The following is a 72,089-nucleotide window of genomic DNA, read 5'->3' on the forward strand; positions in this document are numbered from 1 at the left end:
GGACAGAATTAATTGTTTCATAACCATGGAAATTAAAGTTTCATTTTATTTATTAAACACGAGTGTTACATCGTTTCAAGACAGGAAATACAGAGTTCATAACATAATTAAACTAGTCTATCTTCATTTTAAATGTCTCTAAGGCACAGGTCCGCCCTAGTGTCATGATCATCATCCTATGGAATAGCTCCTGAAAACACATGTGAAAGTAGGTACGTCAGCATAAAAATGCCTGTGAGATACATAGGTTTTGTGAAAATGGGATTCATGACTTAAGTTTAAAGAAATGTTTAATAACAGTCAGTCATGAACCTTGTAATTTGTCTTGCTTTGTAAACCATTTGAAAAACGATAATATCAGATGATATGTATAGATAAGTGTAAGGTTAAATGAGTAACCAAGTAAAATGAGTTGAATAAGATAAGCTGTTTGTAAAAATAATGTCTTGTGAAGAGTATGTTATTTGTGTAAAATGTAATGTGTCTAAACTGAAATGACTTAGATAACGCTACGATATGTAATATTATACAAGCATTTATATATAGGAAGTACCAGCGGCGTATCCACCATGTTTGTATCATATTACATACGCCACGTTACTCTAATCATTTACCCAAACCAACCACCATGTAAATTGTTCATGTATAAATCAATTGTCAAGTGTTATTGTGTAAACTATATCGAAATGTCTATGTTCAATGTAAACCACCAAGTATGTATATCAATGTCAAAATGATTATGTTTAATGTAGATCATGTAATGTGTACCCAAAATATATCTTGTATGGTAAGTGAGATGTATCAACTAAACCATATGTAAAATGCACAAAACAAGGTGTTGAAGTAAAACATGGTTTAAATCAACGTTATGTTTTGTGGGACAATGCATGCTTTACTGATAATAACATTTATGCGGTATTGTGAAAATGCATACATCCAAGCCTTGATACTGTGGCGATAAACCCTTAAACAAATTAATGGTTTATCTAAGTTATGTATATCGAATTCGGTCATTCCTTCCAATCCAAACAAACCCAGGATTTCAGGAACGGGAGTTGTCAATTCCTATGGTACCACTACCTACTAACGAACGGCGTAGCTAATGTTAATGAATGTATTGTTCCATGTTAAACAAACCAAATGTCATACCAAAATGAAGGCATATGATGTAAACAATTGTACTAAGTATGCACACAATGGGCATAAATAGCATGAAATGTAATGTGAAACAATGTACTAAGTGTTAGACTTTTACATTATAATGGCCTTAGTGATCAATGCATTGAACTTAACCATTATGACATTATTATCCTATAAGCCTTTATCTGATGGACATAATGGCATAAACAAGAATTTGTAGGGTTACCCTTTTGGTGTCCATAAGATGAGAATAAAAGGAGACTAATGATACACCAAAACATACTCTCTCTTTCTCTAAATTTTGATCCATCCTAAAAGGACATCCTAAAGTGGAACCAAGAACATCATTACGGAGATCATGGCTTCATCATCAACTACGAAGATAACTATCCCAACAAGTAAGTATCTCTAAACGTGGCATCTATGTTTATGTTATATTTAGACCAACTTGATTGAATTGAAACCGATCCGCTCTCGATGTTGTCCATTATAATGGAATAATCAACATGTGGTATCAGAGCCACGGTTAAATTATTCAATTCAATTGATTGGTTTTAATAGGATCAATGTTTTGTTAATTATCAAATGTTAAAGTATGCCACTGACGAGATTTGATGTTGCTTATAATTTATCCTTATTGATTTTCATGAAATATGAAATTACAAATTTAATCAATAAATATCGATTTGTTCTTTTCCTAAATTATTTTCAATATCATATTCAAATTGGAAAGGCAAGGAATCTGACAACATCCTACCCTTATGTTGTGGCAATACTTATCTAATATAATTATGATAATATTTTATTGGATTTTGTAATCAATCTATAGCTTTAGTCTAGCATCATGTGACATCTTATCTTGTTGCAATTATGCATACTTTCTGCCATGAGGATATGATGATATTGTTTCTAGAATGCCAATAATATGTCTTGATATTCATAAAACAATTAACAGTTTGTAAATTTGTTTTGTTAATATGGACGAAACTTGAAATTAATCATGAACTTTTGTCGATTTTTTTTTGTCTGTATATATTGTACCGATTCAAATAGCAAAATGATTAATTTATGTTCTCTATTTTGCAAACTTGGTACAATCCCAGATTATTTTGTGAATATATACATATTATGTTATTTTTTGTGAGAAATTTTGGATAACCGACAATTACATAATTTATTGTGATCATTTCATTTAACCCACTGTATTAAATAATTGGCTTTTGACTTCCTTACATTAAATCCCATTTTAGTTTTTTCATAAGTGATTATGTCATGATGTCATGCTCATACTTAGTTGATTAAACTAGAAAAATGTATCCAGCCAATAAATTTTATGACTGAATTTAATTATTCTTGTTGAATATTGTTAACAAATCAAATTTCAATGGTATGTTGAGAAAGAAAACTAGATGATTAACCCAACGGTAAATCATTTTGATTAGACAATGATATATATAAACATACCATTTTATGTAGCTATGTGTATCGTTTTTCAACAAACCCAAAGGCTACTTGTTTAATGATACACATAGTGAATTATAAGCATAATTTACATAGATATATCATTTCTTGCCCAAAGGTGTTATGTTATATTTATGTGCGTCACTTTATTATTATATATGTTCGTAATATTTGAATTTTGGTTAAAGCCAAAGCGAAGCAAAAATTCAGATAGAACATTAAGTCAGTTTATTATGTTCATAATACATGAACTTTTGGTCAAAGCCAAAGCGAAGCCAAAGTTCACATCGAAAAATAAATCAGTCTATTATGGTATGTTCATAATACATGAATTTTGGTCAAAGCCAAAGCGAAGCCAAATTTTATATAGAACATCAAGACTATTTGCTATTTACGTACACGTTCATAATGTCTGAATTTTGGTCAAAGCCAAAGCTAAGCCAAAATTCAGATGGAACATCAATTAGTCTATTACTTTGGTGTTGTAATAGATCTTATCTTCAATGTATTTATTATTATTTTTTTTTATGTCTGCCTTACTTGATTACCCCCTAAATAGCTTACTCCAATACTTCTGTTTGTATTGATCTAGCATCCACTTTTAGCCCTAGCCTTGGAATTGAATTACTAACTGGGGCAAACTTTGCCACATGGAGGGATACGGTTAAACTTACTCTTGGTATGGTGGACCTTGATTATGCCCTGAGGCATGACCCTCCTGCTGCTCTGACTGCTGAAAGCACTACAGATCAGAAAATAGAGCATGAAAAGTGGGAAAGGTCTAACAGAATGTCTCTTATGGTTTTCAAGAATTCCATCTCAAGTGCCATTAGGGGTGCTATACCTGATTCAGAGAATGCCAAAGAATATCTGAATTCAGTTGAGGAGCAATTCAAGGGATCTTCTAAAGCACATGCGAGTTCTCTAATCTTGAAGATGCTTACCACAAAATATGAAGGGACTAGTGGTGTGCGTGAGCACATAATGATGATGAGCGACATGGCCCATAAATTAAAGGGATTAGACATGGAAATAAGTGACGGTTTTCTAGTGCACTTCATCATGACTTCCCTTCCTGCACGTTTTAATGCTTTTAAGATCAACTATAACACTCAGAAAGACAAGTGGTCAATGAGTGAGTTGATAGCAATGTGTGTGCAGGAGGAGGAACGTTTGAAACTAGAACAACCAGAAGTTGCTTATATCGCTACCACTAAGTCAATGAAAAGGAAGGGAAATTTTAAAGGGGAAAGTTCCAAAGTCCAGAAAGCGAATTCAAATACTGTTTCCAGCCCTAATGTCTCCAAGGGACAGTCTCGTTGCAAGTTCTGCCATAACAAAGGGCACTTGCAACGAGATTGTTCAAAATTCAAGGAATGGTTGGCTAAGAAAGGTACTTATGCATTTATGATAATTGAATCCTTTAATATTAATGTACCAATTAACACATGGTGGGTTGACTCTTGTTCAATGGTTCATGTTACCAATTCCACACAGGGATTCCTTACAATCCAGAGGCTGGAAAGAAACCAAAGAACACTTAGAACGGGAGGAGGGGAAGAACTTGAAGTTGAGGCCATAGGAACCATGCAACTTATTATGAAAAATGGTCACTGTATTAAACTTTATGATACATTATATGTACCGAAAATTACTCGGAATTTAGTATCAGTATCAAAGTTAGACAATGATGGTTTTGAAGTTTTACATGGGCATGGAAAGGTCACTATTAGTTTAAACTCCCAAGTTCTTGGTTGTGGTTATCTGGATGGAAATCTCTATAAGTTAGAACTAGATGATAGCTTTTCGAAATCTTTGTTGTCATATAACGTAAATGAGAAAATCAACAAACGAAAACGAAAACATGATTTGGAAACATCATCTAAATTGTGGCATCGACGTTTAGGCCACATCTCACGAGACAGAATGATAAGACTCGTGAAGGATGGTGAATTACCAGATCTTGATTTTAGCGATTTTGGAACATGTGTTGAATGCATTAAAGGGAAAAAGACGAATAAAAATAAAAAGGGTGCCACAAGGAGTTCTGGATTATTAGAACTCATACACACTGATATTTGTGGACCTTTTCCACCTGGCATTACTGGCCATACGTCTTTTATTACTTTCATAGAGGATTATTCTCGGTACATGTACCTGTATTTGATTAAAGAAAAATCTGAATCACTTGAAATGTTTAAAACTTTTAAGGCTGAAGTTGAAAACCAACTTAGCCGTAAGATAAAGGTAGTGAGATCAGATAGAGGGGGTGAGTATTATGGTCGACATACAGACATTGGTCAAGCTCCCGGTCCTTTCTTTAATTTTTGTAAAGAACACGGGATAGTGAACCAATTTACCATGCCGGGTACACCTCAGCAGAATGGTGTTGCTGAGAGAAGAAATAGAACCCTTATGGACATGATAAGAAGTATGTTGGCAAACTCGAATTTGCCTAAGTTTTTATGGACTGAGGCATTGAAGACAGCCGTTCTTATACTAAATAGGGTTCCTTCTAAATCTGTCCCAAAAACTCCTTATGAAATTTGGACAGGAAAGAAACCAAGCTTAGAGTATATGAAAGTATGGGGTTGTCCTGCTGAAGCTACACTTTATGATCCTTTGAAAAAGAAAATTGACATGAGGACAGTCAGTTGCTACTTCATAGGATATCCCGAACGATCAAAGGGATATAGATTTTACTGCCCTTCACACGTTACTCGTATTGTGGAAAGTCGGATTGCTGACTTTATAGAGGATTTTAAGGTCAGTGGGAGCAGTGAAAGTGGAGTCTTTGATTTCCAAGAAGTGCAAGAGGAGGGGGGGATGGGCTTTTCAAATTTATCTCCTATTACACCTCTTGTACATAACACTGCACCACCCCATGTTTCCGCTGAAATTAATGCTCCTAACGTCCCTAATAATGAAGGCACATCAAACTCACAAGAGCATAACCAAATCCCTGAACCAGTTAATGAACTTGTTGAACCTGAAAATCAGCTTAGGAGGTCATCAAGGCCAAGAAGGCCCACTAACTTTGATGATTATGTAACCTACCTTAATGAAGCTGATTTGGATTTAGGAAAGTATAATGATCCAACCTCTTATAGTGAAGCCATTGGTAGTGATAAATCTTCTGAGTGGAATAAAGCTATGATTGATGAGCTTGATTCCATGAAAAAGAATGGCGTTTAGGAATTGGTTGAATTGCCCAAGGGGGTAAAACACGTAGGATGTAAATGGGTATTCAAAACCAAATTAGACCCAAATGGAAACGTCGAACGCTACAAAGCACGATCGGTTGCTAAAGGCTATACTCAAAACGAGGGAATTGATTACCAAGAAACCTTCTCACCTGTCTCACGGAAGGATTCTTTGAGAATCGTTATGGCATTGGTAGCTCATTTTGATTTAGAGTTACATCAGATGGATGTCAAAACTGCTTTCCTTAATGGTGACTTACATGAAGATGTGTTTATGACTCAACCTGAAGGCTTTAAACCTAAAGGTCAGGAACACTTAGTCTGTAAGTTACAGAAATCCATATATGGGTTAAAACAGGCATCACGTCAGTGGTACTTAAAATTTGATGAAATTATGAAAAAACAAGGCTTTATCAAGAATCAAGTGGATCAATGCACTTACCTCAAAATGAGTGGGAGCAACTTTGCTATACTTGTCCTTTATGTGGATGATATCCTTTTGGCGAGTGATAGTTTAGATTTGTTGCATGAGTCAAAGCGATTACTTTCGCAAAATTTTGACCTGAAGGATCTCGGAGAAGCCTCTTACGTAATAGGCATCGAAATACACCGAGATCGTACAAATGGGATATTAGGTCTATCCCAGAAGGCTTATATTGATCGTGTTCTTACATGTTATATCATGCAACAATGCTCTCCATCAGTAGCTCCAGTAGTTAAGGGAGATGTTTTTGGCTCTTTTCAGTGTCCAAAAACAGAGGTTGAAAAGGAGCAAATGAGATTGATACCTTATGCTTCAGTAGTAGGAAGTTTGATGTATGCTCAAGTCTGTACTCGTCCCGATATTGCATATATTGCTGGAATGCTAGGTCGATATCAATCTAATCCCGGCCTAGATCATTGGAAAGCAGCAAAGAAAGTGTTGCGATATCTTCAAGGAACGAAAGACTATAAATTGACATATAGAAGAACTGACAACTTGGAAGTAGTAGGCTATTCCGATTCTGACTTTGCTAAATGCAAAGATGATAAGAAATCGACTTCGGGGTACATCTTTATGCTTGCAGGCGGACCAATTTCATGGAGGATTCATAAGCAACAGTTAACAACAACCTCAACGATGATGGCAGAATATGTTGCAGTGTACAATGCAACGTGCCATGGGATTTTGTTAAGAAATCTCATCACTGGACTCAAAGTCGTTAAGTCCATATCACGACCATTGAAGATTTACTGTGACAACTCAGCTGCTGTTAGTTTCTCGAACAACAACAGTTCCAGCGGAGCTGGTTTATACCTCGATACAAAGTTTTTGTTCGTTCGAGAACGCGTAGAGGAAAATAATCTTTGTATCGAGCACATAAGCACTAAAGATATGCTAGCGGATCCGATGACTAAAGGTCTACCACCCAGAACTTTCCAAGATCTTGTAATGAGAATGGGTTTTAGTAAAGACCTTGTATGAAAGCATGCACTGTGTATGAACGATTATTATTTCCTTGAATGTTTTATTTTGTCTATACTAATGTTTTATGCGCACCTTATGATTTATAGATAAAACTTATGTAAGGTAATTACTTACCCTAAGGATTTTATGTCAGTCATTTTGGTTAAGTGTTTTATATTGAGACTTTAGTATGACTGTTGGGGGTCTCGAATTGTCTTCAATTCGAATGACTGTAACTCTCTGCTATAGTTTCAACATGAGACTCGTTGAGTGTTTAATAAACTTGGCCAAAATTACTTAATACTCACCATTAGTGATCACTCGGCCAAGTGGGAGAATGTTAGACTTTTACATTATAATGGCCTTAGTGATCAATGCATTGAACTTAACCATTATGACATTATTATCCTATAAGCCTTTATTTGATGGACATAATGGCATAAACAAGAATTTGTAGGGTTACCCTTTTGGTGTCCATAAGATGAGAATAAAAGGAGACTAATGATACACCAAAACATACTCTCCCTTTCTCTAAATTTTGATCCATCCTAAAAGGACATCCTAAAGTGGAACCAAGAACATCATTACGGAGATCGTGGCTTCATCATCAACTACGAAGATAACTATCCCAACAAGTAAGTATCTCTAAACGTGGCATCTATGTTTATGTTATATTTAGACCAACTTGATTGAATTGAAACCGATCCGCTCTCGATGTTGTCCATTATAATGGAATAATCAACACTAAGTACGCACACAATGGGCATACATAGCATGTAATGTAATGTAAAGCAATGTACTAAGTACGCACACAATGGGCATACATAGCATGTAATGTAATGTAAAGGAATGTACTAAGTACGCAGACAATGGGCAAACATAGCATGAAATGTAATGTAAAACAATGTACTAAGTACGCACACAATGGGCATACATAGCATGAAATGTAATGTAAAACAAAGTACTAAGTACGCACACAGTGGGCATACATAGCATGAGATGTAATGAAATCATGTACTATAATGTACTAATGAACATAGCAGGTATATGATGTGAAAACATGTAAAGCATGAAAGTAACAAGTAGGCACATGCGTTTCACCCGAAAACAGTTTGGAAAACAGTAAAAGAGGGGTTCAATGTACTCACCTGAGATTGCTTTGTAGTTCTTGTATAATAACCAAATAATGCTAGAGATCACGGAATATCAAACGGCACCTAATAGGTAGCTATATTAATATACCGGACCAAAATCGGAAGGATCAGATAGTATGCGGGTTCGTAAACCAAACGAGTATGGAGACTCGTGAAATATGGTTTAACAAAGCCTACATACTAAAATGAAACCTAACCTAAGTGCTTACGATCCATTACGACCCGTTTAGGTAGCTTATGCTACCTTAACGCGTCGTTCGCGTAGAACGCGTTTGGAACGCCTAACATCGTGGCCATAAGGTATAACCTCGGAAGGTTATAGCTATGGTCACCTAATGTGTTTTGGTCGGATCCTAATGATTGACCAAATGGGTCGTGTTCGAAAGTATAAGCAATGGTTTAGATCGCTTGCCTTACGACCCTATATAAGCACTATACTAAAAGTGACGAGCTAAGCATGTTAGAATATGCTTAACTAAGTTTAGAAAACAGGTTTGGCATCAAAACAAAGCGAATTAACTTGTTTTTGCCATACCAAAGCCTTCAAAACTTATTTCTAAGTTATGTAAAGGTTATTTAAGGTATGTTGAGTATATGTTGATGTTCCGGAGTATTTTTAGCATTAAACTGAGTACGTTTACACACCAGTTTGCGTATAACTCTCAAGAAAGCGATGTAGAGTTTGGAATTGAATAAAAGTCAAAACATGAAAAATGTAAAACACAACCAAACAAACATTGGGATCAAATAACATTGTTTTATTGATAATAGAACTGTTCATAATGATTACAAGCACAAATGTTACAATTGAGTTCTATATTGTGTTTACTGTATGTGAATTGAACTTCAATTGTTCATTAACATGAATTGTTGTATTTCTAAACGAATTGATACGGATATAGGATTAGGGTTTGATATTGGGAATCATCTTCTTTTTTGTATCCAAGATATTCCTTAGGGTTCTTAGTTGTTGATATAATAATGTTTTTGTTTATGAGTTATTGATGATAGTGTTTATTGTTTTGAAATTAGGTGATAGAATTGGTATTTGGTTATGGGGTTTAGTGGTATTTGTGTATTTCGGAGGCAATTATTATTTTTTGTTTGAATAGTTAGTACTTAAATTGGACGTCTTTTAGGGTTTCATATATATTCAACTTATAAATGAAATCTTTTAGTTCTGGGTTTTTTATGCAAATAGAACAATCTTAGATAGAACATTGTGTTCTTTACAATCTTAAACCCTCTTAGAATGGGGAAATATGTAAAAATCCCTTTCCCCAATGATTGGTCCTCCTGAAGCATCAAAACTACCTCAGACATAGTTGGTCTATTTTGCTGGCGATTGAGTGCACAACAAGGCAATCTCAGTAATCTTCATCACATGTTCTTCTTGGGATTGATTCAAGTCCAATGTCTCATCAATTAGTGTTCTATGTATTTTCTTTTCATATAACTTCCATGCCTGATACAGATACATAGAAAATACATTATCATGGGCGCCTATGTAAAATAGATCATCTATCTGGAAGGCCTAATTTAATAAACATCAAGAAAAACTATGTTCAAATTTTAGTTAATTGGAAACGTTTCCCCTGGTTTCTGTTGGAAATCAGGCCTTCTTCAATATAATCAACAAAATATTTAACACCCTGAAAAAAACTTTGATTAAAATTAAAGGTACATAAACCCTAAATATATAACTCCTATTTATACTAAACAACCTTGATGCCCAAGAAATATACCTAGACTAGAATTAGGAAACCTAAATAATAAAAAAATAAAGTTAGCATAAATAATTAATCTTCCACCAAAAATAAACTAAACCACTTAGCACTCTCCAACTTTTGAGTTATGACAAGATTAGTCCCAACAATCACCCCCCTAATCTTGTCAATAACTTTCTTCACATTAGAGCTGGTCCATCCTCCTCATATCGGGTCAAGTTCACCTCTTCCTTTTTCTCCCACCTTAGACACTCCGATATGTAATGCTCGAACTCATTGCATTTGTAACACCTGACGTGGCTCTTGTCCCGTTGTACTCGACTACCTCATTTGATCTCTACCGGACCTCCGACCTCTACCTCGGCCTCGTCCAAGATCTTCTCGATTCGAGTTTCCACAACCGCAATGCTCACATCTGTGCTCCTTTTCCTTTGCTTTTTCATCCGATTTTGTAAACAAAAGTTGGTTTAGATTACCGGATTGAGTATCCTCCTCATCCTTGATCCCTTCTTCATAAGCTTTAAGCCGACCCACGATATCATCATAGCGGATGGTCTTCAAATCCACCACCTGTTCTATTGAGGCCACCATATGAATGAACCGCTTCGGCAATCCGTTGAGAAACTTCTTGACTAACTTGGTTTCTTCTATAACTGAGCCAAGTGAGGCGGCTCTAGAGGCATACCCTGACAACTTATTAGCAAACTCGTCTATGGCACTTTGATCCTTCATCTTTAGTTTTTCAAACTCCGCCATTAAAGTCTGTAGTCTTGCCTCTCTGATCCGATCTGCACCCAAATGGCGGGTCTTTAGAACATCCAACATCTCCTTTGCTGTTTTGAGATTTCCAACTTGCAATATCTGCTCTTCCAGTATAGCTTGAAACATGAGAGCGATTGCAATATTATTCTTCTTGGCATCCACACCCGTACCCGGTTCGATTTGTTCCCACACCCCGTGAACATTGAAAATAACCCTCATCCTTATAGCCCACACCGTATAGTTTGTTGAAGATAACACCGGACATTGAAGAGGCATAGTGTTGTTACTTTAACGGTAACCAATGCCTGATTACTCGATTGATCCATACTCGCTTAAAAACCAAACCTTTGTTGTTAAAAAAAATCAAAAGAGTAAACTTGACTTTCGTTTTTCCTTTGTTCGAAAAAACAACAGAAACAATAAAATACTTTCTTTTAATGACTTTCACTTTTAGAATCCCAATAAAAGGTCCCTCGTCCTTAATTTATTAATTGAACAATAATGATTTCAAACTAAAACCAATTCAAACCTTGGATTCCGATTCACCGTTTTGAATTAATTTGTCGATGCTTTTACTCGATCTCCCGATGCCGTCAAATACTCAATTGAACCTTCAAATGGTTGACAATCTTATCGATAATAACAAGTCTTCTAAATTGATGATCTGCCCTGATACCAATTGTTGGAAATTAGGCCTTCTTCAATTTAATCAACAAAATATTTAACACGGAAAAAAACTTTGATTAAAATTGAAGGTACATAAACCCTAAACATATAACCCATATTTATACTAAACAACCTTGATGCCCAAGAAACATACCTAGACTAGAATTAGGAAACCTAAATAATAATAAAATAAAGTTACCATAAATAATTAATCTTCCACCAAAAATAAACAAAACCACTTAGCACCCTCCAACATTTGAGTTATGACAAGATTAGTCCCAACAATCATCCCCCTAATCTTGTCAATAACTTTCTTCACATTAGAGCTGGTCCATCATCCTCATATCGGGTCAAGTTCACCTCTTCCTTTTTCTCACACCTTGGACACTCCAATATGTAATGCTCGAACTCATTGCATTTGTAACACCTGACATGGCTCTTGTCCCGTTGTACTCGACTACCTCCTCGATCTCTACCGGACCCCCGACCTCTACCTTGGCCTCGTCCAAGATCTTCTCGATTCGAGTTTCCACAACCGCAATGCTCACATCTGTGCTCCTTTTCCTTTGCTTTTTCATCCGATTTTGTAAACAAAAGTTGGTTTAGATTACCGGATTGAGTATCCTCCTCATCCTTGATCCTTTCTTCATAAGCTTTAAGCCGACCCACGATATCATCATAGCTGATGGTCTTCAAATCCACCACCTGTTCTATTGAGGCCACCATATGAATGAACCGCTTCGGCAATCCGTTGAGAAACTTCTTAACTAACTTGGTTTCTTCTATAACTGAGCCAAGCGAGGTGGCTTTAGAGGCATACCCTGACAACTTATTAGCAAACTCGTCTATGGCACTTTGATCCTTCATCTTTAGTTTTTCAAACTCCGCCATTAAAGTCTGTAGTCTTGCCTCTCTGATCTGATCTGCACCCAAATGGCGGGTCTTTTGAACATCCAACATCTCCTTTGTTGTTTTGAGATTTCCAACTTGCAATATCTGCTCTTCCGGTATAGCTTGAAACATGAGAGCGATTGCAATATTATTCTTCTTGGCATCCACACTCGTACCCGGTTCGATTTGTTCCCACACCCCGTGAACATTGAAAATAACCCTCATCCTTATAGCCCACACCGTATAGTTTGTTGAAGATAACACCGGACATTGAAGAGACATAGTGTTGTTATCTTTAACGGTAACCAATGCCTGATTACTCGGTTGATCCATACTCGCTTAAAAACCAAACCTTTGTTGTTAAAAAAATCAAAAGAGTAAACTTGACTTTCGTTTTTCCTTTGTTCGAAAAAACAACAGAAACAATGAAATACTTTCTTTTAATGACTTTCACTTTTAGAATCCCAATAAAAGGTCCCTTGTCCTTAATTTATTAATTGAACAATAATGATTTCAAACTAAAACCAATTCAAACCTTGGATTCCGATTCACCGTTTTGAATTAATTTGCCGATGCTTTTACTCGATCTCCCGATGCCGTCAAATACTCAATTGAATCTTCAATTGGTTGACAATCTGATCGATAATAACAAGTCTTCTAAATTGATGATCCGCTCTGATACCAATTGTTAGAAATTAGGCCTTCTTCAATTTAATCAACAAAATATTTAACACGGAAAAAAACTTTGATTAAAATTGAAGGTACATAAACCCTAAACATATAACCCCTATTTATACTAAACAACCTTGATGCCCAAGAAACATACCTAGACTACAATTAGGAAACCTAAATAATAATAAAATAAAATTACCATAAATAATTAATCTTCCACCAAAAATAAACTAAACCACTTAGCACCCTCTAACTTTTGAGTTATGACAAGATTAGTCTCAACAGTTTCTTCATGTTTTATTATTAATGTCACAAGAAATGTAGTAGAGGTTCAGTTCCACCATAATGCTACAATATTTTAGGTATATAATGTTGCAGAAATTAATGTAGAATGTTGTAACCGTCCCAATATTAATACATAATGAAGACACAGAAGTAAGCAACACAAATAACAAGCGAACTTGGTAAAACACTTTGGTGTTAGCATGCCTTATCCCCATGGCCATGCTAAGATACAGAGCCATCCTCAAAAACTCTAAAAAAAATTAGGCTGCAGCAGCAGTTTTGATTCTCTTTATGTAATGTAAGCCAAAGCACTGATGAAGTTTAAAGGCTGAAGCTCAATCTACTGATGAATTCCAAACACTGGTGAAGAACCAAAGTACTGCTCTTTCAAGGCCTGATCACCCTTTGAAGAAAGCACTGATGCTCAACATCAGTGGCCGACTGGAACAGTGGAATGAAGAATCAGTGTTTATACATCAGTGGTTTTTAAGTACAATCAATGTCAGTAGTTAGCAAAGCAGTAGTTGTATAGATCAGTAGATAGAGTTTGTTAGGTTGTTAGATGTCGCTTTCATGGTGACGTCAGCTGAGATGCGTCAGTGGATTGGATTGCCTATAAATATAACGGTACTCTGTACTGTTACACTTGATTGACTGAGTGGATTCTTCTTCTTCAGTCCAATCCTTTCATCTTGTGCAACCAACCTTGAGGTATCAGGCTGAGGGGGAGTTTAGTTATGTAAGCATGCTTGTAATCTTTTGATTTGCTTTGTAACCTTTCAACTGATGAAAAGCAATTGTTTATCACACTATTCTCTTCTTTGATTGTGTTTACAAAGTTTGTATCCATTTCTGCTGCACTTTACATCATTTCATATGTTCTTACTGTTCAATTTATACAAACAAACACAATCATGAGAGCCTCAGATCCTAACAATTGGTATCAGAGCTCGGACAGTCAAATTCGATCTAACAATCAATTTGACATAACAGTTCAGCTCAAAATTCATTGATACTAAGGTCGATTGTATTCAGTTGAAAAACAGAGCAACGAGAAATCATGTTCAAAATGATGGATCTGATACTCTGTACAACAACCAAGATGTCATATGACACACAAACTTCACATAACAAGTGATATCATGCATAAAACACCTATAGTACTCATATCTGGAAATATGTCTGATAACTATGGTATAATCTTTCTTTTTACAAAATTGATTTCAATTGTTGTTATGAAGGTTGTGATGTTTTTATCATGACTGCTGCTAAGGTGTTTACCTCATGTCAACGAAAATCTATGTTCGGATGATAACAACAGTGTTTTTGTTTGCATAAAAAGAGGAAAACTAAAACTTTAGCTATTTAGATCTTATGTATTGAAAAACAGGTTGAAAATCCTCTAAAAAGGACCAAAAATCAACTATGTTAAAAATACATTAAGAAAATCAGCAGTCAAAATATCCAGATCATGAGTAATGTGGAATTTGGCATAAGCAAGTGCAAAAATGTCCAAATCTCTCAAAACATTGCTGAAAATGATTTTGGATTGAGTATTCTTTCCTTGAAAACCTTCCAGTAAAAATTTCAATACTCTTCCATGGAAAGGGTAAGAAGGGAAAGCAGAAAAATTACAAAAACTCAAAAGTGTGTTTATCTCAAAACCTTTGAATTCAAAAGAAAAGAGTATAAACCCAAATCACTTAAGAGTTCACAGGTTAATCCTACAAAAGGAAAACCAAAAATAGATCTGCATTTTTGGTCAAACATAATGTCATCAATCATCCATGCTCAATCACTGTTTCAGGGAAGTTCAGGTAACAAAAGTATCTCCAGATAATTTTCAAAAAAGGAGGAATAGGCCAAATTTCTCAGGAATTATTCACATGGTAATAAGGTTCACAAAGAACTTTCAAAACCTTTGTGAACGGGCTCCTCATGGTAACAATCAACTGACAAGGAAATGGTACAAAACAGTGGTTACAGGACTTTGGTTCAAACCACTGACCATTGTCCTAAGCTTGATAATGAAATGATCCTGACCTTATTCGAAGTTACTTTAACTCTTGAGACACACCAGATCTAATTGATTTTATTATCAGAAAACTTTTACTCTTTTTCTCTGTAAAGTTTTCTTCAAATAAAACAGGATATATTATTCTTTTTTTTCTTAGAATGATATACTTTGCACTTTTACTTGTTTTTGATAGTAAAAGTTCAATCAACTGTTGGAATATAGAATCCTTTTATTTTTGCATAGGGTGATATATTCCTTGATAATGATTCAAAAGGAGATGGTGAAATAGTTAAGGTCATTTCAAACTCAAGTTTCCATCTCATACCAAAGTTGATTGTTAACAAATTTCAAACATCTGGTTGCCCATGTTTTACTCTTAAGTTCTCAAAAGGAATATTAAAACACAAAATGGGTGATCAAAGCTAAATGAGATGATCATCTGGGATACTCAACCACTGTCAAAATCTATAGAAGTGTTCAAAACTTGAAATAGATATGTGGTAAAACCTGAATGCAAGGGCCAGTAAAATTTTTACATTAAAAATCCTTGTAAATCCTGTTGATATGATTAATTCTGATAAATTAGCATCTAAAATGTGTTTGTCAAGAATTTGATTCTGCAGGTAACTCACAATCACCTTCAACGGATGTTGGATATGATACTAAAATCATTTCCATCATCAGAGCAGCAGATGTACAAAACAGTGGTTAAAGCTCATCCACTGATGTACAAACAATGTTTGATCAAAATTGCTTTCTAAAACCCTACCACTACTTCACCAAACCACTGTTGATAAATATTCATCAAAAATGGATAAAAAATTATCAGTGTGCCAAACCCCTCCTTCAAATCCATTCACATCCATTTCAAGCCACTGCTGGATCATCAAAGTCACCAGTAGTGGTTAGCTCAGATGATTCACATCTGCAGCTCCACCTGTTAAAAACATCAATCCTCTTTAAAACTCAACCATTTCACCATTTTCTTGGCAACATCAATGAAAAGGATTCTTTCAAAAAGGCTATCCTAAAACATGTGTCTTCTTGCTGACTCTCTACCACTCCATCAACAAGTCAAAATGCCATAAAGCACTGAAAGACAGAAAGTTGGGTAGTTGTCTTCTAAGAAGAGCTTCAGCAGTTCAGTGATAACAAGATTGAAAAACTTGTGCCACAGCCAAAGGATGAGAATCCTTTTGGCAAAAAGTGGGTCCTCAAAGAACATTTCATATGCTAGGAGCATGATTGTCAAGATTTATCATACTTAAACAAGTACAGACACCAAGAGTGTGAAAAGATTACATCAGGGGGATATCAATTCCTAGGCAATAAGCTTAGTGTTTTGACTGTACACATGTAGCAGATGTTTCCACAACATTGATTGAAGAATATTATGATGCTGCTGTTGTTGCTGAAAAGTCCAACCGATTGTAGTGCCAAAATATGTTATTGGATTTTGATATAAATTGCTCAAAAGACTTCTTTTATGCAGGGATGTCAAGTAGCTGAAATATATCATCAAAATCCAGTATCTCATTCATCCATCATCACTTGACATCAGACACCACTTTGTGGGGGATTGCTATGAAAAAGGTTTGATTTCTCTGCATCATGTCCATCCTAAAGATCAGCTGGCAGATGTACAAACCTAAGAATTTGATACATCTACCTTTGAAAACTCCATCTCTAGGATTGGAATGCTAAACATGGATCAAAGCAAGTTATCTTGTACTCCATGTGTAAATAGCGTCAAAATGTTTTCAGAAAATCAAAATAAAGCCTTAAAAATAGTTAAAATTGAATTTTCTCAATAAATCTCTAAAGTCTGATGAAACCATAATTTCCAAAACACAAGCAGAGGTTCCTGAGCAGATTTTAGCAGCTATAACTGCTCCTCAGGCACCTGCTGCTGAGGCCACTGCTCAAGGTGATCACAGCAGCAAAACAACAGTTGTGAAACCCACACCTAAATCCACCAAAACAAAAGAAAATTAAAAAATCCCCCAAACCTACAATAAAGGCAACTCTGGAAGATGAGATCCCAGAGCAACTGTCAGTGACAACACAAAAGTCACTATAAACCACTGCTGCTACTTCCTCACCGTAGATGGTAGAAAGGTCTCAACCCATGCCTCAAACTCCTCCTGCTTCTTCTCAAAAAGAACAGGTTGTAAGAACAGGGACACCAAATTATGATGCTCTGGAATCACTTGATTTCATCATCCACAGTCCACTGCCCGGGGCAAATTCACTTTCAACTCCCATCATCATTTCACAAATACCACCATCAATAATGACCTTGTTGCATGCTTTGGATATAGCTCAGACATAAATCAGTTCCTCTCAATCACCTATCACTAAGAGTATACTCCAACAAGTGACTGAGTCTGATGCTTATACCTCTGCTATCCCAGCAACAACTGAGGAGGTTACATGTCACGGCCCCCGACCCGGTTTGACCCGTTTCAGGGGCCGCGGGACAGGAATCCCGTAGTATTTAATTTAGGCGACATCGAAAGTCTTTTTAAAACAGGATCTTTCAATAATTTAAACTGCTCGTTTCATAACTTAGGGATAAATTCCCATATTTTACAATAATGTGATTTCCCAGGGAAATCTTTATTTTCAAAACATGTTCATTTTATTTATTTACATTGAGCCACTTTTCTAAGCTGGGAGTGCTCCGTGGCACTTTCCTTTGCTCACACCAGATCACCTGAAACATGTTTGAAAAAGGTTTTGTCAGCGGGGAAATACTGAGTGAATCATTCAGTTTACTAAAACGACTCGTTTGTTATAATTTACAGTATTAAGGGGAATTACAATGTTTCTGATTTCAAACCAACTACCCACAGTATTTGTCACTCGACTACCCATTGGCTATCTCGTTGTCCAAATGGTGTCTGTGACTGTGGTCAGATCACCCCTTGGCTAACTCGTTGTCCAAGTGTGACGTGATGTATACAAAACCCCACATACCGGCTGTACTTTGGTGATTACATAGACTTAATCCCTGTAATTATAACTTTGGAAAATAACTTGGAGTTTTGTAAAACAGTTGATAAAAAGAGAATGACTCACATTGCAGATTTACGAGCAGAGTATAAGCTTTACTGATTAGCCTTTTAACCTAATTTAAATAACAATGCACCCACAAACGGGATTAGTAACTAATTCAGCAGTTACGTCAATTCATGAGATTAAACCCTCACAACTATTATCAAGTGCGATACTTAACAATCCAATGGATTCACAACGAATGACAGAGCATAGTTCGAATTCGAACAACACTCAAACATTCAAGTCGAAATCACAATGAATAACAAAGTATAAGCTCAATTTGAGCAGCACTCGGACAATCGTTGGATAGTTATAATCGATCGGACGTTGAATCGTAATAGTGATCGAGTTATTTCCCTGATTGCGGCAGCACCTCGTGATTTGTGTGTGTGTTTATTGTACAGTAACTATGATAATTCGACGTACACAGAAGGTATAAACGTCGTTTCAACTCCTCTGTGCAAGTCCCAAGGTCGGCTATTTATAGCAATTTTTGAGGCTTGCTTACGGACCGTAAGCCCTTTCCCTTGCGGTCCGTAAGCTAAACAGTCTAATTCATAGGCTGCCTAGGTTCGGGTATAGCTTGGGTGATTCAAAGAATTAGCCAATCAGAACATAGCAACGTCTTATTTTAGATAATTATCAACTAGGGTTTGCCCCCCTTGAGTTTTAGGGGCCCTGATCCTGATTCTGATTATTCTAAAAATTTTAGGGTTAGTGCAGAATTACTTGGGTGTCTTAATTAGGGTTTTCTTATTGACTAATTATCGTCCTAATTATTGATTTTAGTGGCAGTTGTTACATCCTCCCCACCTTGAGAAAAATCTCATCCTCAAGATTTACTGAAATAGATGAGGGTACTTTCGCTTCATTTCTAATTCCAGTTCCCAAGTGTATTCTGGTCCTCTCTTGGATTCCCATTTGACTTTTACTAGCACTAGTCGTTTGTGTTTGAGAAACTTGATCTTCCGTTCTTCTATTTGTAGGGGTTTCTCTATGAATTTCAGCTTTTCATTTACCTCTATATCTTGAAGAGGTACTACCAGGGATTCGTCTGATAGACATTTCTTGAGATTGGATACATGAAACACATCATGTACTCCAGCTAATTCTTCTGGTAGTTGTAAACGATAAGCTACTGGTCCTATTCGTTGGATCACGGGGAATGGTCCAACATATCTGGGACTCAATTTTCCTTTCTTACCAAATCGTACTACTCCTTTCCAAGGAGTTACTTTGAAAAGTACTTTGTCTCCTACTTGAAATTCTAACGGCTTGCGGCGATTGTCCGCATAGCTTTTCTGGCGATCTCTGGCTGTCTTTAATCTTTCCTTGATTTGTGTTATTTTGTCAGTGGTTTCTTGCACAATTTCGGGACCTGATAATTGACTTTCTCCTAATTCTGCCCAACAAACGGGAGTTCTGCACTTGCGTCCATACAGTGCTTCGAATGGAGCAGCTTCGATGCTCGAATGATAACTATTGTTATAGGAGAATTCAATTAATGGTAAATGGCTATCCCAATTACCACCAAAGTCAATTACACATGCTCGGAGCATGTCTTCCAAGGTTTGTATCGTCCTTTCACTTTGTCCGTCTGTTTGAGGATGATACGCAGTACTTAAATTAAGTCGAGTTCCCATTGCCTCCTGGAAACTTGTCCAGAAACGGGAAGTGAAACGACTATCTCTATCCGATACAATGGAGAGTGGGACTCCATGTAAGGATACTATTTCATCTACATACAACTTGGCTAACCTTTCCATGCTAAAGGTTTCCTTCATTGGTAGAAAATGAGCTGATTTGGTTAATCGATCCACAATTACCCAAATAGCATCATTACCTTTTCTGGTTTTGGGTAACTTAGTAACAAAGTCCATTGTTATGAGTTCCCATTTCCATACAGGCATTTCTAACTGTTGTAGTAGTCCTGAAGGTTTCTGGTGTTCGGCTTTAACTTGTGAACAGGTTAAACACTTAGATACGTATTCGGCTATATCCTTTTTCATTCCTATCCACCAAAAATTATTTCTTAAATCTTGGTACATCTTATTATTTCCTGGATGTACAGTATACCTTGATTTATGAGATTCTTCTAAAATCTTATTTCTTAATTCTCCTTGTTTACGTACCCAAATTCGCTTCTTGTGGAATCTCCAAATTCCATCTTTTCCTTGTTCTAGTTCTTTTATGTAACCTTTCATTCCCTCGGCATCATTCTTGATTGCCGTTTCCTGAATTTTCTTCAATTGTTCCATTAAATCTAATTGTAGATTTAATCTAAGAGCACGGACTCGTCTTTGCTTTTCATGATACTTACGACTTAAGGCGTCTGCGACTACGTTCGCTTTTCCTTCGTGATATTGAATATCACAGTCGTAATCACTTAGGATTTCCATCCACCTTCTTTGCCTCATGTTTAACTCTTTTTGCCCAAATATGTACCTTAAACTCTTATGATCCGTATAGATGGTAAACTTAATTCCATACAGATAATGTCTCCAAATTTTAAGGGCAAAAATTATGGCTCCTAATTCTAGGTCATGAGTCGTATAATTTTCCTCGTGCTTTTTCAATTGCCTAGAGGCATACGCAATTACCTTTTTGCGTTGCATCAACACACATCCGTATCCTAATTTTGAAGCATCACAGTATACTTCAAAGTCTTCTGTTCCTTCGGGTAAAGCTAAAATTGGAGCATTTGTCAATTAGTGTTTTAGAATCTTAAAAGCTTCTTCTTGTCTAGGTCCCCATTCAAATTTAACGGCTTTACAGGTCAGCTTAGTTAAAGGTACAGCTATCCTAGAGAAGTTCTTAATAAATCGTCTATAGTATCCAGCTAAGCCTAGAAAACTTCTAACTTCCATAACTGTTTGCAGAGCTTTCCAATTTGTGATTGCTTCTATTTTAGCAGGATCTACGTGAATTCCTTCGTGAATTACGATATGACCTAAAAATTGTACTTCCTGCAACCAGAATTCACATTTTGAGAATTTGGCATAAAGCTTTTCATTTCTTAACAAGGTTAAGAGTGCATGCAAGTGCTCACAATGTTCCTCCTGACTTTTAGAATAAATAAGTATATCGTCAATGAAAACGATCACAAATTTATCCAAGTATGGTTTGCAGATCCGATTCATCATGTCCATAAATGCAGCTGGAGCATTTGTTAGTCCAACGGGCATGACTGTAAACTCATAATGTCCATACCTAGTTCTGAAAGCAGTTTTAGGTATGTCCTCCTCTTGTACTTTCAACTGATGATATCCTCATCTTAAGTCTATCTTAGAGAAATACCTAGCTCCTTGCAATTGATCAAAAAGATCATCAATCCTAGGTAGTGGGTATCGATTCTTAATTGTAACCTTATTCAACTCTCTATAATCGATACACATTCTCATCGATCCATCTTTCTTTTTCACAAACAACACTGGTGCACCCCAAGGGGATGAACTAGGTTGTATAAATCCTTTGCTTAGTAATTCATCTAACTGCTTCTTTAATTCTAGCATTTCGGTGGGAGCTAATCAATAAGGTGCCTTGGCTATTGGTGTAGTACCTGGAATTAGATGAATTCTAAATTCTACTTCCCTATCAGGTGGTAACCCAGGTAATTCTTCTGGAAAAACATCTGGGTATTCTAAAACTATAGGGATGTCTTGGAGTTCCTTACTTTTAGTGTTAATGATTAAAGAAATCATATACACCATTTCTTGTTTTCTTGAATAACTAGCCAATTTCATTACTGAAATGAATTTCAGTGACTTCCGAGGTTTATCTCCTGAAATTAATATTACTTCTCCTGTGGGGGTACGGATTTCTACGGAATTCTTATCACACAGGATTCGAGCATGGTTGGCAATTAACCAATCCATTCCTAACACCACATCGAATCCGGCTAAATTCATAGGTAACAGGTTTGCAGAAAACTTATGACCTAACAGTTCTATTTCTCCTTTTTGCACAACCTTGTCTAGGTTGACAGAATTTCCATCTGCCGTTTCGACTGTAAAAATCTGCCTAAGGGTAGTTAGAGGTAAGTTAAGAGCTTGGCAGAATGAAGTATTAATAAAACTTTGGTTTGCACCAGAGTCAAATAATACTTTTGCATAGACGTTATGTACTAAGAACGTACCCGCTATCACGTCTGGAATGAGTTCGGCTTCTTGAGTGGTCAGCTGGAATGCGCGAGCATTCTTCTTGGTTGTCCCTTCAGCTTATTTGCCTTTATTATCCATGGTTTTGACTAACTTAGGGCAGTCAGGTTTGATATGCCCTGTTTCTCCGCAGTTATAACAAATTCTGGTCTTTGTCCTACAATCCTCCTCACGATGTCCTTTTGCCTTGCAAAAGTTGCAAACTATATTGCATTGCCCATAGTGTTTCTTATTGCAATTTCTGCAGAAAGGAGGTCACGAGGATTGCCCTGTTCCTCTTCTGCTGAAACATCTGTCAAAGAAAAGGAAAAGGGAGGTGATGAAACCCTGAAAATTCAAGCAGATGATGAAGATACACAAATGAAGATCGTTCAAGTCAATTCAATTCAGCTGGTCTCAAAACCACTGCTGATATTAAAAGGGTAAGGGATGAGAGCAGAGCTTTGGTTGAGAAAAAGATAGTTCTGCAAAAAGAAAAAGAAGAGGTGAGGTACTTCATTAAAGAAGAGTCCTGTTAGAAAAACAAGGAAATCAACCACCACAGCTTCTAAAAGTAAGCCAGTTACTACTTCAACCACAAATTCTGTTCCCACAAAATCACTTACACCTCCACCATTAACAACATCTGTCACCCAAACAACTGCCACCAATACCACATCAACACACACCACAACCTCTGTCATCCCCACTAAATCAACCACTGCCATCCTTTATCAAAGAAGGAAACAAAGCAGATGGACGCAAAAATACCAAAAGAAGACCAAGCTTGAGAGAAATAAATCATAAAGATGGTTCTTCAGACACTTTGAGCAGAACAACAAGAAACAGAAAAATCTCAAGACACTGCTCAAAGTTGTCATTACCAGGCCACAATCTCCAAACTCATCTTTTCAAATAAACCTCTCCCAAGAAACCCATTGGATTCAAAAATACTAAAGTGGATGTCTGATCAAAAGACCCACGTATTGACTTTGCTCAGATCCAATGGTGAGGTGAAGCATATATCAAGGGAAAATGCACTTGGCCTGGGTATAGAAGATTTACAAGATCTCCTTGAGCTTACACTGTGCAGGGATGAGGGTGATAAGGATTCCATGAACTTTGAATTACGATTCAAAGGTCAAGTAAGGGAACTCCTGATGAGTCAATAAAGATCCTGAATAATGAAGTGTTTTGGCATCATCTGTTCTAGGGGGAGATTGTTGGGATTGAACCCTACCAGAGGAACAGATGATGTAAAGCCAAAACTGGTTCAGAACAGTGGATTCATCATAAGAAGCAGTTTGCACTAAACCTTCCCCTTAAATGTGGCTCAAACATCTGATATGCTCCAAAGTATTGCTTCTATAAACAACTGCTGACCTACAACTGCTGATTCTACACAAGGACTGATGAAGACTAAAAGCTCTGCTGCCCAATCTACTGTCTTGAGTCAAGCACTGCTGATCATGACAAGTGCTGCTAGGTTCACAGCAGTGGAAGGATGCAGCAGCAGTTTTGATTCTCTTTATGTAATGTAAGCCAAAGCACTGATGAAGTTTAAAGGCTGAAGCTCAATCTACTGATGAATTCCAAGCACTGGTGAAGAACCAAAGTACTGCTCTTTCAAGGCCTGATCACCCTTTGAAGAAAGCACTGATGCTCAACATCAGTGGTCGACTGGAACAGTGGAATGAAGAATCAGTGTCTATACATCAGTGGTTTTTAAGTACAATCAATGTCAGTAGTTAGCAAAGCAGTAGTTGTATAGATCAGTAGATAGAGTTTGTTAGGTTGTTAGATGTCGCTTTCATGGTGACGTCAGCTGAGATGCGTCAGTGGATTGGATTGCCTATAAATATAACGGTACTTTGTACTGTTACACTTGATTGACTAAGTGGATTCTTCTTCTTCAGTCCAATCCTTTCATCTTGTGCAACCAACCTTGAGGTATCAGGCTGAGGGGGAGTTTAGTTATGGAAGCATGCTTGTAATCTTTTGATTTGCTTTGTAACCTTTCATCTAATGAAAAGCAATTGTTTATCACACTATTCTCTTCTTTGATTGTGTTTACAAAGTTTGTATCCATTTCCGCTGCACTTTACATCATTTCATTTGTTCTTACTGTTCAATTTATACAAACAAACACAATCATGAGAGCCTCAGATCCTAACAATAATGTAAAGCCAAAACCGGATCCCATCAGTGGACCATCAATAAGCAGCAGTTTATCCTATGCTCTCCCCTTGACAGTGGTTATCTAACAGCTGATGAATCTTAAGTGCTGCTCAACTACAACAACTGATGAACCAAACACTGATAATACCTTAATGACTGCTGAAGACAAACACTGATGCTCTATCTACTGCTGTTTCCTAAGTACTGCTGAAGACTCAAGCACTGCTCTCTCAAAGACTGATCACCTTTGAAGAATGCACTAAAGTTTCAACATCTGTGCTCAGGCTACAACAGTGGAACGTGAAGCAGTAGTTTTCCTTAGTTTTGCTTGTTACTACTTATCAGATGTTACATGTCAGTAGTTTGTATAGAACAGTATTTGTAGTTTGTTAGGTCGTTAGATGTCACTATCATGGTGAGGTCAGCTGAGGTAAATCAGTAGTTTGGTTTGCCTATAAATATGACAGTATTCTGTACTGTTATATTTGATTCGTTTTGAGTGAGTTCACCTCCTCAATTCAATCCTTTCATCTTATGCAACCAACTCTGGTGTATCAGGCTGAGGGGGAGTTTAGATTGTAAGCTTGCTGTAATCATTTGCTTTCTATTGTAAATCTTTTGACTCAATGAAATAGCAATTGTTTATCAATCTATACTTTCCTTTGATTATGTTTACAAAGTTTGCTACTCATTTCCGCTGCTCTTATTTGTTTTATGCAAACAAACACAATCATGATGGCCCCTAGATCCCAACATGAACTAATAGACTCTTGCAAACCGTCAATGATGATAAACATTGACAAACGGGGCAAACTACGGAAACGTACGGTCGCAAAGTATTCGGTATTACGCAGTTTAGTAGCTTACATATTGGGTAGCTCCCCATGGCATGATATAAATAAGTAACTAAAACAACAAAAGTTTTTGGAAATAAAACTGGAAAACTGTGAATTCGTGAACTTGCCAACTTTATGTTGACACCCTATTACATGCTTTGCAGGTTGCTCGTTACAGCTTCGGACGGACATTGCAATCGGATGGAGTGCGTGATTGGTAAGTTTTCATGATTAACGTATAATTAACAATCTTGTGGTTTTAAATAAATATGGGTTTTCTTTATACTTCCGTTGCTAAATTGAACCGTGTTTTTAACATTTAAACCATGAACACTAATCGTGTTGAGTAGAAAAATTTATATCGTATCAAAATGGTTCATCATGATTAGTGGCTAAGATCCTGGTCAGTTACATGCCTCGCGGCAGTACTCTGCGTGTGGATTTTGAGGGTGTGACAATCGTCATATTGGTTGGCTGGTTATGGTTTATTTAATTGTTGGTATTATTTATTTTTATAACATATTTACCATTGAATTGCATGTCGACACTTTTAAATTATTAACTAAAACCGTTTTATTCGAACATTAAATTTTCTCACCAACTTATGTTGACCTAAAATATTATTCCACATAATACAAGTGAAGATGTTTGAAGCGTTTTTATTGATGAGGACACATAGGGATGATGCCTTAGAAAATAATCCGATTTTAACTTTTGTTATGTTTTGGATTTGTTGGATTATTTGAATTGTCTATTTGGTTATATGACTTTATTAATTTGGTCATCTAATCTGCTGCGGGTAGGGCTGTAAACGAACCTAACGTTCAGCGAACAATTTGTGAACTGTTCGCGGGAAGTTTTTTTACGTTCGTTTGTCTAATAAACGAACGAATATGAACAAGAAAATTCGTTTGATTAGTTAAATAAACGACCATGGACAGAGGTGTCGTTCGTTCAATTATGTTCGTGAGTGTTCGGTAACATATTCATGAACATTCGTTCTTTTATGTTCATTAATATTCGTTTTTTGTGTTGTTAATTAAAGATTTTTGTACTTTTATATATTTTATCTAATGTTTTTATATTTTTAAATTTTTATTTATTTTGTTACCCTAACTATTAAACTTGGAAACCTTATTTTATCTTGTTTATTCATTGTTTCCCTTTCCTTATTATTCACATGGACAAATACTATCGACCTCTGTTCAACGATTAGGGCTTAAAGTTCCAGCGTTGCTCTCTCCGTCATCCACATTTAGCCTTACCGCGTTCGCCGAATTTATTTGTGTTCGTGAACACGTTCATGAACGAACATGAACGAACACGAACATAAAATCTCGTTCGGTAAGTGTTCATGAACCGTTTGTGAACACATTTAATTCCTCAACGAATGAACACGAACAAGACCTTGTTCGTGTTCATCCGGTACGTTTACAGCCCTAGCTGCGGGTCGGGGTGTGACATTTTATTAGCTCTCGAATCTCGATTGTGAAAAACAATAGTACATGAATGTTTGGTCGTATGGTTTAATTTGCGGGATAGTTTTTCTCTTTTATTAGCTCTTGATTAAGAAAAACAATAGTACATGCAGGGGCGTACCCACCCTAAGCCAACGGTGGGCCGGCGCACCCCATGAAAAAATATTTTTTAGTGTTATTTTTTCGCCGGAAATTCTGACCGCACCCCTTGGAATTTTTCACCCGCACCCCTTGAAAATTTTCAACCCCCCCCCCCCCCTAGAAAAAAATAATTATTAACCACTTATTCACTTAATTATTTAACCCAATTAAAGCCCAATCTGCAATCAATTTTTATTAACACAAGCCAAAACCCAACCTAAAGAAATTTGAACTAAATAAAATAACTCAAGCCCATCGACCCATTCAATTTCCAAATCCCGCCCCCAAAAAAACTCCCAGCGACCTGACACCACTGCTCACGACCTGGTGACTTTTTTTACTGGAAAAACCAAAATTCCGGTTGGACCGACCCATATTACGTCAGAATTCCTATATAGAACTAGTATGGTTTATTAATTTATTTATTTTATTTTATGTGATGATTATGAGAAAATATAGATGTGTAAGGGTTTAATCTTTTTATATTTTTTTGATTTTTTTGATTTTTTTGTTGTTCTAGACTTGTAGTTAAATGATTTTGTTGTTTTATTTACAGCTTTGTTTGTTTAAATTATTAGTTACAAGTAATCAACATTTAATATTAGGGCTTGAATGTTTAAAAACATAATTGAAAGTTATGGGCTATGGTTGAACATGATTGTTCATTTTGTTTAAGTGTTTAGTGTTGTTTTATGAACTTATGGAGCAAATTATATGAACCAATGAGGTGGTGGTCCATTGGCAAAGGCAAAACTTTTAAAACACCTAGGTTGGGAAGGGGAAGGTGTTGGGCTCAAGTCCCATAGATGACAGAGGATTAAAGAAATTAACCGTTTAAAAAAAAGGAATAATGAGTAAGAATGTAATGAACTTATGGTGTGTTTAGTATCTTTAGATGATATTTTGGATATTTTTCAAAAAAAAAAAAAAAACCGTAGGGCACAATTTTAAATACGTTTGTAATTTGTAATGACGTTTGACGTGTTTTTGATGATTTATAAATTTTAGTTTGATATTCTTTTGTCTTACATGATCCGACCCGACTCGCTATGAATCGATATTTTTATACAGCTAGAGGCCTAAAATCTTTGAAAATATTCCGCACCCTAGAAAAAAATTCCTGAGTTCGCCATTGAGTAAATGTTTGGTCTTATGGTTTATAGCGAAGAAACTTGAAAGACGTACAGGTTGAGTTATCACAGAAAGAATATTATAAAAAGTAATAACAGGAACCGGGTCACTCTGTCTCTTAGTCACACGAAGTTAATATTTTAAAAATCATCAATTGAATCCATAATGAAGAAAAGTTACAAGTTCTTTGCAGCATTTATCCCCTCAAGTTACTTTATTGTATACCATTTCAGGATGTAGTTGAATTTTTCTAATTCTTTTGTTTATTTACTAGACACTAGAGACACCAATATATTTCTTTCAAGAACCTAATATATGAATCCTCCTATCTTGATTGTGAATAAAAGTAGGCCTTGTTAACTGTCTTTTCCCCAATGATTGGTCCTCCTGAAGCATCAAAACCACCTCAGACATAGTTGGTCTATTCGAAGCTGGCGATTGAGTGCACAACAAGGCAATCTCAGTAATCTTCATCACATGTTCTTCTTGGGATTGATTCAAGTCCAATGACTCGTCAATTAGTGTTCTATGTATTTTCTTTTCATATAACTTCCATGCCTGACACAGATACATAGAAAATACATTATCATGGGCGACTATGTAAAATAGATCATATATCTGGAAGGCCTAATTTAATAAACATCAAGAAAAACTATGTTCATATTTTAGTTAATTGGAAACGTTTCCCCTGGTTTCTTCATGTTTTGTTATCAAGAAAAACTATGTTCATAATAAATGTATGCATATACTAAATATATAATTTAATCTATTTATAAAAGTTTATAAAAATCTTTTGGGCCCTTTGGAAATTTGGGCCTTGGGCGACAGCATGGGTTGGCCGGCCCAAGAGCCGGCCCTGCTAAGATGGCTATCTGATTCAACCGTATCTTTTTGATACACAACCGGTAACAACAACTAATTTTTAAAAACCAAACCGGACCAACTGGCCTATAACAATAGTTAATTATTTGAACTAAACCAAACTAAGTGACGATCATATGTTATCGGACATATATGGACATATATGAAAGATCCAGATCCTGTTGGGTTATTCCTAATATGAGTTGAAGTGGGTTCAAGATAATTCATAAGGGTTGAAGATAAAATTTGGTTTATTTATTATTAACTAGTTTTTGGGTCTAGATAAATATTAGTATTTTATTTGATGGATCATGTTTATCTAGTTTAGGTTAATGATTATACAATTAGTTTTTGAGTCGTAGTAGGGTTGGGTTTAGTTTAATATAAATAGATGGTTAGGATTATTGTAATGTGTGTACTCTGGTTTGTTATAAAACTCGAGCGACTTCGTTCATCTTGTGTTTTTTGTATTCGAATTTGGGGCCTGCTTTTCCTAACAATTTTCATAACCTTCGAAACAAAGGAAATGCTTCTTATTGATTCCTAACAACCCTCCTTACCAAGAACCATTACCCAACGAGGAACGGAGAAAAATGAAAAACGAGCTCGATATAAACGAGTAGAATCGCACCTAGGAACTTGTTGATTTACCTGCCGGTCACAATCCATTGGTTCAACATCGATGTAGAAGGATAGTTTGGGAATCCCAATCAAGTACAAAGCTCGACTTGTAGCTAGGGATTTCGTGCTAAAACAAGGAATCAATAGAAGAGCACCGGTAGCACGACTTGATACCATTCGACTCGTATTGCAATTATACCAAAAAGAAATTGGAGATGTGATGCAGGCCCAAGTGTAGAGGATCGGGCCATGACATTTCTGGAGGTCCATGATCGAGCTTCCAAGGGTGATTTACGAAAACGAGTATAACTTTGGCTACGGGTGTCCGTTTTAGGCGTTCGACCAGTCAAATCGCCCCAGAAAACGCATTCTAATGGGAGTTTTGAACACTTTTTATGTTCTTTCGGTGTTTTATGCATTTTGTTTTTTGGCTTGTGTTTGGCCCATGGCCTTTTTGTGGCTCATTTCGAATTTTAGTCTCTATTTATGTATTGCTCTTGTTACTCCAATGGTCAGAAATCAATTTCGAGTTTAATCACTTTTCACTTCAAATTCTCTGCCATTTGGGTTGAATTTTGGGGGTATGGGGAAGATCATCACGGGTATTCGCAGAATCAACGTGATTTGTTATTCGTTATCAGTTTAATCTAATACGACTTTTGTATATGCATCTCCAAAATACCTGCAAAATCTACGATAAATATATAATATAGCCTCACTCGTGGTTGTAGGTTGGTACTTCTCTAGTTCTCTAAGTAATGAACATATTTATATTTAACTCTTATGTTTTCATGTTTCACCCCAACGTTATTGACCACACAGTAATTACGAGAGATGTGATGTGGTTGTACCATATGTTACCTTATATGTTCTTTTCTATATATTGCTATGTTTCAATGTTGAAGGAAACATTCGTTGACTTCTTTTATTTATATGGTCTTTTCTTTTAACTGCTTATGTATATTATTTTCTTCTTAGTTTGATGTTGGAATATTGAAAAAAAAAACAATCAAAAAGGGGAATTAGTTTTAAAGTTGGCATCTCACATGTTCAAGGAGGTATTCCATGGATGGCCTATCAGAGTTTACGTCAGTAGACCTTCGGCCACTAATAATTTCAAGAATCACGATACCAAAGTTGTAAGTATCAACCTTATTTGATAAAGCACCATGAAGTACGTACTCCGGTGCTGCATATCCCCTGTAATTATATTATATATAACGAAGTAAATTCCAATATAAAAAAATTAATGAAGTGAAACCTAAATAGTAATGCAACTTACAATGTCCCCGCAAACTTGGTGTTAACATGAGTTTCATCTTCTGGTTGAAACATTGCCAACCCAAAATCTGCTATTTTGGCTTTAAAATCATCACTGAGGAGAATGTTGCTTGATTTAATATCTCTGTGAATGATTTTTACATGGCATTCACTGTGTAGATGAGTAAGACCTTTAGCTATCCCCAATATTATTTCATATCGTTGGTTCCAGTCCAAAGTCCCATTTTTTGCGCCTGCATTATGTGCATATTTATTGTCATTCCAACACTTGCAAAATGAAGATTTCAAGTGAACAATCATGAATGATTTTAAACTCCAACTTACCCCATAGGAATTGGTCAAGGCTTGAATTAGCCATATATTCGAGGACCAGAAATAGATCAGATCCTTCACTTGACCATCCAAGGAGACGAAGAAGATTTCGATGATGAATGTTACTTATAAGCTTAACTTCATTCTCGAATTCTTCTTTTGCTCTAACATCTTGTACATGAAGTTTTTTCACCGCCACAACATTCTTATCATCAATGATTGCCTGTTAAACCATCCAAAAACAACTAGTTAAAGAACAATTTTAGTTTTATAGCTATATACGTACATATGTTGTTGCTTATGTTAAATAATGTCTTCATCAATGAATTCGGTACTTAATTCATCGAAGTCTATTATGAAGATTCAGGAATAAGATTTTCTTTTGTGTATCTCTTTAGTCTGCAAGTGTGATAAAAAATCTCAGGATTCAGATACGAAGTTTATTACCTTGTACACTTCACCGAAACCTCCTTTCCCTAGAATATTTTCTTTGCTAAAATTATTAGTTGCCAACTGCAGATCCTTATAATCATAGTTTAGTGTTCCCTTTAAATCCTCTTCGTTCAAAGCATGTTCCATATATGAATAGATGATATCAGTATTTACTTTAAAAATATATTTGATAGAACATAATAAGAGAAATCTCACATAATGCCACAAGTATATTTCAAATATATTAAAAGTATCTCATGCGTAAGTATATATACAATCACCTTGTCCAGCCTTCTTGGAGTTCTTCCGTCCGCGAAATAAGCATAAAACAAATATAAGGAACAAGAGAACTAAACCACCAATGGCTCCAACAATTATGGCTACCTTGTTTGAATGAACGCCTATCATATAGAAGTTATAAACACAAACGTTACAAACCTTCGTTTAAATGCAGGAAGACAACAGGTCCTTTTTCAAAAAATCATATCACATTAACATGGTCATGAATTATTTATGTCAATAAATTGAATGATGAAGTAGCCTCACCTTTTAGAATATTTGTTATATCTATTGTCTGGTTGTCATTGAATAATGGAGTCTCTGAATACCTTGCAAAACATGCATTGTCGAAATACTTCCCCTCTGTATTTGGAAGGCATTCTTTTAATTTGTTGTACGCTGTATTCATGCATCCTTGGCAAATGTCTTGGTTTATGTTTTCAGCACATTGTGTAATAGCATACACCGTTGCATTTTCGTACGTGATTCGCCTTAGACTTGCTACATATGAATTAGATGTTTTTGGAGTAGCATCTCTAATGTCTGATAAAAGATCATCTACAATTTGAGTATAACTTGATAAGGGTTGAGATGCTGACACATTGCCACAAATTGAAAAGCCACCACCAGTCCCATCCTCGTTAACATTTGGGTTATTATAGAAGTCAGCAGACGCCTCGTACCTTACGAAAAAGAGCATAGAAGATTTAGAACTTAAAATGCATTTTTTATATATGTTGGTAATTTTAATGTCATCAATCTAGAGACTAATCTAGGGTTTCCTTATTATTCAGTTGCTCAAGGAATTACAAATACAATGATATCAATATATAGATACTAATCTAGGGTTAGGAAACTTAATCCCCAAGTTAGGCACAAGCCCACATAGGGATAACTAGAGCCGACTAAATTAAAACCCCAATTTTTCTTCCAAATTAAGACGTATGGGTCGACAGAAATCAACAACCTCTTCAAACTTGGAATAACCATGCCATCTTCTAAAGTCCGTGAGCCGACCGAAGTCTTCAAAACAATGTCACCCATGCCCGTAACATCAAGTATCTTATCACTCACTAATTTTACCTTTCGAAAGTCACCTTCTATCAGATTATGCAGTGCTTCACTGCTGTGAGTAGCATGAAATGAAGCACCAAAATCCATGCCCTAGAAATCCACGCTGCTCTCCACACTACATACTAATGCATCCAGTGACAGAACCAGAACTTTACAACCAGGGGGTCATAATATAACTTTATTAAATCCCATACAACAGTTAGTTTAACCAAATGTCGTACTACGTACAAGGCGAACGTATGATAGTAGTAATTGTAATTTTTTACCAGTCAAATAATATAAACCAAACCCTTTTTGGTATTATTTTCATAAGTTTTTAAAATATTGTTAATGAAGAGTCGATATACCTTTTTCTTGTTTATTCACATATGCACATCCCTACTTGATAAAAATGTCTTCTAATTACATTTATGTAACAAAAAAATCAAATAAGTACTAAACTCAAAACAAATAACAATCAAATAAAATGTAAACAAACAAACTAATAAGAAAGCTAAATCTTTTCAACTGATTTAAGCAAAATAAATAAAGAAAAGGCAATAAAAACTACTCATATATCATTATGTATAACAAAAAGTTTAATCAAAAGATAAAACTCAAAAATGAAATGAAATGATAACTGATTATCAAATAAAAAGGTAAACAAATCTATATCAACAAATCTCCATTCACATCCTTTGAATCTATATCTATATCTATACATATAATAAAAGAAACAATGTTAGGGACACATGACGTTCTATGAGTACCTTAAAGTTCCTTTTGTTAGAAAACACATCTTGATGACGAAATGTTTTAACGGATTACATTATTCGTGTAAGACATTTGTTTATTGTAATCGTGCAATACACGAGTTTTTAAAAGATGTAACTATATTATTACCTAGTATATAAAATTATATTTATTCAACCCGTATAATACACAGGGTTCTAACCTAGTACATAAAATAAATTATTGAAGTAGAAGCTAAATTGAAACTTAAATCTCCATTCACATCCTTAAAAAATGGAACCATCTTTATCCATAATTTTCAAAAAGTCATTAATGGTAAAAATATGTATAAAAAAATATTAAAATAAATTAAATAACTGGTAGGCCAAAGTAAACAAAAAACCCAAAACAATTAAATAAACCGTCGTTCACTTCCGTTACTTATGTACTTCTTTCCTTTTAGAAAAAGCAACCTACAGTGCAGCGTTTTCAACCTCAATTGCCGGCTGGAAAATTTTCCCATTCATCTTATCTTCACTTTTCTATTCATTTAAATGACTTGGAGAGGGTCAAACTGTAAAAACGACTTTGAAGGGGTCAAGCTGTAAAAAGGCGACCACTTCAGATTCCCATGTAAACAAGAGATTTCGTCGGCCGGAGGGTCAGTTGACCCCTACCCTCCTGTGGTTCCGCCCCCGAATGCATCATCATCATTATTGTAGTCTCTTGCAGAATTTATTTCTTTCTTCTCTTTTGAACACTAATTCCTAAAGTTTGCAATTCCAACATACCACATCCTTTAGAGCTTTAAACACTCCTCCTCTTGCTCTGACGACTACCCCGCTGATTCTTTCATCCCCTAGCCTCTATACTCAACAAAGAACTCGAAGACTCACCTGAACCATGGCGTCGAGCATCCTCTCCCAAAATAAGATCCCGCATCTTCGCAAACGTGAACTTCCTCGATTTTGAAGTACGATTTTGGACACACTATTAAGCAACGAGGACAATAACTAGGGGCGACAATTCTTGATACGACCCGCCAACCCGAACCGAACCCATCATAAAAAAAGGTTTGGGTCAACTAACACAACCCATTAAAAAGTTGGTCAGGTTCGGGTTGACCCGTATTAAAAACGGGCCAGTTTCGGGTTAACCCATTAACCTGTTTAACTATTTAGAAAAAAAAAACTTTTATGTTTTACTTCTTTCCGTTTCTATTATACATAGTTAGTTATTATAATATTAGTTTTGACACATTATATTATATATTTGTTACACTCATACTCATTGTTAAGCATGTAATCCGTAACCCACTTAAAACCCAACAACTCGCTTATAAATCCCCAACTTGCATGACTGTTTAAAAATATGGGTTAAAGTGGTCGGGTTCAGGTTGACCCAAATTTATATGTGTTGGGTTAGGGTTGAAATCTTTGACCTGAATAATAATATGGGTCGGGTTCGGGTTGAACATTTCAACCCCCCAACCCGTCAAACAGCAACCCGTCAACCCGCCAACCCATCAACCCTACATGACTGACAACCCTAATAATAACAGTAGGGCTTGAACCTCATCATCTAACTTATTATTGACAGACACTAAGAGAGACAATATCGAGTTTAGGTTATTGATGTGATTTGTTACCGAGTCACCCTTCTTCATCCTAGTATTCACAAGCTCAAGAATAAGATAAACCTTGATTGTTGCAGAAGACTTTTCAAACATGTTTGATAATGCTTCCATCATACCTTTAGTTGTCCTTCTGGATGTTATAGGCAACATTCTCAAACAGAGATAACGCTATCACTGCTCTATCTTTCTTATCCGTCTTCACCTAAACTGCTTATGACATACCTTCTGGCTTCTCATCCTCAAGCACTGCATCTAAGTTTTTCCAACAAAGTAGTGCTTCAATCTGCATCTTACCCAACCAAACTTATTCCCATCAAACTTCTCTATTATGACCTTTCAGTTTATAGCCATGGCAATGACTAAACTAAATGAAACACTAGTTTTGGATAAATAGAAACAAACACGGTAAATCAGTCTATTCAATACGCAACAAAATACGAACTTGATAAACAAAACTGAAACCTTAATTGAAACGATAAAACCTAACAAACATGGTTGACTCTCGTTCTAGGTTTTTGTAGTCGGTCTCTCTGATTCAACGAAACTGTTCTTCTGCAAAATAGATCTCTAATTTCAGTTGACACGGGACTGGTTGTCAAAGCTTTCAAAAAAAAGAACCCAAAACTCCTTCTACAACGGTAGCGGAAAACCATAACGACGACAGCGGCGAAACCTTAGCGGCGCTGGGTGGCGGCGACGGTTGACTGGGTGGCTGATGACAAAGAACGGGAGGCGGCGGTTCTCGTGTGATCCCAATTAAGAGCGAAAGCTTTAATACCAGTTGTTAGGATCGTTAGGATTTAACGCACACACGAAACTAAACACTTACACACGAAAGCAATAAAAGACACGTAGATTAAAGAGGTTCGGTAGGCTGACCAACGTCCAATGTGCTGCAACCAGGGTTTCTTTATTATTCACGTGCTCAACGAATTGCAAGTACAACGATAACAATATATAGAGACTAATCTATGATTAGGAAACTTAATCCCCAAGTTAGGCCCAAGCCTACATCCAGATAACTAGGGCCGGCTAAATTAAAACCCTAATTTAACTGCTAAATAAAGACGTGCGAGCCGACCTAAGGCTAGGGTCGGTCCCTTGATGGAGCCTCCACACCAATTCGTTCAAGAAAGTACTCAAAACGATTGATGATGATTGCATCCAAACTTCAAACACATGTGCATTATTTATACAAAGTATTGAAATTATGTCGGGAGCAACTAAATAGCAAGTTGATGATTAGCATTTCTCATTCGCTGGATAGATAAGGTCATAGTAGACATGGTTGTCACTTCGAAGCTAAAGACATAGATGCACTACTAGAAAACTGACATTTTGCTATGGGATTTTCTAATGGAAAAAATGAGTTGCTAATATCGACAAAATTGGGACACATTTCCGATGAGAAAAAAAAACCCTATTTTTGAGACAAGTTTGCAACACAATAGCAACAAAACCAAAAAAAAACACCATAATTGTGTTACAATTTTGTCGCAAATTTGTACGATTTTTTTCTTAAATTATAGACTTGTTAAATTTACCATAATCACATACATTTACACTACTTTGCTACACAATTCTAACGAAAACCCACTAAGAAGGTTAAATTTTAAAACTAGGGTTGTAAACGAACCGATCGTTCAGCTAACACTTCATGAACCGTTCGGCTAGAAGTTTGTTTACGTTCGTTCTTTTAATATATGTTTAATATATGAACGAACATGAAAGAGAAATTTTGTTCGATTAGTTATATGAATGAACATGAAAAAGAAATTTCGTTCCATTAGTTTTATGAACGAACATGAACGGAGGTCTCGTTCGTTCGATTATGTTCGTTAACGTTTGGTAAGGTGTTCATGAACATTCGTTCATGTTTGCATGTTGATGTTGTTCATGAAAGATTTTTGTACTTTTTTTTTCTAAAGTTTTTTAATTTTTAATTATTTTAGTAACTTAACAATTAAAATAGGAAACCCTATTCCCACTATATTTATGCATCATTCTCCTTTCCTTCATCAATATTCACATCGGCCTCCATTCCACGATTATGGTTTCAAGTTCCAATGTTGCTCCCTTTGTCATTTACCTCTAGCCTCCGTTACTTTCATCGATTTTATTTGTGTTCGTGAACCGTTCGTGAACACATTCATTTTATTAGTGAACGAACACCAACATAAAATCTCATTTGGCAAGTGCTCATCAACCGTTCGTGAACACACTTATTTTCTTAATGAACAAACACGAAAAAGACCTTATTTGTGTTCGTTCGGTTCATTTAAGGTCCTATTTAAAACTATTAAGTATTTCATCACAAATGCGTCACAATGTTCTAACGCATTTGTAACTTGAATATTGGGATTAGATTTAAAAACTATTGGGCTTAAATTTACATTTTTGGGGTTATTCAAGCCAACAATACATATTGATACATTGTACGTTGACAAAAATTTACATAGCCTAAATTCTCACTCCCAGATTTCACAATTGCGATGTTCATCCGATACTTCTCATTTGCGACCGTTCAGGTACATCACATCGATTCTTCTGTTGACTCTCAGACGTGATTGAGCAAGGCCTTAGTTCATCCGAATATTCACAATTGCGACCGTTCAGGTACATTGATTCATTTGTTGACTCTTAAACATGATTGAGCTATGCCTTGGTTCATCAGATTTCACAATTTTGATGTTCATCGATTTTATCTGATTAGAAACGTGATGGAGAAAAATAAAAACCTTTTTAACACTGATAATCAGGAGAAATTCCTTGATAGTGTTGGTTATACATGAAAGGTAATCCTAAAGCTTTTTAGCACTGAGTTGTGGAACAAACGGGTGAGGGTAGAACATATTGGAGAGTTGGCTATGAGTTGATGAATAACAAACAATAAGGTTCTCTTGGAGTTGTAGCAATTTACTTACAAACTCTTAAGTAGCTTATATAAGTGTTTGACTATCATCTAAATGCCTAAAATATGTGATAGATACAGGAAAATAAAGGGTTAATTTATTGAAATAATAAGATAGTTGGCCTGATTCGAGATGGCTAATCTCTAATACAAAAACACTTCAATAATCAAGCTAAACAAGACATAGAAAATTAGGGTAGAAATGAAATACTTAAATTAGAAATAGAGAAGTTATGAATCCTAAAGTTCAGCCCCTAAATTCCGCCCTTTGACTCTGTTATTGACTTTCACTCCACATAGGTCAACCCGCTGATAAGCTAAAGTCATATCAATACTTCCCGCCAGGAGAAATGACTTGTCCTCAAGTCGATTAGGCAAAAACTGATATGTTCCTGTCAACAATTTTTCCTTGAACGGTTCAATGGAGAGATGGTGATAAGTAGTATAATTTTGAGCTTCTTGCTGGCCGGTGTCGAAAACCAACTTTGTGCCATCCCATACTGATTTGGCAGGTCATTTTGACACCCGATTGAAGTTGGCAGTGATGCCATTGATGGTACAAGAGTTGCTGGAAAGTTTGTCCCTTGTATGGGTGTGGTTGTAAATAACACGGGGGAGGGTACTGGTTGAACCAGTGTGATTGTTGGTGATGGTGGAGGTTTGTTTGAGGACATAGTGAGGCATGGAGATGTGTAGGTAGCGATTTGCTTTAGTGGTAATTCAACGGTAATATGTGGTGGGGTGCTAGATGCAGGTGGTGGAGATGTGTTGGTGCATTTATGTGTCTGTAACTTTGTCTTGTTTACGATGTATGTTATTTAGTCTTTTTTTATCGAGTCTCTAAGTTCCGTCAAGTCTACCTAGTCGTATATCCTCCTATCCTACTTGGTATGACGTTTTGTCTCTGTATTTGTAAGGTTTGTTAAACACATGCTTGTGTGCATAGTGTTTAACTATAGTTAGTGGTTTCTTATGTCTTCTGTTAACCTAGTTATCTACTGTCCTTGTTTAGTGTTTGACGAAGGCTCTATCTTCGTCAAACCACTGCTTGGCGAACCTTCTATCTTCGTCTAAGTTTGTGTGTGGCGAAGGTTCTATCTTCGTCACACATTAACCTTCGTCTATCAAGGTTCGTCACTGGACAGTATATATAGCTTAGTATGTTTAATAGTTAAGGCATGAGAGCATAGAGAGACTACTACTGAGAGTTTATCGTTCAAGCATTGTGTGAATATGTTTGATGTTGTTCTCGTCCTTTTAATCTAAAGTGAATCTTTGGTTATCTGTTGTGTTGCGTGCATTGCTTTGTTTGGTTTGCACCGTCACGTGGATTCCGCACTCGTGATCGTGTTCGTGATAAACAGGGATTAGGTTTCGTAATAGATCCTCTGAGAAAAACGGACCTACAAGTGGTATAAGAGCATTAAGGTGAAACAAGAGTAAAACTTCTTTCGGCAGATCGTTTTTGTAAATATTTTCTTTAAAAACTCAAAAACTACAAAAAGATTTTCAGTTTATTTATCTTTTCGCATTTTAGGGGGAGAAATTTCAGAAAATACAAAAACATGTGAAAAATTCAAAAATCCAAAAATATGTCTTTACTTTCTGTCTTTCAGTTTGAAAAATTTTTAAAAATTCAAAAACAATAGAAAATCAAAAATGAGTTTCTTGGATAAAAGAAGGGAAAGTGATGATAATCACTGATGTGGTCTATCAATATGGTCAAAAACAAAATTGAAAAATGATAGGTAGCTCTACTAACGATGTATCGGTAGGCTCAGAATCGTACTAAAATTTGCAGGATGATATAAACCTAACTGACTTCAAGTCAAGGTGGGAACCGCTCATTGGCATATGGTCTTAGTACCGAAATTTCGTTTGAGAGATTGCCGAGGTTCTGAGATATGCGGTCTTTATGCTGTCTTATCATCCGGGTATCATGGTTGTATCTTTTACCGAAAATAACGGAGACGAAGTCTAGATCTTCCATGATACTATACATACGTGTACATATTGCATACGACCTCAATAAGTGATCAACAATCACATGTCCAATCAAAATAAGTGATAATATATCCCTGGTTCTTTGCGGGAGTCAAGTTCACCACTTTGCTGTACGTTAGTACTGACCTGTTCACGGACTTTCTCTTGTGCCCTCATGCATCTGAAAATCAAGTTCCTCATCAATAAGTGATTCTATCACATAGCGCTTGTTTTTAATCAGAATAAGTGAGTTTCTCACATTTTTATACGGTCAAACGGATGATAAGCAGTATACTCACCGGTAAGATGAACTCTCGTGCATACCTTGATACGGGAATGTGTCGTGAGTGGATGAACACCGACAAGTAAGTATAATTCTACCATAAATCATATCTCCTAATTATGATTACATCTGATAAGTTGAGCTTATGTGGATAACACTACCGATAATTGTGGTAGGATACTTATCTAAAGCATTAAACAGAAATCATAAACCGTGTTGACAAAGACCGTAAGCTGTAATGATTCTCTTACCTTGGAACTCCGCAAAAAGTTTGCATCTGTACAGTATCTTAATGCTTTTAGTTAATTTACCGCATTTTTAAATTTTGTCTTAGTTTAAATTGTAAAGTTCATTTTTGATAAGCCGAAGTTGAAACTCGAAGTTTTAAGCAGGAAAGCCAGAAACCGACTTGCTTGTGATTTTCTCACTACTTCGTAAAATGTCCTTTTGCATTTGATAAATCAAACACAAGACAAAATCTTTTCAAAATTCAAACATTTGTGTTTTTGTGTTGACTGGTCAACAAAGATTCATTAAGGTCTTTGACGAACTTCCTTGGTCGGCGAACATTCAAGCTTCGTCGAAGATAAAGGGTGGGCTAATTCACTTTGGCCCAACTTCAATCTTCGCCGAGATCAGAAATGGGCTAATTCACTTTGGCCCAACACCAAACTTCGCCGAGCCCATGAGAAACCTTCGTCGTTATTGAACTTTCGTCGTGGGACCGTTTATAAAAAGATTCCCCCTGTGCATTATTGGTGTCACACTTTTCAAAATCACTTCACAGTTCTCAAAAAGCTCTTCTCCCAAACACCTGCTCAACCATCATCACCTTCATTGAATCCTCTAACCAACTCAAACCTGTTGATCCATTTGTTGTTATTTTGATGATCAAAGGTAAAATCACGTATCTTAAGCATGATCGAGACGATGTTTAACCCTCTGTTCTTGTTAGATGATTGTGAAACCCTCAAATCTCATTGATCTTGATCATTCCACAGATTTATCAGTTTTGTTTCACATTTTAACATTGAATCTTGTTTAATATATGAATATCTCTGATAATCATGTGTTGGTAGCTATATGCTTCTGGGTTTTTGTCTCGGGTATAAACAGGGGTTTAGGTTTTAGTTATTATGATGGTTTGTTTGTGATGATCTGTTTGTCTCTTTTTATTAAGACTGGGTTTTTGATTTTTGATGATGAACTAAGATTGTTTTTGTGATGTGGTTTGTTTAAAATGTTTGAAATACATATATTCGATTAGATTAAAACAGGGGATTTTAAGCATTTGCTATTTGTTTTGGAATCTGGGTATGGTTGTTGTTGTTATGCTTTTCATGAAAGTTTTTGGTTAAAAATCTATGCCTTGAGTTCTCATTATAGTCACTTGACTGTGTTTCTGTCTTTGGTCATTTTTTATGTTGAGTCATCTGTGATTCAACTCAGTTCGGCGAAGGATCCTTGTTATGAAATTTCGGCGAAGGATCATTGTGACGAAATTTCCAAAAATTTCTGTTTTGAATGACGAACTTAATATGGTCAAAGAAGAAACAGTCTGTGTTGACTAAAGTTGATTTTTATTAACCAGTGATTCTTCGTCAAGCTGAGGTGACGAAGATTTAGTCTTCGCCGTTTATCAAAGTTTTACCCTTTTTAACAGTGTGTATATATATACAGATTCCTGCTTGAATATGTATACATATATGCATCATGAAACTGCAAAATCATTTGATCTTACTGGATGTTTATCTTGTACAGAATGGATCTGAAGATGTTCATCTTGTACATAATGGCTCCTAAAAGAAAAAAGAAAAAGGGGATTTGGCGATTATGAACGCGAGAACACTTGACAACCTCCTGGAATATGGTGTGGTGCACATAAGGAAGTGATTGATCAGAACGATCAATTGCTAAAAGATTAAAAGACTGGTGCATATGAATGAATATAACCCCTGTGCCAGATCTGTAATTAGCGAGCTTCGGAATTTCAAGGAAAATCGAAAAGCTACACTAAAGGAGGTTATCAGCTACATTCTGAAATTCACCGATTAGTAAAGATCCACCATTTGAAAGAATGTCCCACTCGCTCCTTGAGTTTTCATCATGAAGAAATTCGAAAACTCGGGTGTTGGTGGAACTGGAAACCAAAACGGTGTAGCAGCACTTAGCACGCCGGAAGAACAAGGTCGAAGAAACACTGAAGACTCAAAGATCGAAGACCAAGTAACAGACAAGGGGGAGTTTGTTGGTGCATTTATGTGTCTGTAACTTTGTCTTGTTTACGATGTATGTTATTTAGTCTTTTGTTATCGAGTCTGTAAGTTCCGTCAAGTCTACCTACTCAGATATCCTCCTATCCTACTTGGTATGACGTTTTGTCTCTGTATTTGTAAAGTTTGTTAAACACATGCTTGTGTGCATAGTGTTTAACTATAGTTAGTGGTTTCTTATGTCCTTGTTTAGTGTTTGACGAAGGCTCTATCTTCGTCAAACCACTGCTTGGCGAACCTTCTATCTTCGTCTAAGTTTGTGTGTGGCGAAGGTTCTATCTTCGTCACACATGAACCTTCGTCTATCAAGGTTTGTCGCTGGACAGTATATATAGCTTAGTATGTTTAACAGTTAAGGCATGAGAGCATAGAGAGACTACTACTGAGAGTTTATTGTTCAAGCATTGTGTGTATGTGTTTGATGTTGTTCTCGTCCTTTTAATCTAAAGTGAATCTTTGGTTATCTGTTGTGTTATGTGCACTGCTTTGTTTGGTTTGGTTTGCACCGTCACGTGGATTCCGCACTCGTGGCCGTGTTTGTGATAAACAGGGATTAGGTTTCGTAATAGATCCTCTGAGAAAAACGGACCTACAAGATGCTACTGTTGGGGGTTGTGCTAGAGGAGATGGGGGTGCAGACTGTAGAGGCGGAAAATGATGGAGAGTATGGTATGGTTCCCTTGACCAGATTTGTCAATCGGCCTTGAGGTTCATCCTCGGGTTCTAAATAATGTTTAAGATGAGCAATGTGAGTAGGGATGATAAGATCAATCGCTGGACTAGAATGTACCATGATAGCGGATGTTCCACACATTTGGGCCTTGATTGTTTCAACATCATTTTTCATGGCTACAAAAAATTGAATCTTGTCGCGCTCCTATGGCTGCTAATTGAGCAGCGATAGCATCTCTGTAATCTCCAGGTTTCTGTTCCATCTTCTCTTCGATTCCCAGCAAAGGAACAAAATGATAGATACCGAAGTGTTTAGTTTGATATATGAAAACTTCTTATGTTGAACTGCTTAAGATAATTGTTGTCATTTTTTGTAGCCATGGCAGGCGTAGCACCAGGAAGATCCCAATTTGATGCCCGACACTTTGACTCCAAAATGAGCAGGCTGTAAGTTTCCAGACTTTGTGTTATTTCATCGAAGAAAATTGATGGCTACTTGTTAGTGAGGTGTCTTGTTTTGTTTAAGTGGAGGAGTGTAGGCATGTAGTGTTTAAAGATGAATTTTTTTTGCCAATGATGCAGCCTTTCAGCTGATGGACAGGATTTGATGCTATGGGTCTACGAGAAAATCTTCTGAGGGGTGTATATGCATATGGTAGGACTGGTGATAAGATTGCATAAATTGCCCAAAAATATACAGAATTAAAAGTTGGGTTTTGATGTGTCATCGCAGGTTTTGAGACGCCATATTGACCAAGGATCTTGACGTCATTCAACAAGCAGAATTTGGGAGCGGAAAAAGCATAACTTTTACTCGGGCATCCTCCAACTGTTGGCCCGAAATGGATCTTGATCTCTAAAATGAGCGTGAATAATAAACTTGCATAAACAATAACTTGAATGTATGTACAAATCGAATTGGGAGTAAAAGTAATTACAAATGAAACTACATGATCCTATTTATAGTTTTCTACGGGTACGAGTGAATAGACGCGTCTCTTCGTGAAAAGTCATGTCTCTTGGATGTGTGGTTGTGATCAATCCTTGAAGAGGTGTGATGATTCTTGTCCGTTCATCCAACCGGTGCGTCTTTTCTTTCCTTGTGCCTTGTACCGATCGAAAATGGTGTGAGGAAGAGACACACCTTTTCGGTTAATGACGGTAGTTATCATCTTTGTCTTTGTCAAGTGTCACACCCCGATTTCCACGTGTCTCACCGGTGGGCCCGGTGGGGGATTACCGTGACGATGTTGGCAACAATATAGTCAAACCACACAATTATATAATGCACAGCGGAAGCTTAAAGATAAATATATAAACTTCAACCTCAGGTTGTAATATCAAATGTATTACAGAAGTTGAATATATCCACAGCGGATCGTAAATAAACATAGAGTATTGTTCCATCAGATACTGCAATCAAGCTTGCGAGACTTATCACGACGCTAGGGAGCTAATACCAACCAATTTACGTTTAGGTACCTGCACTTAATCTTTTTGGGGAAAATACGTCAGTTTACACTGGTAAATACATTCAACTGACACATTTGAAAATGTTTATTTAAAATTGATTTGAATGCAAAAGGCACAAACTCTTTTATAACTTGGGAAAATTATGATAAAATCTTGTGAACGTTTTACATGTTCTTTTATGCGTTCAGTAGCCCGGGTCGTGCCGGGTTAAAGATTTATAGACACGCCACGTTTGCGTAAAACCGTAGTATAAAAACCAACGGCTACGTCTTTTAAATTTAATGTCGACACTTTATACCGGGTGTACGCCTACACCGGGATGTCGATGGTCGTGGCCATTTCGTAAAATGATGCCAAGGATATCCGGGACAACGGTCATTAAACCCCCCAAAGGCTTATAAGCAACAAAACTGTTTAAATGAGCCGATCATATTATTTAATTAACCACCTAAGCGATGGATGAATATAATGCTCAATCAAGCGGTATTAATATACCGTAACCCAAGCCCATATAGGGGAAATAAGTTAAAGTATTTACCTTTGCAAGTATATTTCCTTATTTTGGATTAAATCACCGATAGCTTTTACTGGGGCTCCTAATCTGGAACGAAGGTTTTAATTAACCTCTTAGAATCCTAACGGGTCGTTATAATGGCCGTAGCCTAGACCGGTTGGTTCCGATATATATATATATATGGTTTAATCGCGCGAAAAGGCGAAAACCGAGAATGGAGTGCGATTCTGACCCAACAACTTCAGAGACTTGTTTTATATGGGTTAATGGTTCACACTCTGGATTTTGGGGTTCAAATAATATAATTTGACCCTTATCGGCTAATTTATGAAAACTAGTTTCATAAGCCGAACCGTGCGCGCAAAAGGCGAAACGGTTAACCATGAGAGTCGTACGCTTATTTCCCAAGTCAATATGCCTTAAATGGGTTGTGGTATCAGTAGGATACCTTCCGTGACGCCCGTAACGAGTTTAAGTTAATATTATGCCCCGTAGGGGCTTTTCGGTCATTTTAAAGACTTTAAAAGGGCTTTTCGAGTTCTACAGGAAATCTGAGTTTCCCGAATAGCTTATAAAGCTTAAAATACTTTATTTATTATTTAGAACCAGTAGCAACTGGAATCGGGTCAAAAGACCTTGTAGAACTCATGTTTTGGCCAAAAAGGGCATATTCGGTATTTACCGAACCGTAGCCATAACCGCAGGTTATGAGCGAGGTAAAAATTATTAAAAATCTTTAAAATTCTCAAAATATTATTTTAATACAGTGGGTAAAAGTTTTGGTGACGAAATCTTGGTTTAGATAGGTGTTATGCTAATTGCGCCGTTTATTACTAAAGTTTATTTTAATTTGCGCTATTTAGCATAACTCTCATTCTAGACCTCGGATTGACGTGAAACTTTAAGGACATGCTTATAATTTAATAAGCAAGGTTTTGGTCCGTTCACGTGTCCGAAATACTCGTTTTAATTTTAAAAAGGCCGTTACGGTCAACTTTTAGGCGAATGACGGAATTGCGCAAAAGACTCGGATAACTCATGAACCGATCACAGAGGTTTATACCGACATGTGACCTGGTCCTAAGAGAGTCTTAAGGTATATTTATACCTCACTAAAACGGGTCAGAACTGAAGTCAAAGCAAAAGTCAAACTTTTGCGACATTCGGCTCCGAACCGGTTCAATATAGCAAATGGTCGATTCAAACGAGCGCAAACAAGTTTATATACTTAATATCATGTTTTATAAGTGTCAAAACAGGTTTCATAACATATACATTACAGATTATGCATAAATCGCTAAAATAGCTTTCTGTTGACTTTTTAACCGCACGTTTGACTCGATATCTGACATAGTTAGAGTGGTGATCAGGGGGAACCTTTTTAGAGGTTTATTACCCACATAAATACCATCTCATAACCACTTTTGATTCGTCATAAGACTGAACCATTTGCAAGTTATTGCAATGACAACCGTTAGTTACGACGGTTGTGTTTTTAGGCTATAACTATGGAAATGTGAAACCACAAGGGTTAGATCACTTACAGAAGTTTAAGGCAAGACTTAAGAACACAGAGGAACACTTTAGAGCTCTTGGAATGATCAGATGAATGAGTTTTGAGGTGTGTTCTAAGTTGTGAACAAGTATGCCTATTTATAGTGCAAACCAAGCTCCAAGATCATCACACATTGGTCTATAAGTGACCATGGATGATGGGCAGGTGGCCTAGAGTGTTATGGGTCGAGCATAGAGTGCCCATGCCCCATTAATTGGTTGTTGGTCGTTCAAAGGGTCCAAAGGTCAAGTAGTTACAATGTTTCTGCATCTGGGCGTCTAATGCGGCCCGCATGGGAGTTCCAGGCGTTTATAATGCGGGCCGCCTGGGTTCTAAATATCAGGCGAGTAAAATAGGAGGCGCGCGGCCCGCTCAACTTAACCAACATGCAATGCGGGTCGCGTGAGGCCTGTTTTTCAGATTTTTAAAATCTTTTGAAATGATTACGAAATCCTGGTAATTAATAACGAAATCTTTCGTAATGATTTACCTGACCTTTCGGGTTTGAAGGGGTAACTTTGCGGTTTGGCCCTCGGTTATTTACCGATAGGGGCCTCGTGTTATTTACCCGCGCTATTAAGTCCCCGGTTAGTTAATTTAGTTATTTGGAAAGCCTTAACTTTCACTGTTGACGCTTTTAACCCCTCTCGTACGAATTTGAGTATAACTCTTTCGTTTTAAGACGGAACTTCGCGGAATTTATACAGTATATTCTAGTGAGCGTATAATACTGTTACGAAGCCTTGGGAACGTTAAAGGGTCACTCAGAGGTAATATTAAACATGTTGACACAGTTAACCCCTCTAGCTCGTAATCTCTCACTTTCTTCCGCGTTTCGTTTCCGTACGATTTATGATTTATTCGTTTGAAGGTACAAGCATTTATTTAGGGTTACTATACAGTATATTTACCCTTGTTGACATTTATAACCCTCGAATTTATATACTTTCAAGGTTTGTCAAAATTAGTCCTTTATTTATTATAGATGCCACGTGTAAGCAAATGACACGTGTTAACACATCATTGGACACAAAAATTCGAGGTGTTACATCAAGTTTGGTCCTCGTAGTTTATAACCGCTAAGTAATAATCTAATCTAACTAAGTATGATGTTAAGAGATTAACCGGGTTTTCATTCACCCCCCTAATCTCGAACATCCATAAGTTGCTTTAAGTCTTGAATCCCGAGCAGTTCCCTCATTGTAGCAAACTTGATCCTTGCTAGTGCCTTTGTTAGTATATCTGCTCGTTGTAGTTCTCTACTTATGTGTTCCACAGTGATATCTTCGTTTTCCACACATTCCCTTATGAAGTGATAGCGTGTGTCAATGTGCTTACTTCTTCCATGAAAGACTGGATTTCTCATGAGTGCTATTGCTGAAACATTATCTACTCTGAGTGTTATCTTTTCTTCCTTCCAGCCTGTGATTTCACTTAACAATCTTTTAAGCCATAGTGCTTGATATGCTGCTGCAGTGGCCGCCATGAGTTCTGATTCACATGATGAAAGTGCCACTGTCTGTTGCTTCTGTGTACACCAGGTTATAGGTGATTCTCCAAAGTAGAATACCAGACCAGTTGTTCCTTTTCCTTTGTCTGTATTAACTCCAAAACTACTATCACTATAACCTGTAATCTTACATCCTCCTTGCTTCTTGTAGATGATTCCATGCTCTTTAGTTCCTTTGATGTAACGTAGTATTTGCTTTACTGCTTTCAAGTGTTGTTCCTTTGGTTCTTGCATGAATCTACTAAGTAGACTGACTGGATAACATAGATCTGGCCTTGTGTGCAATAAGTACCTGAGAGAACCTACCAGGCTTCTGTAATGTGTTGCATCTACTAGATCTCCTTCTTCAGTCTTTGTTAATTGAGTTCCTGGAGTCATGGGAGTCTTTGTGTCATTGCAGGATAACATATCGGCGTCTTTGAGTATCTTGTTGATATATCCAGTCTGCTTGATGCCTATCCCACCCCCTATTTGAATTACTTCTATTCCCAGATAATATGCTAGCAATCCTAGATCGCTCATATCAAATTTGTTCTTCATCTGAGATTTGAAGATGTCTATCTCCTTCTTTGATGTTCCAGTTACTATCAAGTCATCAACGTAGACTCCAACTATTAGCGTAGAATTTTCACTTGTCCTTGTATAGATTGCATTCTCTAAAGTGCACTTCTTGAAGTTAAGTGACTTTAGGGTTTGATCTAACTTTGTATTCCAAGCTCTTGGTGCTTGTCTCAATCCATACAGTGCTTTTGATAGTCTGTAAACCTTTCCTTCATTTCCTGGCTTTACAAATCCTTCTGGTTGTGATACATAGACTTCCTCCTTGAGGTCTCCGTGTAAGAATGCAGATTTCACATCTAAATGATGTACCTCCCAACCTTGATATGCTGCTAAAGCCAACATTAGTCGTACTGTTTCCATACGTGCTACTGGTGCAAAGACTTCGTCAAAGTCTATTCCGTGTTGCTGAACACATCCTTTTGCGACTAGCCTTGCCATGTATCTGACAATGTTTCCGCTTGCATCTTTCTTAGTGTTGAATACCCACTTTAAACCTATTGCCTTGTGACCACTTGGTAATTCTGTCAATTTCCAAGTGTTATTCTTGTTTATTGAGTCTAACTCAGCCTTCATTGCTTCAATCCACTTTCTGTCACTAGATGCTTCCTTGTAATTCCTTGGTTCTTCTTCAGCGAGTAATAATTCTTGTGGATCTACATGAATTTCCTCTGTTTCTTCGTACAGGTCTTCGAGACTTCTTAGTCTTACTGGAGTGTCACTAATACTCTCTGTTGTACTTTCAGAGGTAGATGGACCTCCACTTGATAATCTGCTTGAACTTCCTGCTGAGTTCTGATTGTACGAATGTGCTGGCGGGGTTACATAGGAGTCTTGTTCTTCTGTCTGATCTACTCCTGAATCATCATGATGTGGCCCGCTACTGCCAGGAGTACTTGGTTCATTTTCCTCTAACTCTGGTGGGTTGTCATCTTCTTGAATGACAAAGTTTGTCCATTCGGGATTCCCTGAATTTACTGTCTCCATATAACTATTCCAGTTCCATGGTTGACCTTCCATGAACTTTACGTCTCTACTGACACATATCTTGTTTTTTGCTGGATCATATAATCTGTATGCCTTTGATCCTTCTTCCATTCCAAGGTAAACCATAGGTGTACTTCTATCATCTAACTTCTTTTGTTGAAGTGGTAGTACCTTAGCGTAAGCAGTGCAGCCAAAAACCTTCAAGTGTTCTAAATTTGGCTTCCTTCCTTTCAATGCTTCATATGGTGTCTTGTTTACCAGGGCTTTTGTTGGAACCCTGTTTAGTACGTATATCGTGTGTCGTATTGCTTCACCCCAAAAGTTCTGTGGCATGTTCATTGCCTTTAGCATACTGCGAGTAGTGGATAACATCGTCCTGTTTCACCTTTCTACTACTCCATTTTGCTGTGGGGAATATGGTGCTGTAAGCTGTCTTGCTATGCCGTTGGTTTTGCAATACTTGTTGAATTCAGCCGATGTGAATTCACCTCCTCTATCCGTCCTTAGCATTTTTAACTTGGTTTGCGATTCCTTTTCCACCTTTTCTTTGAACTCCTTAAATGTTTCGAATGCTTGATCCTTGGAAGTTAGTAAATATGCCCACATGTAGCGAGTACAGTCGTCTACAAGTAAGAATATATACTTCTTCCCAGCATGTGTTGGTGGAGTTATAGGACAACACAAATCTCCATAGACTAAGTCTAGAGGTTTTAAAGATCTGAACTTTGCCTGATTTGGGAATGGTGCCCTACTATGCTTTCCTAATAAGCATGCGTCACAGACTTGACTAGCATGACTTATTTGGGGAACTCCATGTACCAAGTTCTTACGAGTCATTTCCTTGATAGCATCGAAGTGTAGATGGCCTAACCTTGCGTGCCATAACCATGCTATGTCTTCGGTCTTTGAGAGTAGGCAGATTGGTTTTCCAGTCTTTAGTTTCACTTTGTACAGCCTGTTCTTCATTCTCTTGACTCGCATTAGTAGCTTTCTATTTCGATCTCGGATAGTAAGTAGGTCTCCGTCCATAACCACTTTGCAACCGATTTCAGTAAGTTGTCCGAGGCTCAATATGTTGCTTTTCAGACTTGGAATGTAGTATACTTGTGAAACGATCTTTTGTTCTTGGTTCAGACATTCCAGTAGTATTGAACCTTTGCCTTTGATTTCTACGTGTGACCCATCATCGAACCGTACTTGTCCTATCACCGTTTCATCTAATTCCTTGAAGTGACTTCGCACTCCTGTCATGTGGTTACTAGCCCCGTTGTCTAAGTACCATAGATTTTCATTTTCTGAGGCGTAACTTATTGGTTTTATACGTTCCTCGTTTAGCAGAGCCCTTTCTTGAACATTTTCTTCTTGTATTGCCATTAGCAATACGGGTGCTTCGTCTTTCTCGACGAGGTTTGAATGTTCTTGTACTTCGTCTTTCTCAGAACAGTCCTTCTTGAAGTGTCCAAACTTCTGACACTTGAAACATTGGATCTTACTTAGGTCGGTTCTTGCAAACTTCCTCCAATTTCTAGAATTTCCATTTCTAGATCTAGATGTAGATCCTTCGTTTTTGGGACTTTGCCTATTTCAGTTGTTTCGCCAATTTCCACGCGTTTGGTTAAACCTACCACGTCCGCGGTTTCCAGATTGTCTTCCTCTGGTGTTATCATTATGTGTGAACATAAGCCTATCTTGGCTTTCTCCTTGATTTCCTTTCTTTAACCTGAGTCGTTCTTCATACGTTTTTAACCTTCCGACCGCTTCTTCTAGCGTCATAGTTTCTAGATCAGAGTATTGTTCCATGGAGGCAACGATTTGAGTAAACTTATCTGGTACGCCATTTAGAAGTTTGCGTACTAGAGTCGGTTGACTTAATGTCGTTCCTACTTCAGTTGCTCAGGTAACGATACTATTAATCTTTGCAGTAAACGAATCAATAGTTTCGTCATCCTTCATTTGCAACAATTCAAATTCTGATAATAGCGTGTGCATACGCGCCTTTTGTACCCGATCAACACCAACGTGTCTAACCTTTAAATTATCCCAAATTTCTTTTGCAGTTTTACAACTTGCAACTTGCAATACAACGTCTTCTGGTATTGTTTGAAACAGATATGCAATTGCAGACTTGTCTTTCTTAGTGTCTACCGTTGCATTTTCTGTCGGTTCAATCGTTTCCCATAAACCATTCGCTTCAAGAATCGTCTTGATACGAATAGCCCAAACCGTATAGTTTGTTGGTTTCAGAATCGGACACTGAAACTGGGAAAGAGAATTTCCTTCTTTCTGTATTATTATCGGATTTTGTCCGGATGTTCCTGACATATCTTCCTGCCGAACAATCTTCACTTCTACTAAACTTTTATTTCCTTGTTTTCAATAGATCTCACAATCCCGATTACCCGAATCGTGTAATAACCAAAACAACCAAACCAAACTAATTCGCACTAAACCCCGGAATCAAAATAAACCCTAGATTCCTAACCCTTCGGTTCAACCGATTATACAAGAACCGAAACTAAAAAAAATTCTGAAATGAACTTTTGCGAATTAAAACGAAAATAAAACCTGATCGCGAATTCCCTACGATGCCTTGCGATTCCCACGCCTAGAGCCTGATGCTCTGATACCAATTTGTTGGCCCGAAATGGATCTTGATCTCTAAAATGAGCGTGAATAATAAACTTGCATAAACAATAACTTGAATGTATGTACAAATCGAATTGAGAGTAAAAGTAATTACAAATGAAACTACATGATCCTATTTGTAGTTTTCTACGGGTACGAGTGAATAGACGCGTCTCTTCGTGAAAAGTCATGTCTCTTGGATGTGTGGTTGTGATCAATCCTTGAAGAGGTGTGATGATTCTTGTCCGTTCATCCAACCGGTGCGTCTTTTCTTTCCTTGTGCCTTGTACCGGTCGGAAATGGTGTGAGGAAGAGACACACCTTTTCGGTTAATGATGGTAGTTATCATCTTTGTCTTTGTCAAGTTTGGTCCTCGTAGTTTATAACCGCTAAGTAATAATCTAATCTAACTAAGTATGATGTTAAGAGATTAACCGGGTTTTCACCAACAACTTAATTGTAATACGGTGAATGTCTGGCCTTGGTGTTAGCACCAACTCGTAAACTTGAACACAAGATTGAGAAATTCATGCGCGTCCTCGGTGACTACCTTCGTGTGAAGGTTCATACTTGTGTGGATAGGACTAGTGTTCGTGAGAACCAACATATTCTCTCAGTCGGGGTCCACGTTGTTGTTAGCACACACGGATGTGTTTTTGACATGTTGATTACATCAAGATGTTTGTTCTTGATGAGGTTGATGAAATGCTTTTAAGTGGGTTAAAAGATCAGGTATATATATATATATATATATATATATATATATATATATATGGTCAGATTACATTTTACTAGGAGTAATCAGCAATGGCTAACAAGTGGTTTTTCTTGTTCCAGATCTATGATATCTTCCAGTTGTTACCATCAAAGGTTCAGGTTGATGTGTTTTCTGCAGCAATGCCACCAGAGCTTCTTCTTCTGGAAATTACTATAAAGTTCATGAACAAACCGGTTAGGATTCTTGTGAAGCGTGACGAACTCACTTTCGATTTTCGAAGCTGTCAAACAGTTCTATGTGAATGTGGAGAAAGAAGACTGGAAGCTTGAAACACTCTGTGACCTTTACGAGACTTTGGCAATCACACAAACTGGTAGGAAGGTTGACTGGTTGACCCACTTGATGAAGAGTCACGACCATACGGTGTCAGCCACACATGGTGAGATTACGAAGAAGTGGCGTCCTCGTAACTAGTTATCATTTGTTTATCATTCTAGACATATACTCATGTTAAAAGTTGGTTAATTTTGTGGTTTAAAAATACTAGCTAGACCTTGTGTTACGTATTATTTCCGAAGTTTGGTGAATTTAAAGCAAGCTTTTTAATCCTTTTGGGATATTTTTTGGTGATTTTTCTTGCAAATTTCAGGAAAAAAAGGTTTTTCCAGAACGTTAGATTTTCTAGTTTTTTTTTTTATTTTTAATAAAAATTTTGTTACAGATGCGTTGCAAATTCTAAAAAAAAATAACGTAGAAAATGCGTCACCGTAAATTTCCAACGCCATATTTCTGTTGCAAATACGTCACAAATCTTTACAAGAATAATTAGGGATCATAGGAAATGCGTTACAAATTTCCAACATAGCGTTAATGAGTTGCAAAGACTTTCCTATAGGGCTTTTTCCAACATTAGGTTTTCATAATAAATCCGTCACAAATTCAGATTTGTGACGTATTTATGACGAAAATCACGTTGAAAATTACCACTTTTCTAGTAATGATAGAGCCTAGAACACCATTAGTTATATATTTATATTAACAGTACCGGTTGGTTATGTAGTTCGCTTAGATCGGAGTATAAGAAACGAAAAAAAAGTCTAGTATCCAGTCCACTTGTCTAATGTCTCTTAGTAAAAGAAAAAAAAGTCTTCCTAAGGGATTTCACATGCATATTATTATTATGACAGCAATGAGGAAGTGGGTCATTAAAGACTTTTGACAAAATAATTCAGAGGTATCCTATTTTTATTTAGATCGGTCCTTGAAAATTCGATGGCCCCTAAAGGGGTCTGTGCGACTAGTAAAATTGGTTTCTTAAATTATTCTTTTACTTAGGGTCATCTCTGAGAATTTATATTACTGAATAGTTGTGCACCACTATATAAAATTGGAGTATTTATTTAAGAATCATTTGCGGTCGAAATTCATAGGTGCAAATTAAATCCCCCTCACAAATTTCGTCCACTTTTTGTGACCATCCATGTAGCTGAAATTAGCAGAACCGAAAATCTTTGGTCTCAAAGTAAGCAATCAGACAATTATAAGAAATTGTTTTTGCGGCCAGCAGTTCTAGCAGCTAGCGTGCGATATGTGTGCCCCTCACACTCTTATCTTTTACGATGTGATAATATATTTGCTCGGTGGGTCGGATTCCACTTGACAAGATATGTTCATTTGGTTATTCATAATATCAATTCCTATAGGTAACTACATTGTATAGATCCATTTGTAGTTGCTTTGCTTTCTCTTTTTCTATCTTATTGTTAACGTCATTTAATTATTAGTTAAAAACTTTTAGTGGAACCCTAGGCCGGAGAAAAATAGATCAAAAGGCTACAAAGTGAAGAGTCAAGAATAAAGGAAATTTAATAATATTATAATTCTGAACTATCTAAATTTTCATTTATATCAAGTTAATTAGTCATATCATTTAATTTGTTTCAAGTTTATTCTAAATATCATTTTATTTCATGTTAATTAGTTATACCATTTTAGTAGGTTATAACCCCGTATGTTACATTAGTTGAATAAATGAAATTTATATACTAAATAATAAAATAATATATCTTTAAAAACCATTTATTTAATGGGTTGAATAAATGTAATTTGATATATTAATAATAAAAAGTTATATATATAAGAACCGTATGTATTATACGTGTTAATTAAATGTAATTTAATTTATTAAATAATAAAAAAAGTTATATCTTTAAAATCATGTGTACTATACGGGTTGAATAAATTTAATTGTTTTTCGATTTATGTCGACAATATATATACTATAGTAAAAGTTTAAAGTTTATTAGAGATAATTACATTATCGAAAAGAATAAGAGTAAATTTGTATATTACAAATAAAAAGTAGGTTTCTGTCAAATAGAAGTAATAATTTAGGTAAAGGGAAACAAAAAATTGTAGCTTTGGAAACTCAAAATTGTAGCTTTTATATGAAACGTTAGGTAATATAAACAATGAATATTAATATAATATAGAAAATCAAATAAATAATATTATAAATCAGAAGTACACGTTAAATTTAAACTAAATAATATTTAGTAGGAGAGTTATCTATAATTGATTAAAACCGAATAGACTAATTAATAATTATCCATAAAAAAATTAAACTAAATAATATTTAGTAGCAGAGTTATCTATAAATAATAATTATCCATAAAAGATTCAGAAAATTAAAAGATACATGGCCTAAGTGTTCATTAATGGTTTCTTTTATATTATATAAATAAATATATATTCTAAAAACTAGTAACATAAAGGATTGCATGCAAGTGTACTAAACATATCATGCGAGTGGAAAAATCATAAGGTATCATAATTCATAAGGACAAACCAACCTTACCTGACACTGCAATCGTCAAGAAATACGTTAGCACCGTTACCATCTATGCATTTAACAAGGTTAAAAACGGCAACATCAAAGCAACCAACACAACGATCTACGGTGAGGTAGTTCCGGCACTGTGCTTCAGCGAAAACCGGGTCACCACCACTTGAATTCTGTGCTCTAGCATAGAGAACCCTTTTGCTAAATAATTGCATTCTAAGTTCATCTAAGGCAAAGTTGCGGTTGTTGATAAAGTTTGACCTTGGCACGCGACCACCACAGTGATTGGGAACGTCAATGCAGTTAACACTCGTGTTTGACTGCGAAATCGCGGTCTTGGTTAACAATAAAACTACCAACACCAACAGCACCGTAGTCATCAGCCACCGTGAGAAGCCGGAAAGAACTTAGAAGAAAAGCAAGGGAGGTGTAGGATGGTTTCCTAGCTTTTTATTCTTACTAAAGTTAATTAAAATTTGGTTTTCTCATGTTAGGTAGCCTCGAGTAATTGACCCGTTACAAGAAAACATGCCTTTAGGCAGCCTAGAGTAATTGACGCGTTAGAATAAAACAGGCCCTACACTACATTTACCTTTTTATTAGAATATTAGTATTAAGCCCCTTCGTTGCAGTGGTTGTTGTACAACTGTGTCAAGCAGTACCAATGCTATACCATTGTCAGCGACCACCAACACCGCAAAAGCTCATAAAAACAAAAGAAAATAAAAACAAAAAAAAAATAACGCTGAGCGAGAAGCAGACGTAAAATCTTTGAATCATGAATGCTCGTTGCAAAGAAATTAACCCGAAACGTAAAACATAGAAAAAAATAACTAAGTCAATCCAGGACCCGCGCGTTGGACGAACTTGTTAAACGGAGAAAAACAGATGAGTTGCGATGGGCCCGTCAAACGGAAAAAATTATACGAAAAAATGTTGAACTCCACACGCATATTACGGTGCGTTAACTCACAAAATTTAGAACGAAACAAAAAATTTGGTAAATATGAAAAGTATGGTGTACCAAAACTAAAAATAAAAAAGAGTTATGATTAAATTGGAAAAGTTGAAAAACTTTAGGTTAAAAGTAAAAAAAAACAAAGAGTCTAAATTGCAAAATTGAAGTTATTTATTAATTTTAGATAAAGATAAGAATAAAAATAAGTGATATCTATATATTAATTATTAATATTAATATTAAAATAATTTTATTAAATTACCAGTGGGTATAAAAGCGTGCTACCAACGTTGAGGAGATGGGGACGAAAAACCATGCTAAGTAGCATCGAGCGAAGGCCAAAACCTGGAAAAGCGTAAAAAACCACGAATTTCCAACACAAACTGACTTACGTGACGTAAAACATAGACAAAGTCGAATTTATAACGATACGTGTTAGAGAGTGGAGGGGGTAAAAAAGAACTTAAAAGACCAAATGTGACCACCAAATACGAATAAAAAAACCCCGAGGGGCCAAATGTGACTATCAAATACTGTGTTAAATAGCAACGAACGAAACAAAACCGAGAAAAACGTAAAACAAAAACTAATAAAAAACTAAAATTATTTAACCTTTGTGACACAAATTATAAAAATTAGTTTTGTTACAAAATGAAAAATCATGATGCCAAAAAAAAAAAAAAAAAATAGAGAAGACACAAAAGACAAAAAATTATACTATTTATATGTATGTTATTAAAACTAAAATTCAGAGATTTAATAATAATAATAATAATAATAATAATAATAATAATAATAATAATAATAATAATAATATTAACAATAATAATAAGGATAACAAAATATTTTTTGTATATAATATTAAAATTGAAATTGAAATTGAGAGATTTATAGATAATAATAATAATAATAATAATAATAATAATAATAATAATAATAATAATAATAATAATAATAATAATAATAATAATAATAATAAGGATAAGGATAACAAAATATTTTTAAATAAAATAAAAATATAATTGTGAAGTTGAAGGAGAAATTGTCACGTGCCATTAATTGTAGTCTTTTATTAATATTTAGATTTAGATTAGATGTTAACTTGATTATTATTATTATATGTTTTTATTTTTCCATTGTGAAATAACTGACCTAACTTGGGTTTAAATCCCATTAATTTTAACGCATACATGAGAAAACTTTAAATATGCGGCAGGCCCGTAATGGTATACGTAATATAAACCATAGGGCCGGTGATGAGGGTGTGCGGGGAGGACCACCGCACAGAGCCCATGATTTCGAGGGGCACGTTTTTTTTAAATCTGATATATATATATATATATATATATATATATATATATATATATATATATATATATATATATATATATATATATATATATATATGTGTGTGTGTGTGTGTGTGTGTGTGTGTGTGTGTGAATTTTTTTTTTCAAATAGTATACTCATACCAACTCCAAAGGTAGTGGGCTGAATCAATGGACTTATTTTCAATGGGATCTGGGTATCACAACCGGATGAACTTAAAGAGAACATAAAAGATTACTCTGTTAACCTTTATATGGAGGAAGATCTTAATAGACCAAATTTCTCTAACAATGGGTTCAAGGTCCTTTCCCAGGCTCAAGCATCAAGTTTGGTAAAACGGTTTTTTATTGATGAAATTAAAGAGGCCGTTTAGGAATGCGGTGGTGACAAGACACCGGGACCCGACGGTATTACCTTCGGCTTTATAAAACATTTATAGGAGCTTCCCGAGACCGACTTTATTTTTCTCCTTGATTATTTCTACGTGTATGATACCCTGAGCCGAGGATGTAATTCAACTTTTATAACTCTCATGCCTAAAATTGACAATCCTCAACACATCAAGGACTTCTGTCTTATTAGCCTCATCGGTTGCATCTTGAAAGTGGTTTCAAAGATTCTCACTAATAGACTCAAAAAAAAGTGATTGGTGATTTGGTAAGTGATACCCAAACGACATATATCGAAGGTAGGAGTATCTTAGAAGGGCCTCTTATAATATACGAATTGGTCTCATGGGGGAAGAAAAACAAGAAAAGAATGTTACTCTTCAAAGTGGACTTTGAAAAAGCTTTCGACTCTCTAAGTTGGAGTTTTCTTGATTCCATTCTTCAACAAATGGGTTTCCCCGTACTGTGGCGTAAATGGGTCTCGGGTATACTATCTTCAACTAGAACGTCCATTCTAGTCAATGGATCACCAACTTGTGAATTTAACATTCAAAGGGGGGTACGTCAAGGTGATCCGCTTTCCCCGCTATTGTTCATTCTTGCCATGGAGGCGTTACATGTAGCCTCGGTTAGTGCCAACTTGGAAGGGATTTTTAATGGTGTAAAAATGCCTAACGACGGGCCAACAGTCTCGCCCCTAGTATACGCAGATGGTGTGCTATTTGTCGGCGATTGGTCCTTGGCAAATTTTAATAATCTTGCTAGATTATTAAGATGCTTCCATTTAGCATACGGTCTTAAATTAAATTTCAACAAAAGCCTACTATATGGGGTTGGAGTGACTAGTGCCGAAATAAATAACATGGCATCCATTCTCAATTGTAAGTCGGGTTAATTTCCTCACTTATCTTGGCCTTCCGGTTAGGGCCAACATGGGTCTCGCAAGGAACTGGAAGCCGATAATTAAAAGGTTTGAAAAGAAACTCACACTTTGGAAGGCAAGAACGTTATCCTTTGGAGGTCGGGTAACTCTTATTGAAGCGGTACTAGATAATCTCCCCACGTATTTCTTTTCACTTTTTAGTGCACCAGCTATTGTAACCAAACAGTTGGAAAGAATACGTCGTAAATTCCTATGGGGTGGCTGCTTAGAAAAAATAAAAATCAGTTGGGTCCCATGGTTTAAGGTGGTAGCGCCCAAGGAGGAGGGGGGTTTGGATATCAGTAGTCTTGCCTCCACAAACAAGGCTCTGATGGTCAAATGGGGTCTCAGGTACAAAAATGAAAATTCATTGCTTTGGGCCAGATTGATTACGACATTACATTATGGGGTTAGATGTCACACTATCATTCCGGTAAAAAGTTCGATCGCCGGGGTTTGGAAATCTATTGTTAATATGGGAAGGGCCACACATGACCCGATAGTTGATGTCAAAGCTAGGTTGGTGCCAAAATTGGGGGTGGGTGATAAAACACTCTTCTAGTTGGATATTTGGCTGGAAAATAGGCCTTTTCGTGATGAATTTCCAAGTCTCTTTGCCTTGGAATCTGAGAAAAGGTGTTATGTTCAGCAGCGTTATAGGAGAAATCAGAATTCTATGGAATGGTTTTGGGGCAACATGACCCCCCTCTCTCACTTTGAACATTTTGCGAACTGGTCAACCTGTACTGGGCTCCTAAGCTCAGCTGGGCTCGGGTCTGGCCCAGACCGTTGGATGTGGAAAACGGGCTCCACTTCTGACGATTTCACGGTTCGATGTTTAAGGTCTGAACTTGATCATATAAACATTCTACCAGAAACGAAATTGCTCACATGGCTGCATTGGATTCCGAAGAAGGTGAATTGCTTCTTATGGCGTGTCGTCTTGGATCGTATCCCTACTAGAGAAGCTCTGGTGGCTTGAGGAATCTCACTTCCATACTATGGCTGTGAAATCTGCAATAATGCTTATGAAAATACTGATCACCTCCTTATTTCCTGTGATTTCGCATAATGTGTCTGGACCATAATCCTCCAGTGGCTCAAGATACCACTTCCCCGATACCTTATAAGCGTCACTCAGCTACTGGAAATTATTTCAGCCCATAAAGCTCATAATGGTACGAAACAGGCAATTGGAATGGTTATCGCTGCAACGTGCTGGAACATTTGGAGAGCGAGAAACGACCTGATTTTTAAACATCGGTCCCCTCAGCTACCAAAATTAATCAGGGACATTAAGGCGAACTCTTTTTTCTGGGTGAAATCTCGAGCATGATATACTGATCTTAGTTGGGTAAAATGGTGAGGTTTTAAATTCTCTGATTTTCCGTTGTAATTCTGCCTGGTTGGCTATTTCTGTACTGCTCTTTTTTTTTCTTTTTCTGTACTGTACGTCACAAAGCTTCTTGCTTGTGCTGTTATAAAATTCCGCCTTTCATAAAAAAAGTAGGCTCATTTACAAAACAATTTTAATGGTTTAAAGTTAATCCATTAACATTAGGTTTAGTAAGCCCAATACCCAATTGATTTTAAAAACTGATAATAATAAAACTGTTTTAGTAAAAAATTACTGAAGCAATTAAGTAATCAAATTTAGTTTCTGAGGTAGTGTGCTATTGAGATTTGCAAAAATGTATTAAGTTGATTGTGAATGAAAACAGTTTCACGATATAGTTCAAGTATATCAAACTATATCAATTATCAAACAATGAGCAATAAAAGTAAAGGTTGACATGAGATGTACGAGGAAAGACCTTGATCAATCTAGATTGCCGGCACAAAACCTCAGGAGGAGCTGACAACTGTCAGCTGCCTTGTTCTTCTTATTGATTGAAAAATCAGGATACAACTTTAGGAAAATGCTCAGATCAGCTCTAAGTGTTACAATGATTGTGAAATGTAAGTGAATGAGTGCAAATGTAGCAAGTAAACGGTGTGAGTTCGAGATTGTGTGTATTTTCTAGTGATCCGGCACCACTTTATATAGTTTTTATAACCTAACTAACTATCCTATAAATCCGGGATACGAAGAATATTCAATTGTGACCGTTGTAGACCTATTCTTCCGCCATTAACGTTCACTTTTCAACCATTTTGAGTGATTCTTCGAGTAGACTTGGTCCTTGTTAATGTTTGTCCCTTGCAACTGAAGTATACAAACAAACTGTTAGTAACGAGCAAGATACTTCCGTAGGATGTAACCAATATACTGGTTCGGTATCCTGATCACAGATTAGAAATATAAATTCAAGATATATCATCAGGATATGGGTTCAAAATTCCACCCATAACAATTGTCCCCAAAAATATAACTGTTGGACATCCCGATAAATATAACTGTTGGACATCCCGATACCAACGGATATATTTTTAACTGTTCGAGATTTTCAAGGGGAAACATATATTGATGTGACTTGGTGAAACTTTCAAGGCGATTTTTCTCATTGCTAGCTAGTCCTTTCCTATATTTTCTTCCCATCTCTTTCCTTTTTTACTTATTGCATCAGAATTCGCATGTATTATTCTCTATTTCTCTTTCAAATCTCTTCATCTTTGTTACTCCTCCACCGTTATCCTTCCTTGGCGAAACGTACAAGATCCAACGCCGACAGCTCCACTCCAAACTTTGTTTCCTAAAACCTGCTCCAAAATCTAGAGCAGGAGATTTGCACCTTCGACAATGTTAACATAGCCACTCTCCGATCGGCCGATGCTTTTCTGGATAACACTATCATACGACCGTTCAATCGGCATCTCCGATCGGATGTGTCTTCTTCAAAGTGGCTTTGTTTCTTGGCATTTCCTATTTCTATAGGTCTTAGGTTCCCATTTCCGGACTTTATCATGGACTTCTTTCATGTCACCGGTCTAAGTTTCTCCCAAACCATGCCCATGGTGTGGAGGATCTTGCTTGTGCTCAACCGGATCAAAACCAACCACATTCCTGACCTCAGCATTGAAGATTTACCCCTAGTCTACCGCTTGAGATCTCACGGATCCAACCGGTTCTTGCTGTTTTCCACCTCCAACAACCCTCTCATTCTCCGGGCCACTAGAAATGAGGATGAGTGGAAATGAAAGTTCTTATTTGTTAAGAGGGACTCCATCCCCAATGGTAGTGATTTTCCGGTGGAGTGGTTGACCAAGGGTAGGATTTAGGGTCTTAGGAATATCCCCAAATATATCCTGCTTTAGCATCCTGAACTTATACCCTTGTTTTTTATGCAACGGATTTCAGGAAATTAGCTCCCCCAACTCTAGAGTCAGAGGCAAGGATCAAATCCATTTATAGGTTGCTAGAGATTGAAAGAAACTTTTCGCTCAGCCATCCAAGTTCCATCCAACATTCTAGTTTCAACATGTCTGGTAACGATATCTGTTTTGAATATTCCTGTATATTTTTTGTTAATCAGGATATAATACGATAAGATTGAAATTACTCCCTTTTATGTAGATTCTGCCAAGGTCCCTTCCATCTTCGATCTCGAGGAGCTTGACAGCTTCTCCAAGCCTGTCCAAGTGAAAAAGGAGCCATCTGCTGTCACCAGCTCTAAGCCCTCTGTTGCTCCCAAGCATACCCCACAGACAAGATCCCGGGCTTCAGGGTCCAAGAAGAGAAAAGGTTCTGACCCCCCCTGCTGCTGTTGCTGCCGAAGGTTTCTTCTATGACGATCTTGGCTTCATGGAATCCATCAAGCCCATGATCACATTCCTTAACAAGGTAAATATCCAGATCCAGTATCCTGTATCCTACATACCTCCCAAGTCCTTACCGACAAAAATCCAAGTAAGAAAATGATGGAGGCATTAGGATCAACCCATTTTTCAAATCAAAACCTTTATTTTCTTTGCTTTACCAAAAACACCCCCCTAGATAAACCTTTTGAACCTTAAATCTTTTTCATTTCTAAACCGACAAAAACAAACCTTTTCATTTTTCATCTTTTATTTTTGTAAACTTATCGGGTATGAAATTACGATTATGGCTCAGTTTCAACTTTGGCAAAAAAAAAAAAAAAATCAGAAAATTTGCCCAAAGTATTTTTTTGCTAAGCCACAAAGCAATAGAAAAACCGATATTTTACGCTTTTCGCCATTTCAATAAAACATACCAAACCCAAACCACCACCAACCCTTTAATGTCCTCTTGATATTTGCAAGGATTTAACATCAAAAGGAGGAGGTTTGATTGATTGTCAAGTCTATGGTAGCAGTAAGTTCCAAAAACCGGGCACGAGCATTCTCACTTACACAACTTCGGCCGAGTGTTGAGTGACCACTTGTGGGGTGTGTAAACTTGTACATAACTAAACAGAATTTTATAAAGGCATGTTATGCCCAAAGTAAATAATTTTTCTTAAAATGTGTTTTAAATAAATCATGACGAATAAGATTGTAAATAAAATAAAAACAAAATAAATTTAGAACTTGGATACATGACACTTTTAAGATGAGACCAAAACCTTCTCTTCTACCTATTCCATTTGGGTGTGTAAAGCCACAATATAGAGTTTTGCTTGGACAAGTAAAGATTCAAGTGTGGGGTTATTTGATGTGCATAAAATACAACATATAAATTGTATCAAATACGGTGTAAAATTAACCCTTTTTCAGTACTAATGTTAGAAAAAGCTTGTTTCTTTGTTCCGTTTTAATTTACATGGACAAAAGAGCTTAATTGTGCAAAAGGAGCAAAATAACAGCAAAAACCAACATAAATACAAAGAAGGAGGATTGACGCAACTCGCCAAGCACCAATCCACATCTAAACCACAAGAATAGCAAGATCAGAAGACCTGACATGGGGTCGTGTCCACCAAACACGGGCCGTGACTGGAATCTGTGCAGAAGAAAAGACAACAGCAAAGGACAAACCATACAGCCAACATGGGGCCATGCTAAGCCAATACGTGGCGTGGTCAACTCAAAGATTTGCAGAATCTGCGATAGTACAACTAGTACATTGGACACGGTCCATGCCGTTGACACACGGGGCCGTGTTAGTACAAGATCTGACACTGAGTCGTGGGTCGAGCACATGCTGTGGTGAACGTCCTGTTTTTAGCTATAAATAGATGTTCTTGGTTTCACTCCAAAACATCCTTTGGCAAACCACTTCTCTCTCACTTGCCACCACTCCACCACCACTACAACACCATCATCCACCACCATCATCCATCTTCCATCATTTAGAGTGTGTGTAATAGTCTTGGGATCCAAGATCGATCGTAAGAGTCTTTGTCAAACAAAGGCCATGCTTGGCTAAACGCTTATATCACTTGGTGATGACAAATCTTTTATGTATTACTTTTTAATTTCCAATCTTTGGCAACTTTTTAATTGGGTATGTAATAATGACTTTAATAACTAGTTTTTCATATTGAAGACAAATTTATCTAATCATTATTCATATGTTGTTGATTCACATATTCGTGTCTTTACGGTCTATATAAAGCGCGTTAATTGCCTAGTAGGCGGTTAGAAGGGTGGTTGGGTATATTTTATGTCTCGTTCAGTGTATAGATCCTGCGAGAACCTGGTTCAAGCTTAGTAACACTTCACGAATAGGAGCGGGCATTACCCACCACGGGAGAAGTGCAAATCGCTTGAAGCCCTTATCTATAAACTGCTATTAAACTTTAAACCAACCATGCGAGGACTGTATCCCTGCTGACTCGGACCAAAGGGTTGAGGGTGATCGCTGCCTGGAAGGGGGCCCACCACTTTTCACATTAATAACTTGCTTAATTATCTTTCAATAATCCGACCTTGCGGGACTGTATCCCTACTGACTCAGACCAATAGGTTGAGGGTAACGTCTCCTTCACAAGAGGGGCCTACCACTATAACTAAGATAATCTCTTAAAATGCCCAAAGTGCGGAAATCATTAAAAGGATACATGAAAGAGGAGTCGGAACCAAGTGATTCCTTCTTGTCTATCTGTTTTTCCTTATATTTTATTTATGTTTTTAGTTTATCTTTTCATAATTTAAAAATCTTTTCTTCAAAGTTTGGTTCGATTAGACGTTAACGATAAGCCGGTATTAAAAGCTCTTGTGTCCTTGGACGACCTCGGTATCTTGCCATCACTATATTACGTCCGCGATGGGTGCACTTGCCCTAGCGTGTGTATAGAGTGATAGTAGAATATCGTGTTTTATAAATTTAAAACTTAAATCGCCGAGTAAAAAGAGCTAAAATATACTAAAAAAATATATACACCCGCACGTACGTGAGTCACCTATTTTCTCCCTAAGCTTAGATGAGTAAGCAATGTATGTGATAAAAGAGAATAAGCAAGAATTAAATTTTTGTTCAGAACATTGGCTTGATGATGTGAGCAAAATCTCACAAATAACGCTTAAACGTTAATATACTAGTATTTATACATATACATTAAAAGTAAAAGGAAAAATTGAGAGTAATAAAATAAAATGAAGAAAAATGAGAGAGAAAGAAAAAACATAATGTGCTATGTATGCATGAAAATACAATTGATGTTGACCTTTTCTGATGACTCATCAAATTTCTGATAAAGTATTAAATTTTAGATGCATTTTTAGATTTCTGATGTTTAATCAGAACTTTGATAAGACGTATGATGGTCTTTTAGGTCATCAGATTTCTGTTCATTGGCAGACATATCTGTGATGATTGTTTCTTCATGTCTCATGTTGACCATTCCCAGTTTGTTGATTAAATAGTTATGCCTTTTCTCATCAAGAGGTTTTGTAAAGATATTAGCAACTTGATTTTCTAGTTGGTACAAAATACATTTCTATGTTACCTTTTTCCATGTGATATTTTATAACATATAACATGATACCTAACATTAATGTGCTTGGTTCTAGAGTTATGGACTGGATTTGATGTTATTGCAATGATACTCTTTGAGTCACAAAGGATTGGTATTTTTGTCAGATTTACTCCATAATCTTTTAGTTAAGTGTGCATCCATAGAACTTGTGAACAACAACTTGCTCCAGCTATATATTCTGATTCTGCTGTGGAAGTGGATACACAGTTTTGCTTCTTACTCGCCCAACATACCAACTTTTCTCCTAGCATCTAACAAGCACAAGATGTGCATTTTTTTTTGCCAATCTTGCAAGCTGCATGATCTGCATCTATATATGTAATAAAGTCTAAACTTGTTCCTTTAGGATACCATAAACCAAGGTTAGATGTTCATTTGAGATATTTGAAAACTCTTTTTACAGCTTTTCAGTGAGATTATTTAGGATTGCATTGATATCTTGCTAGAAAACAAGTTGAAAACATTATGTCTGGTCTACTAGAAGTTAGATATTGCAAAGATTCTATCAATCCTCTGTAAATCTTAATATCTATATTTTTACCATCAGAATCAGAATATAATTTGTTTCCTGTGGCCATTGGAGTTTTAGAAGATGATCAGTTTTCTAGTGAATATTTCTTTAAAATTGTTTTAACATATTTTGATTGACTCAGAAATATACCATCAGATTATCGTTTTACTTGAAGTCTTAAAGAAACTTAACTCCCCCATCATGCTCATTTCAAAATGACTGGTCATTAGTTTTTCAAACTTTTTTTTTTTGCAAAAATTAGGCTGGGTTAATCCAAATATGAGGTCATCAACATATATTTGAACCAACAAAGTGTGACCTTTATGTGTTTTGAGAATCAAAGTTGTTTCTGTTGTACCTTTGGTGAAGCCAAATTTGATTAAGAAGTTTGAGAAAGTTTCATACCAGGCTCTAGGAGCTTGCTTCAACCCATATAAGGCTTTGTTTAACTTGTAAACATATTTTGGAAATTTTGGATCAATAAAGCCTTCTAGTTGTTGTACATATACTTCTTCGTCAATCTTACCATTTAGAAATACAGATTTTATATCTATTTGATAAATTTAAAATCTTTTGATGTTGCATAAGTAAGGAAAATTCTTACAACTTCAAATCTTGCAACAGGTGCAAATGTTTCATCATAATCAATTCCTTCTTGTTGATATACCCTTTGACAACCAGTCTTGCTTTTTTCCTTGTTATGATCCCTTGTTTATCAAATTTGTTTTGCCATGTTGTTGTGGACTTCTGTTGAAATAACAAGTGTTAATTTATTCATTCATATGTTATAACTTATGTTTTGGTGTTATGTGTTTTAAACTTTTGTTTAAGTATGTGCATGTTGAATAAGTTGTAGGGTCATATGTGTAAAGTTGGAAAGTTATAAGGGTTGTGATGGAAAGTGAACAAGTCTAAAGGGCATTGGTATAACTTTGGATGTGAAGCTGGTATATATTGTCAGATTAGGGTTTCATTGTGCAGAGTTGTTCATTCTGGTTGTTTTACTTCCTCTCTCTAAAAGTGTTAGTTGTTAGGGTTGTTGATCCCATCTATTTGATCCAGAGAGATCGTACATGTTTCTATATTTTGTTGATGATCAACTGATTGTGTTAATCAATTGATCGAGATTGTGGTATCATTTATAGATCTTATATTTTGTAAGATCTAGGGTTTCTAGTGGGTATTTAATAAGATCTTCGGTCACACTTTTGTCGTTATCTTTGTTGTTCTTGTGTTATATCTACCATTTTCTACATGGTATCAAAGATCGATTGAGCTCTTGGGGTGATCTATGTGCTTCCACTGTGGTTATAGGGTTGGATCTGGATCAGATTTGGTAATTCTGGCATTGATAAGAGATTTTTCGGTGGTTTTCTGGTTCTTGGATTTGAAACCCTAACTTAGGGTTTGGTGTGGCGTAAAAGGATTTTTGGAATTCTTGAAGCTGGTTTTTCAAATCCGTGTGAGTCTTTGTAACCCTAGAAGGTTGCAGGGCAAACTAACCTGATCCTTGTTGGTGTTCTTCTAATTTGATATGTAGCCCTAAGTGAAGGCTACAATTCTGATCTACTTGGAGTTATACGCTTCTCGGTTAGATCGTTCCTCTCCTTCCTTTAATTTCTTGTTGCACTACATTTATTGTATCTAGGCATATCTTGTTGCCGGGGTAGTTGGATCGGTGGTTGATCGAGTCTCTGTGTTAGCTGTTGCATTATTGTGTGTTGTTTGTGTATTGTATTTGATGTTGGTTTCTTGTTGATTAGTGGTTTAAGTTTGGCTTCTGTGTTAAGACTTGTCCAGGCACCTTTGAGTGATGAACTTAGAATATGGCCCCTGACACAGTTTCGCCTTAGTTGATTCTTGTTTGTATTTCTAGTTATTAATCTTGTTTTTTGATTAATTGTTGACTAGTGTTGTGTCTAAATGGTTGATACTCTAGGGTCTTCTCAGACCCGTATTAGTAAACTTGACATTTGGGATCCTTTGTTTTTACACCCTAGTGATTCAAGTGCTTTAATTATTGTTAGTATAAAACTAAAAGGAACTGAAAATTATTATGTGTGGTCCAGTGCTATGAAACTAGCATTAGAGGCTAAAAACAAGTTTGGTGTTATAATGGAAACTGTGAGAGGTCAACTGATGATGATGTGTTAGCAAGTCAATGGGATAGGTGTAATTATGTTGTCTTAACTTGGTTGCTGAATTCTGGGTTTGAAGAATTGTTTCTGGGTCAAGTGTTTTCAAAACTTGCTTTTGAGGTTTGGGTTGATTTGAAAGAAACTTATGAACAGGTTGATGGTTCTGTTATTTATGATCTTTGTAATAAAATAATTTGTATTTCTCAAAATGGTAGTTCACTTGCTAAATATTGTAATAAACTAACAACTATGTGGAAGCAGTTTGATGTTATACTTCATCAGCCTTCCTATTCTTGTCAAGCTGTAAAAGATTATAATGATTTTACAACTTTAATAAAACTGATGCAGTTTCTCATGAGTCTTGATGATGTATATCAACATGTGAGAACTTGTTTGTTAACATGAGAACCATTTCCGTCTGTCAAAGTTGTTTTTTCTTCTGTTTCTAGGGAAGAATCACATTGAATTGCTAGTGGTATATCAAAAGGTCATAATGTCTCTTTTGTGTCTAAAACAAATGAATCATATGATTCCAAGAAGAGGTTATCTAGAGGTTTTAACCCAAACCTTAAGTGCACTAATTGTAATATGCTTGGTCATATTGTTGATAGATGTCTTGAACCGGAGGATTTAAAAAAAAGGTTGGTAATCAGTTTGGGAAATTTTTTCTTACAATAATAAATCAAATTTGTCTTCTGATACTTCTTGTCTCCTTTTACTTCTGAACAAATTACTAAACCCTTTAGTCTTGTTGGTGAGAAGTCTAGTACTGAATCTCAAAGCTCTAATATGGGAGGTGAGTCCACTGGTGTTTATAACTTTGTAGGTAATTTTGTCAAATGTTCAAGTGTTGTTAATTTTGGTTTTGATTATAATTAGATTGTTGATTCAGGTGCTAATTCACAGATGGTAAAAACTGACAAGAATATAGTTTTGCCTAAAAGTTTGTCATCTAAATGGAACTTGTGCTAAAGTTTCTAAAACTGGTAACATAAAATTGGATTGTTGATTCAGGAGTTATTCTTAGTGATGTGCTCTTCGTTCCTGATTACAGTGTTGATCTGATGTCTGTTCATGGTTGTCTAAAGATAATCAAATAACTGTTGTTTTTAATGAAGACACATGTTTTCTACAGGATTTGAAATTAAAGAAAATCATGGTGACTGGTAAACAAGACAATAGGTTTATATTTTGTAAATAAAAATGGTAATACTGTTATTCTGTGTTTTAATAATATAAATAAAAGTAATCTTTGGCATAGTAGATTAGGGCATCCTGTAGACCTGGTCCTAACTGTTTTAAAAAGTAGACATTAGTGTTAATAATATAATTAATCACCTTTGTGAATTTTTTTAGGTCCAAATAAGTTAGTGTTCCTTTTCCATTAAATGACCATAAAACTAAACATGTAGGTGAGATAATTCATTTAGATCTCTGTGGTCCTTATAATGTAACCAGCGGAGATGGTTTTAAATATTTTTATGACAGTCGTTGATGATTCTTCTAGAACAGTATGGTGTTATTTGTTGAGGAATAAAATGATAGTGTTTGACAATATTAAAAGTATTTTATGAGTTAATCTTAACCTAGTTTAGTAAAAAGGTTAAAGCATTTAGAAGTGATAATGGGACTGAGTTTGTAAATAATCAAATGGATATGTTTTGCAAAGATAAGGGTATAGTGCATCAAACTTCCTGTTCCTACACACCACAGCAAAATGGTGTTGTAGAAAGGAACATGGACATCTTTTAATAGGTTACCATCTTCTGTTCTGTTAGGGAAAAGGTCCTTTTTGAGTTAATGTTTGGTTTTAAAACCTCTTTGTATCATCTTAGGAACTTTGGGTGTTTATGTTTAAGTACTATCCTAAATGAGTCTGATAAGTTTGCATTTAATGCTGAAAAATGTGTTCTAATTGGTTATTCTATTGTAAAATGTGTTGTAGATTGTGGAGTTTGGATAAAAACGGAGTTTTATTACAGGGGTGTAAAATTTTATGAAATAGTTTTCCCTTTCAAGTCCAAACAGTTGAATAATCAAGAAGAAGTTGTTTTTGAAAATCTAAATCATTTAAATCTTTTTGATAGTACTGAAGTGTCAACACCTATAGTTCCTGTCATTCCGAATGATGAAGAGGGGAAGACAAGATCGCATGAGGTCTCTAGTGATGACCAACAGCTAGTCCCCTCTACATTTTCTACTGCTAGTAGTGTTGACACTAGTCAACATGTTGAGTCTAGAGGTGAGAGTAGTAGTGAAGGTGGATCTCGCAGGGCAGAGGACACATTGACTACAAATGTTGAGACCAACCCATATGAGGGAATTGTCTCAACACTTAGAAGGTCTAGTAGGAATGTTGTCTTACCAAAAAATATTTGAAGGTTTTGTTATGAATGAAAAATAAAGTATGGTATAGAGAAAGTTGTTAACTATTCTTGTCTATCTGTTGATAATATGTGCTTTGTCAG

General features: G+C 36.3%; 3 protein-coding genes and 1 pseudogene across 3 annotated transcripts; 2 read left to right on the forward strand and 2 right to left on the reverse strand.

Annotated features, from left to right (window-relative positions):
- The first annotated feature begins 6,486 nt into the window (after window positions 1-6,486).
- Window positions 6,487-7,269, forward strand: LOC118480201 (secreted RxLR effector protein 161-like). Its single transcript, XM_035974925.1, has one exon. It carries the CDS (start codon window positions 6,487-6,489, stop codon window positions 7,267-7,269), a length of 783 nt encoding a protein of 260 aa, XP_035830818.1.
- Window positions 7,270-10,453: 3,184 nt separating this feature from the next.
- Window positions 10,454-11,170, reverse strand: LOC110866523. Its single transcript, XM_022115669.1, has one exon. The coding sequence runs from the start codon at window positions 11,168-11,170 to the stop codon at window positions 10,454-10,456; it is 717 nt and encodes a 238-aa protein (XP_021971361.1).
- A 19,725-nt stretch (window positions 11,171-30,895) lies between these two features.
- Window positions 30,896-33,332, reverse strand: LOC110866522 (cysteine-rich receptor-like protein kinase 2). Its single transcript, XM_022115668.2, has 7 exons — window positions 33,139-33,332; window positions 32,439-32,854; window positions 32,174-32,293; window positions 31,908-32,065; window positions 31,473-31,683; window positions 31,150-31,381; window positions 30,896-31,067 (listed from the first exon to the last, which is right to left on the reverse strand). The coding sequence occupies exons 1-7, from the start codon at window positions 33,330-33,332 to the stop codon at window positions 30,896-30,898; spliced, it is 1,503 nt and encodes a 500-aa protein (XP_021971360.2).
- Window positions 33,333-44,093: 10,761 nt separating this feature from the next.
- On the forward strand, window positions 44,094-54,128 carry LOC110866521 (annotated as a pseudogene).
- The last annotated feature ends 17,961 nt before the right edge of the window (window positions 54,129-72,089 follow it).

This window comes from Helianthus annuus, chromosome 7 (assembly GCF_002127325.2).
Source record: "Helianthus annuus cultivar XRQ/B chromosome 7, HanXRQr2.0-SUNRISE, whole genome shotgun sequence".
NCBI lineage: Eukaryota > Viridiplantae > Streptophyta > Magnoliopsida > Asterales > Asteraceae > Helianthus > Helianthus annuus.

Excerpts from the sequence above, each read along its gene's own strand:
- LOC110866523 (XM_022115669.1), bottom strand. The coding sequence starts at position 11,170 with ATGCCTCTTCAATGTCCGGTGTTATCTTCAACAAACTATACGGTGTGG.
- LOC110866522 (XM_022115668.2), bottom strand. The coding sequence starts at position 33,332 with ATGGATTTTGGTGCTTCATTTCATGCTACTCACAGCAGTGAAGCACTG. Across the intron at positions 32,855-33,138 it reads GTTATTCCAAGTTTGAAGAG|GTACGAGGCGTCTGCTGACT; the intron begins GTTGTTGATTTC and ends CTTTTTCGTAAG. Across the intron at positions 31,684-31,907 it reads GTTTCGGTGAAGTGTACAAG|GCAATCATTGATGATAAGAA; the intron begins GTAATAAACTTC and ends ATGGTTTAACAG.
- LOC118480201 (XM_035974925.1), top strand. The coding sequence starts at position 6,487 with ATGCAACAATGCTCTCCATCAGTAGCTCCAGTAGTTAAGGGAGATGTT.